Genomic DNA, 72,089 nt, shown 5'->3' with positions numbered 1-72,089 from the left:
TTATTATAACTGGTGTGATATACCAGTCGCCCCCCCCAAAACGACAGATTAAAGCGGGGTGTTATATACCAATATACTTTCTTTATAGTTTATTTGGGTACTGCATAATTTGTTTGCTGTTTTGTTGCGTTCCCTCTGCTACACACAATGACAAACGGTACTGGAAAAAAATTATTATGACTGGTGTGATATACCAGTCGCCCCCCCAAAACGACAGATTGAAGCGGTGTGTCATATACCAATATACTTTCATAATAGTGTATTAGGGTACTGCAGCATTTGTTTGCTGTTTTTCTGCATTCCCTCTGCTACACACAGTGACAAACGGTACTGGAAAAAATTATTATGACTGGTGTGATATACCAGTCGTCCCCCAAAACAGCTGATTGAAGCAGGGTGTTATATACCTTCTTCCACAAATACGGCGCTTCTATAGAGACTTTTGTCACAGGGTCATTTAAAAAATGACAGGCAGAGGAAGAGGCAGGCCCTTCCACAGGGGTGGTAGGGGTCGGGCAGGAGCACCAGGCCATAGCCTAAGTGGGAAGTTGCAGAAGGTCCGTCAAAGGACGCACCAGACTTGGTTGAGTGGCTCACTCAGCCTTCCACTTCTGCACCCTCCTCCTCTCTACCTGCACCCTCTTCACTCTCTGCTGTGTGCACCCCCAAAGACACCACCACCACCACCACCATATCCCCTCCACTCGAGTCACAGGATTTATTTTTCGATCCATTACAAGACATTTCCGATGCGCAGCCATTCTTGGCATCGGATCAGGAAGAGGAGGTAGCAACGGCGGCCACTCAGCAGTCTGACGACAGTACCCAGATCAGCCCAAGGAGGTTGGTCCCCGCTGTTGCTGCCTACTCCGAGATCTCTAATGTTAGTGGTGGGGAAGGTGACGTCGATGATTACGTGTCGATGGACGTCACGTGGGTGCCCACAAGAGAGGAAGAGGAGGGGAGTTCAGAGGGAGAGACGGAGCAGTAGATAGGGAGGAGAAGCAGGCAGAACTTACATTGCACAGGAGTCAAAAAGCAGACTGCAAATGTATCAGGAGCGAGCTATCTACCATGCATGGTCCCATCTGGCTCTCCCAGGACGCCGGCACATGGCTCCGCCGTGTGGGCTTTTTTTAACGTGTCCACTGCTGACAATAGTGTTGCCATCTGCAGCTTTTGCTGTCAACGCATAAGTTGCGGTAAGCCAAACACTGACCTAGGGACGACCGCCTTAAGAAGGCACCTGGCCTCCCATCACTGAGCCCAGTGGGAGCAACACCGTCAGAACCCACAAAGCCACACTCCAGGCGCTCACCGTCCAGCCTCTTCTCCTTCTCCTCCCAATTGTCCTCCACTCCACCTTCCATCGTGCCATCCTCATGTTTATCTGCAAAAGGCACGCTTCCGTGGCCCAAATGTTCGAGCGTAAAAAGATGATGACGCTGGATAACCCTCTTGCCCAATGGCTTGTCGGAACTGCTAGCCCGCCAACTACTGCCATATAAACTGGTGGACTCAGAGGCCTTTAGAAAATTTGTGGCCATTGGAACACCACAATGGAAGGTCCCAGGAAGGAAATATTTCTCCCAGAAGGGCATCCCAGAGCTATATGGCCATGTTCAGCGGCAAATGAATGTATCTCTGGCACACAGTGTCGGTCCAAAGATACATCTGACCACAGACACGTGGTCTAGCAAATACGGGCAGGGAAGGTACATAACTTTTACTGCCCACTGGGTGAACCTTCTGACGGCCGTCAAGCATGCAACCCGTGGCACACGTGTAGATTTGGTGTTACCGCCACGGATTGCATTCAGGCCTGCCTCTTCTTCTCTTCCTCCTACTCCATCCTCCCTCTCCTCCTTTTCCGCTGCTACCGTCTTTTCCGCTGCGTCCCCCAGATCCCCAGAACCTATTCGACATGCCAGGTGAGACGTTGCCATGCTGTGCTGCGTCTGTTGTGCCTGGAAGCCAAGAGCCACACGTGTCCTGCACTCCTTTCAGTTTTGCGTTCACAGGCAGATCAGTGGCTAACCCCGCTCAATTTGACAGTTGGTAAAGTGGTGTGCGACAACGGTGCCAATCTGCTGAGCGCGCTGAAACAGGGCAAAATGACACACGTGCCGTACATGGCACACACCCTGAACTTAGTCGTGCAGCCGGGGTCCAGGACGTCTTGCGGCAGGCCAGGAAAATCTCTGGCCATTTCAGAAGATCTTACACTGCCATGGCTCGCCTTGGCGACATTCAGCGGGGACACAACCTGCCCGTCAGACGTCCCAACATGATGGAACTCCACCTTGTATATGCTTGATAGGCTGCTCCAGAAGAAACGTGCAGTTAATGACTACCTGTACGAACTCTGCGGCAGGAGAGATTCTGGGAGCTTGTTTTTTTTTCACCGCGCCAGTGGCTGCTCATGTGGCTGCTCATGCTCGACGCATGCAGACTTCTGCGGCCGTTTAATGAGATCACCAAACTGGTCAGTCGCAGCCAGGGATCCATCAGTGACATCGTACCTTACGCCTTCTTTCTGGAGCGTGCATTGCGTCGTGTCATTGATCAAGCCGTCGAGGAGCAGGAAGATGAGGAAGTCGCAATGCTGGATGATTTCCCAGGAGTCTGAAGAGGAGTCAGAGGAGGATGGTGCCGAGGTGGATGAGGAGGAGCAAGAAGAGCATGCTTTAAACCTTTCTGGGATTCCTGTTGTTGTCCGTGGATGGAGGGAGGAGAACGAGGACGACATTATCCTGGAAGATGAGCAGGAGCCAGGCCACTACACCGCTTCCAGTTTAGTGCAAATGGGGGCCTTCATGCTCCAGTGTTTTAAGAGGGACCCCCGTATAAAAAGCATAAATGGCAAGGACCAGTACTGGGTGGCAACGTACTTAGACCCCCGGTACAAACAAAAAATGGCGGAAATGTTACCACCATCACAGAGGGCTGTCAGAATGCAGCACTTCTAGGCCTTGCTTCGAGAAATGCTGCATTCTGCTTTTGCGGGCGCTGGCAGAGGAATTTCCACTCACAGAGAAACAGTTGCGGGTACGAATCCAACAGCGCCTGCAAGAAGAGGGCGGTTTGAAGATGTGTTGGTCACTGATATGAGATCATTCTTTCAGCCGACCCATCGACAGCTGTCCTCCGGATCCAGCCTCAGGAAACGCCTAGACCAACAGGTGTCCGACTACATCGGGTTAACGGCCGATGTGGACGCTATGAGAAGCGAGCAACCCCTGGACTACTGGGTGTGCAGGCTTGACCTCTGGCCAGAGCTGGCACAATTTGCTATGGAACTGTTGGCTTGCCCCTCGTCCAGTGTCCTGTCCGTAAGGACGTTCAGCGCAGCAGGTGGGATCGTGACCAATAAGCGCACTCGCCTAGCTCACGACAGTGTGGACTACCTCACATTTCTAAAAATGAATGAGGCATGGATCTCGGAGGAATTCAACACATGTGACCAGTAGACCATGTTTGATTCAAATTCCTCATGACAGCCCACAAATATCCGCCACCAACCAGAACATGTTCCCTGTCTTAGGTAAATACAGCGGCATTAAAGGCCTTTTATGTCCGTTGAATGCCTAATTTTTGGGGCCTGTACTAGTGTCAGACACTTACTTATTTATGCTGTGAATGGCTAATGTACCACCAGCCACAGAATACAAAGTTCTTTGCTGTCAGGTGATCGCCTGTTGGCAAATTTGTGGGGCCTGTACTGGCCGACACTTACTTATTTATCTTGTGAATGCCTACTTTTGCTGACTGGAATTGAAAATCAATGGGTCTGTAACCGTTCCGCTAAATTGCGGAACGGATGCAGACCCATTTTACAGACGTGTGAATGGACCCTATATGTATTTGACATGTATTACCGGCTGCTGTAAGTTCTGGCTGATTTAGGCCGAGCTATTACACTAAAACAGAGCAATATTACAAAAACCAAAATACACGTTATAACTGTATAAACGATTTATATAACTTATTAGAATTATTTTTTTTTTAAGGCAACTTTTCCAATAGCAGGAGCATCTCCTGCACCCCCTTCATGGCCTGGCGGTGCCTCTCCTCCATGGCCTTCATCCACTCCTGAATGGCCTGCATATCCTGGCGGTGCTCCTGCATTTTTGCCACTTTGGCCTTCAATGTCTACTCTTCAGTACTGTTGGAAAAAAATATATATGAACATTATTTGCAATTCTTATTAAACCTTTAAACCTTTATTTTGTGGTGTATATGACTTTTTGATCGCTTGCTATTACACCTTTTTGTGATAAAGTTGTCCAAAAAATGCCTTTTTGGAGAGTTTATATTTTTTGTTTTGAAAGGTGTCCACCTGAGGGGTTACTTTGTATGATATTTTTTTACAGCTGGTTGTTACAGATGCGGCAAGACCTAATATGTTTCCTTATTTTTTTGTTATTTCTGTTTTACACAATAAAAGCATTGTTGAACCAAAAACAATCATGTTTTAGTGTCTCCATAGTATGAGAGCCATATTATTATTTATATTCGGCAATTGTCTAATGGTAGGGTCTCATTATTGGCTGAATGAAATGACAGATTGATACTATTTTGGGGGGCATATGCCTTTTTTGATAGCTTGCTGTTGCACTTTTAGTGATGTTAGGTGACAAAATTATTATTATTTTTTTATTGTTTCTATATTTTTATTTTTACAGTGTTCACCTGAGGGGTTAGGTCATAGGATATTTTTATAGAGACGGTCGATATGTACACGTGGTACAAAATATGTCTGTTTGTCTATTTTTTACCTTTTATTATTATTTTTTTATTGAAAGTCTTTATACACATTGACGATTTAAATCTCAATACGTTAGTAAGTGATATTTATGATGATTATATAGTTTATTAGTTTGTGATATTTGTTAGTTAGTGATAGTTCAATAGAGTTTAATATTATTTATTTGTTAAGTTAATGGTTTTAATGTAGATTAAAGAGTTTTTGTCCAGTTGTTCTTTTTTTGTATTACTATAGTGTATGTTGTCCCCTCATTGTTGGCCCTTTTAATGTTTATGTACATGTAATGGATACATAATAATATTGCTATGTGCACATATTTACCCTCCTGGCAGGGGGCTGGTGATCGCCTCCTCTTCCTCCGAGTCCCGAGATGCAGCGGTGCTGGAGTGTCCAGCACTTTCCACCTCCACCTCTTTCACTTCTCCCACATCTGGTGGGGGTGGCTCAATAGGTTGGGAGGCTCCGGCCTCCTCCTCCTCTTCCTCTTCTTTCTCCTAAACCTCCACCACCTCCACGGCCTCCGCAGATCGCCTTCTCCGAATGGAGGGAATAGGAACTTCTGTAATCACAGAATGTTGAGATTTTAGAGAAACAACTCAGAAATCCTAACATTAGATATAAGGAAATTCCAATATGGAGGGATCTATATATCATTGCAGTGGCTGCCGCATAACTCCATCAAAAATGAACCGCATGCAAACAGACATCCCCTCCACAGTGTCTTGATGAAACAATAGGGAGAGAGGAGACCCATGGAATGGGATTATCTCCTGAATGTATTATAGGAGGATCTACTTCTCTACACCAGAGTCGGCTACTTCTTAATCCCATCACTAACACAATAGAACAAAGGGACAAATAAACTAACACATTCATTGGGAGTCTCAGAGCAGAGTTTACCCTTATTGCGTTTATGGATTCACACCATGCAACTTTAATGGGGAATAGAAAAGAGGTGGCCTATAAACTCAACCAATAAATCTTGGTTTATAGTTCACTCTAACCCAAATAGGTCAGAGTGGGGGTCTCCATAGTCCAGGGTCCATAGCCCGTAGGAAGGAGGCTAGCCCTCAGGCTTCTACTGCAGACCCAGTGATGGTCCGTCACTTGTAGGAAATCAGCTGGTTACATCCGAAATCTCTATCGCGCTGTGTGTTTAAATATATATATATATATATATATATATATAAAAATACAACCACAGCTAGGTTGAGCTGTTGGATGTAATTTGGTTAATTTGGGGCATGTCCCACCAGGTACTAATTACTCACTTGTAAAGGGATGAAATACTTATTTGCATTACTGTATATACAGTACCTTCCAAATGTATTCACCCCCCTTGACTTTTTGCTTATTTTGGTACATTACAGCCTTCTGTTAAAGGTTTTGTTAATCTGAATTTTATGTGATGGATCAGAACACAATAGTCTAAGTCGGTGAAGTGAAATGAGAAAAATATCTAAATAAAATTATTTTTTAGAAATAGAAAACCAAAAATTGCCATGTGCGTATGTATTCAACCCCTTTGTTCGGAAGCACATAAAAATCTCTGGTGCTAGCTATTAATTTCAGAAGTCACATAATTAGTAAAATGATGTCCACGTGTGTGCAATCTAAGTGTCACATAATCTGTCATTAAAACTTGTACTGGATAAAAATAGATGAACCTCTTCTGCGGGCGCTGCCAAGGATACCATATAGATGAAGCGTTTAGTTAAAATCGCTTTAATTCGTCTACGCGTTTCAGGGGTGAATTACCCCCTTTTAACGCTTCATCTATATGGTATCCTTGGCAGCGCCCGCAGAAGAGGTTCATTTATTTTTATCCGGTACAAGTTTTACTTCCACTCCAGCAACCGTACGATTTTGGGCGCAGGTAGGAACCCAGGCTGCAGCCAAGCATCCGTTTGCTGGTCGGGATATACACCAGCAAGAGCCTATACAGCTGTTGTTACTATCTCACAACAACCTCTGGTAAGCGAATTTTATACGCATATACATCAATATTGTCAGCAGTACCACACATGTGCCGCTGTCCTCTCTCTTTTTTCTCTCCTATTTCATGATCTGTCATTATATATACACACCTATTTTGAAAGGCCCCAAAGACTGCAACACGTAAGCAAGAGGCATCACTAACCAAACACTGCCATGAAGACCAAGGAACTCTCCAAACAAGTAAGGGACAATGTTGTTGAGAAGAACAAGTCAGGGTTAGGTTATAAAAAAATATCCAAATCTTTGATGATCCCCAGGAGGATCATCAAATCTATTATAACCAAATGGAAAGAACATGGCACAACAGCAAACCTGCCAAGAGACGGCTGCCCACCAAAATCACCGGGCAAGGAGGGCATTAGTCAGAGAGGCAGCACAGAGACCTAAGGTAACCCTGGAGGAGCTGCAGAGTTCCACAGCAGAGACTGGAGTATCTGTACATAGGATGACAATAAGCCGTACGCTCCATAAAGTTGGGCTTTATGGCAGAGTGGCCAGAAGAAAGCCATTACTTTCAGCTAAAAACAAAAAGGCACGTTGTGAGTTTGCGAAAAGGCATGTGGGAGACTCCCAAAATGTATGGAGGAAGGGGCTCTGGTCTGATGAGACTAAAATTTAACTTTTCGACACTCAAAGTAAACGCTATGTCTGGCGCAAACCCAACACATCACATCACCCAAAGAACACCATCCCCACAGTGAAACATGGTGGTGGCAGCATTATGCTGTGGGGATGTTTTTCAGCAGCCGGGACTGGGAAACTGGTCAGAGTTGAGGCAAAGATGGATGGTGCTAAATACAGGGATATTCTTGAGCAAAACCTGTACCACTCTGTGCGTGATTTGAGGCTAGGATGGACGTTCACCTTCCAGCAGGACAATGACCCCAAACACACTGCTAAAGCAACACTTGAGTGGTTTAAGGAAAAACATGTAAATGTGTTGGAATAGCCTAGTCAAAGTCCAGATCTCAATCCAATAGAATGTCACCACCAGACATCTGAGAAGCTCTGACAGACGTCCTTCAGAACCTCCTCCTTGAGGTTCCTTTTGTTTTGCTTTCATTTTCTCATCTCGTTAGCCTCTCTCAGCTGTCATGTAGTTGCACTGATTGCATCCCTTTAAATCCCTTCCCATACTGCTTCACTTTGCGGTTTATACAACTTCCTGGAGTGTATGCATGCTGGATGCTACTACTGAGTCTTCTACAGATAAGTTTTGTTCATTCATTTGTATTTTCCTGTTTGCTGGATCCAGGTGACCCTGACTCCCTCCGTATCAAGTGTAGGGAGCCGGTGGTCGTGTCCCCTCACTATTATAGGGTGTTCAGGGGTTATACAGTCGAGGTACGAGGATATGCGATCTTCTACCATTGAGAATTTTGCATAGGCTGAGCAGTTAGGGAGAGAGCCAGGTCTGTTGCAGGGCTATCCCTTTGGTTCCTTAGTTTTGGATCCAGTCAGTCAGATCTTCCTTTTGTGTCTTCTAGTTTGCTGTGGTCAGACATAAATATTGCTGTTCACAAGCGCAAACCATCCAACTTGAAGGAGCTGAAGCAGTTTTGCGAGGAGGAATGGGCGAAAATCCCAGTGGTAAGATGTGGAAAGCTCAGAGACTTAGGCCTCATGCACACGACCGTATTTTTTCACGGTCCGCAAAACGGGGTTCCGTTGGTCCGTGATCCGTGACCGTTTTTTTGTCCGTGGGTCTTCCTTGATTTTTGGAGGATCCACGGACATGAAAAAAAAGTCGTTTTGGTGTCCGCCTGGCCGTGCGGAGCCAAACAGATCCGTCCTGAATTACAATGCAAGTCAATGGGGACGGATCCGTTTGACGTTGACACAATATGGTGCAATTTCAAACGGATCCGTCCCCAATTGACTTTCAATGTAAAGTCAGGAGTCCCTATTATACCATCGGATCTGAGTTTTCTCCAATCCAATAGTATATTTTAACTTGAAGCGTCCCCATAACCACTGGCCACCAATGATATTAATACAATAGAGGGGGGGCCGCACACTGGCCACCAATGATAATACAATAGAGGGAGGGAGGGGGGGCCGGGGGAGGCCGCACACTGGCCACCAATGATATTACAATAGAGGGAGGGGGGGCCGGGGGGGGCCGCACTGGCCACCAATGAAATTAAAACTGGGGAGGGAGGGGGGTCTGCCCCCTGCTGCCTGGCAGCCCCTGATATCTTATAGGGGGCTATGATATGCACAATTAACCCCTCAGGTGCAGCACCTGAGGGGTTAATTGTGCGGATCACAGCCCCCTGTAAGAGATCGGGGGCTGCCAGGCAGCAGGGGGCAGTCATGTACACAGTTCGTAGTATATTCTAACTAGAAGCGTCCCCATCACTATGGGAACGCCTCTGTGTTAGAATATACTGTCGGATATGAGTTTTCACGAAGTGAAAACTCATCTCTGAAAAAGCTTTTATGCAGACGGATCTTCGGATCCGTCTGTATGAAAGTAACCTACGGCCACGGATGCGGATGCCAATCTTGTGTGCATCCGTGTTCTTTCACGGACCCATTGACTTGAATGGGTCCGTGAACTGTTGTCCGTCAAAAAAATAGGACAGGTCATATTTTTTTGACGGACAGGAAACACGGATCACGGATGCGGCTGCAAAACGGTGCATTTTCCGATTTTTCCACGGACCCATTGCAAGTCAATGGGTCCGCAAAAAAAAATGAAAAACGGCACAACGGCCACGGATGCATACAACGGTCGTGTGCATGAGGCCTTATCCAAAGCGACTTGGAGCTGTGATTGCCGCAAAAGGTGCCTCTACAAAGTATTGACTTTAGGGGGGGTGAATAGTTATGCACATTGTCTTTTTCTGTTATTTTGTCCTATTAGTTGTATGCTTTACAATAAACAAATTTTAAAAAAGTTCTAAGTTGTGGGCATGTTCTACAAATTAAATAATGCAAATCTTCAAACAATCCATGTTAATTCCAGGTGGTGAGGCAACAAAAAAAAGAACGAAGTCAAGGGGAATGAATACTTTTGCTTAGGCCTCTTTCACACTTGCGTTGTTGGGATCCGGCGTGCACTTCCGTTGCCGGAGGTGCCCGCCGGATCCGGAAAAAACGCAAGTGTACTGAAAGCATTTGAAGACGGAACCGTCTTCCAAATGCTTTCAGTGTTACTATGGCAGCCAGGACGCTATTTAAGTCCTGGTTGCCATAGTAGGAGCGGGGAGCGGGGGAGCGGGGAGCGGTATACTTACAGTCCGTGCGGCTCCCGGGGCGCTCCAGAATGACGTCAGAGCGCCCCATGCGCATGGATGACATGATCCATGCGATCACATGATCCATGCGCTTGGGGCGCCCTGACGTCACTCTGGAGCGCCCGGGGAGCCGCACGGACGGTAAGTATACTGCTCCCCCGCTCCCTGCTACACTTTACCATGGCTGCCAGGACTTTAGCGTCCCGGCAGCCATGGTAACCACTCTGAAAAAGCTAAATGTCGGCTCCGGCAATGCGCCGAAACGACGTTTAGCTTAAGGCCGGATCCGGATCAATGCCTTCCAATGGGCATTAATTCCGGATCTGGCCTTGCGGCAAGTGTTCCGGATTTTTGGCCGGAGCAAAAAGCGCAGCATGCTGCGGTATTTTCTCCGGCCAAAAAACGTTCCGTTCCGGAACTGAAGACATCCTGATGCATCCTGAACGGATTTCTCTCCATTCAGAATGCATTAGGATAATCCTGATCAGGATTCTTCCGGCATAGAGCCCCGACGACGGAACTCTATGCCGGAAGACAAGAACGCAAGTGTGAAAGAGCCCTTAGCACTGTATACATTACAGAGTGTTTGCAAAACATACAAAAGGTATTTACACATCTACCTGGGCATTTTTCAGCCTGTATTCTTTTTATAAACCGGGGGTGTCTTCGCTTCATGTCTGACCATTTTTTAATGATGGCCAGACGGTGGTGTTTTACACCCGTTTTGCGCCAGATCTCAAATGCCAGCTCTTACACAATCCTCTGCTTCTCGGCATGGGACCGGGTGCGGTCGTTTCCCCGCCCCAACATCCGCTGCAAGATAAAAATGCAAGCATATAATCCCAATTTTTAACAATAATAGTATTGAAAATAATTTACTCAAGTAAACTGCAAAAAGTATTTCATGCTTTGAAGTGGAAATATTAGATTTAGGCCGCCTGCACACGTGCGTGTTTTTTCACAACTATGGACCATACAAACCCATACTGCCGTCCTGCAGAGTAAACGAGCGCACAGCGTCATTGGTTGCTATGACGCCGTGCGCTTCCGGTTACCACCGCTGTACTGTGATACACTTGTATGATCTATACAAGTGTATTACTGTACAGAGGTGGCGGCAAGAAGCGCACGGCGTCATAGCGAGTTAGCAACCAATGACGCCGTGCGCTCGTCCACTCTGCAGGACGTCAGGCTGGGTTTGTATGGTCCGTAGTTGTGAAAAAACACGCGCGTGTGCATGCAGCCTTACTGTAACGGTTAGAAGATGGGATTGTATTACGACTGTATGTGGGTGGGGTCGGAGCTATCAGATATTGTCTAGCTAAGCAGAGATGTACCTGTCTAGTGAAGTGACGGTACGGTATGGGGTGTAAAGCTGGTTCGTCTCCCCGTGGTGCACCCTGGGTAACTCTAAATAATCAGCAAATACTGGCGGTCTGACAAAGAAAGCTTCTCCTGAGTCCTGACCAATAGGACACAAACTATAATCTATTGACTATGTGTGTGTGTGCGGTATATAGTGTGTGTCTGTGTGTGTGCGGTATATAGTGTGTGTGTGTGCGGAATATAGTGTGCGGCATGACAATGGATGTGCAATGTGCACATCCATTAGGATACAAACTATAATTTGTGTGTGTGCGGTATATAGTGTGTGTGTGCGGTATATAGTGTGTGTGCGGTATATATAGTGTGTGCGGTATATAGTGTATTTTTGCAGTATATAGTGTGTGTGCGGTATATAGTGTGTGTGTGCGGTATATATAGTGTGTGTGTGTTATATAGTGTATTTTTGCAGTATATAGTGTGTGTGTGGTATATAGTGTGTGTGCGGTATATAGTGTGTGTGTGCGGTATATAGTGTGTGTGTGTTATATAGTGTGTTTGCGGTATATAGTGTGTGTGTGTGCGATATATAGTGTGTGCTTGCGGTATATACGGTGTGTGTGTGGTATATAGTGTGTGTGTGCGGTATATAGTGTGTGTGTGTTATATAGTGTGTTTGCGGTATATAGTGTGTGTGCGGTATATAGTGTGTGTGCGGTATATAGTGTGTGTTTGCGGTACATAGTGTGTGTGTGTGGTATATAGTGTGTGTGCGATATATAGTGTGTGTTTGCGGTATATAGTGTGTGTGTGTGTGGTATATAGTGTGTGTGTGTGGTATATAGTGTGTGTGTGTGTGGTATATAGTGTGTGTGTGCGGTATATAGTGTGTGTGTGTGCGGTATATAGTGTGTGTGCGGTATATAGTGTGTGCGGTATATAGTGTGTGTGCGATATATAGTGTGTGTTGTATATAGTGTGTGTGTGCGGTATATAGTGTGTGTGCGGTATATAGTGTGTGTGCGGTATATAGTGTGTGTGTGCGGTATAACTGTGTGTGCGGTATATAGTGTGTGTGCGGTATATATAGTGTGTGTGTGCGGTATATAGTGTGTGTGTGCGGTATATAGTGTGTGTGTGCGGTATATAGTGTGTGTGTGCGGTATATATAGTGTGTGTGCGGTATATAGTGTATTTTTGCAGTATATAGTGTGTGTGCGGTACATAAGTGTGTGTGCGGTATATAGTGTGTGTGTGCGGTATATATAGTGTGTGTGTGGTATATAGTGTATTTTTGCAGTATATTGTGTGTGTGCGGTATATAGTGTGTGTGTGCGGTATATAGTGTGTGTGTGTTATATAGTGTGTTTGCGGTATATAGTGTGTGTGTGTGCGATATATAGTGTGTGCTTGCGGTATATAAGGTGTGTGTGTGGTATATAGTGTGTGTGTGCGGTATATAGTGTGTGTGTTATATAGTGTGTTTGCGGTATATAGTGTGTGTGCGGTATATAGTGTGTGCTGCGGTATATAGTGTGTGTGCGGTATATAGTGTGTGTTTGCGGTATATAGTGTGTGTGTGTGGTATATAGTGTGTTTGCGGTATATAGTGTGTGTGTGTGGTATATAGTGTGTGTGCGATATATAGTGTGTGTTTGCGGTATATAGTGTGTGTGTGTGGTATATAGTGTGTGTGTGTGGTATATAGTGTGTGTGTGCGGTATATAGTGTGTGTGTGCGGTATATAGTGTGTGTGTGGTATATAGTGTGTGTGCGGTATATAGTGTGTGCGGTATATAGTGTGTGTGCGATATATAGTGTGTTTGCGGTATATAGAGTGTGTGCGATATATAGTGTGTGTTTGCTGTATATAGTGTGTGTGTGCGGTATATAGTGTGTGTGTGTGCGGTATATAGTGTGTGTGTGTGCGGTATATAGTGTGTGTGTGCGGTATATAGTGTGTGTGTGCGGTATAACTGTGTGTGCGGTATATAGTGTGTGTGCGGTATATATAGTGTGTGTGTGCGGTATATAGTGTGTGTGTGCGGTATATATAGTGTGTGTGCGGTATATAGTGTATTTTTGCAGTATATAGTGTGTGTGCGGTATATAGTGTGTGTGCGGTATATAGTGTGTGTGTGCGGTATATATAGTGTGTGTGTGGTATATAGTGTATTTTTGCAGTATATTGTGTGTGTGTGGTATATAGTGTGTGTGCGGTATATAGTGTGTGTGTGCGGTATATAGTGTGTGTGTGTTATATAGTGTGTTTGCGGTATATAGTGTGTGTGTGTGCGATATATAGTGTGTGCTTGCGGTATATAAGGTGTGTGTGTGGTATATAGTGTGTGTGTGCGGTATATAGTGTGTGTGTTATATAGTGTGTTTGCGGTATATAGTGTGTGTGCGGTATATAGTGTGTGCTGCGGTATATAGTGTGTGTGCGGTATATAGTGTGTGTTTGCGGTATATAGTGTGTGTGTGTGGTATATAGTGTGTGTGCGATATATAGTGTGTGTTTGCGGTATATAGTGTGTGTGTGTGCGGTATATAGTGTGTGTGCGGTATATAGTGTGTGTGCGGTATATAGTGTGTGTGTGTGGTATATAGTGTGTGTGCGATATATAGTGTGTGTTTGCGGTATATAGTGTGTGTGTGTGCGGTATATAGTGTGTGTGCGGTATATAGTGTGTGTGCGGTATATAGTGTGTGTGTGTGGTATATAGTGTGTGTGCGATATATAGTGTGTGTTTGCGGTATATAGTGTGTGTGTGTGCGGTATATAGTGTGTGTGTGTGCGGTATATAGTGTGTGTGTGTGTGGTATATAGTGTGCGGCATGACAATGGACGTGCAATGTGCATGTTAAATATATTTCTCTGCTTTCCATACAAATATGCTACTAACATAGTGGGTGTGATGTCACAGGAATACTTAGTGCAACAATCACTAATATCTAGTGAGACCTTATAAAATGTGAAGTTTTGTGCACTTAAGAATAATTAGAATCGCAGAAGTTCGCACTGGCGATTTTTTTATAACACTTTATGCATATAAAGCGATTGTTCAGACATGCAGGTGAAATGTAATCACATACACTACTTTAATGTAAGATTTCTTACAGTCACCAGGAGTTCTTCCTCTTCGTCGCTGAACTTGGTTCCAACCATCACATCCATCTAATTGCTAGTCGGTCCAAACCAGTTGCTGTAGGCCACACCTTCCTAGCGCATGTGCTCTTGCGATTAATACTTTGCCAAAGTTTGGCATATAAAAAAATAATGCTTGTAGATCGCAGATTCGCTTAATACTTCTGGTATGTCAGTGTCCATGTTGTGGGACTATTTGTGCATTTCTAGTAAGTATTTTGTGGCTGCAAATATGACCTGGAGGTTTTTCATGTTCGCCTGCCATTAAAATGAATGGGACCCGCCGCGAACCTGCGGTTCGCGATTATTTGATTGCGTTCGCGCATCGTCCCAGCAGATGTTCGTTCATCACTATCACTGTAAACGTCTGGACCATAGGAACAATGTAACATGTCACTTATACCACTGCATAGTGAATATAGTAAAAGAAATGCTGTTTGGTTTCTTTTCTTCCCCTCAAAATAATAATTTCTTCAATATATGTACCACAAAATGGTGCCTTTAAAAACGGATGAAGAAGATAAGACTGCTTTAATGTAATGTATATATTGTAAACGTGGATTGTAGACGAGATGTGCTGGATTGTATAAACTCCTGTAATCAGGTAAAAAATTTGTAATTACTGATAAACCATTAAATAAATAAAAATGTATTTCATTTTCTCACGTTTTCCGTCTCTAAAAGTCTTTAGTACGATTACTATGGATGCGCCACCTCCTTTCGCACACTAGGTGGCGTTAGAGCACAAGGCTATAAACTAAACACTGCTCTGCCTTCCTTGCGAATGTGCCACATCGCGCTCCGTAGCTGGAGGAACAACAGTAATGGCGTCTTCCCGTGATGTCCACGTCGAGATCTGTCACCAGGAAATTGTCAAGTATGATCTGGAGATCAAAGCGCTGATCCAGGTACAGAGATGTCTTGTGGGGATGGAGCTGGCCCTCCGGTGTTAACAGCAGGGGCTCTGCCAGTCATATGTGTGACAGCTGCCACCCCGAGGTCTGATGAGCCCTGAAAATGAATGGAAGTTAGCAAAAAAAATGCATTTCTGCCTCATGTCAAACTGTTTTTAGTGGATGGAAGTTCCTGAGTCCAGATGTCTGGATTCTCTTTCTTAATTATCTTCTTCTAGGAAAGCTGGGTGACAACCAGTTCAGCTGACAGTATAATTGCCAAAATGCTTGTTGCCCATTTGTTCTGGACACATAAAAAGTGAATCTGCCTAGTTATTCAGTGATCTAAAGGGGGGATTCAGTAATATAGAAAGGGGTGTCTCTCATCAGGCAAATGGATGCCAACCTAGTTTGGGATGAGCAAGAGGAAACTTCTAATAACCGGGAGCGGCACTTAAAGGGAACCTGTCACCGGGATTTTGTGTATAGAGCTGAAGACATGGGCAGCTAGATGGCCGCTAGCACATCCACAATACCCAGTCCCCATAGCTCTGTGTGCTTTTATTGTGTAAAAAAACCATTTGATACATATGCAAATTAACATGAGTCATGTCTTACTTGTGTGACCAGAGAAGAGTCATATTTTCAAGCTCTGACTCATCTCAGCTTAATTTGCAGATGTATCAAATCGTTTTTTTACACAATAAAAGCACACAGAGCTATGGGGACTGGATATTCTGGATGTGCTAGCGGCCATCTAGCAACCCATGTCCTCAGCTCTATACACAAAATCCCGGTGACAGGTTCCCTTTAAGACATCCATGTCATACCACATTTCACCTGTAGTGGTCACTACAAACTTATCAGACGCATTTCGGCCTGCCGTATGCCAAGAGGACTACACTAGGTACATGGGATCCTTGCTATAAGTTTGCCATCTGTGCCGTGAGCTTTCCTGATGCAGATGCCAAGCACAGTTGCAAAACAATATGTCATCCAATAAGAAGGAGAAATGAGTCGCCAGTAGAAGGGAAACCAGTCATGAAAGCTTTATTGGGGATGACGCATTTCGGCACTGGTTCAGTGCCGAAATGGATTGTCGCCTGTAAAGCTTTCATCTTGAACCCTGGTGGCAAGACTGTGTTCCCTTCGTCTGGTGGCTCCAACGGCTCATGTCACCTCATTGGATCAGCTTTGCTTTGGAGGAATACGCAGCAGCCTGCCATACGCGGTGTTCGCCATGTCTCCTTTATTCCAGTTGTGCCTAATTAGCACAACCGCTCAAGGTGAGCCTCCACCTGTTTGAGTCATTCCTATTGGTAATACTAGCCATGGTGCGCAGTGTATGATTTTTATCTTCCCAAAACAGTATGTGAACAGAGCCTAATAAAAGATACTCCAGTTCATGAAAGGTGAACTGGCATCTAAAAAAGTTACTTTAGAAAACTTATATCCACCAAATTCCGGACAGATACCTTGGTTAATAAAAGCATTACATACTTTCAAATCGTTTGCAGAGGGACCCATACTCTGGGATTAGATCTTAACGTAGCTTTAAATCCCCTCTTAGATACATCCACCTATGGTCAAAAGAGAACGGCAGAAAGAGAGAGACTCCATCCTGGCCCATATTGCAGCACTAGAAAAGATCCGTAAAATCACAGGCCTTGTTACGGCCCAACAAGAATTAACGGATCTCAGATCTCGATAAAAACTAATTCTTGAGTCTCATTCTGTCTGTCAACACTTATACTACCAACACAAGCTTTATGCCCATGGCAATGGCAAGGGAAGCAAAGTTATCAAAAAAGCTAGAGCTAAAACGCAGATTCCCTCCATCACTGATGAACATGATTCAAGTAAGGGTCCATTCACACGTCCGTATATGTTTTGGGGATCCGCAAAACACGGACACCGGCAATGTGCGTTCCGCATTTTGCAGATTGCACATCGCCGTCGCTCTCATAGAAAATGCCTTTTCTTGTCCACAATTGCGGACAAGAATAGGTATGTTCTATTTTTTTGCGGGATGGAAGTGCGGATCCGGACAGCACATTCTGGCTCCATTGAAAATGAATAGGTCTGCACCTGTTCCGCAAGATTGCGGAAAGGATGCAGACCCATTTTGCGGACATGTGAATGGACCCTAAGATTGCCGGACCCCTTCAGAAGTTTTACTCCAAACCTTTACCAGATAGATGCTATAACTTCCTCAGACTGAAGGTGCACTTACACGCACTCAGTGGGGATGAACAGCTCAATTTACATGTAGTGATCACCTCCACAGTATGAGGAGAAGGAATTGCGATCACTTGTCCCCATACAGAATCATTATTTCTGGGCAGCAGATCGCTGTTTAAGCATGATCTGCTGGCCAGAAATGATCATTTAGGTGCCTGTATGAACGACAGGATCACCCGATGAACGAGTGTTTGGTGCTCATTCATTGGGTGATCGGCGGCACCTTTACATAGGTAAATTGTTGGGAGCGAGTGTTCGCAGTAGCGTCTGTGCCCGATTATCCACTCCTGTAAATCCACCTTTAAACTTGTATACACTAGCAGATAATCCTGAAGCTCCTCACTAACATGCGTTTTGTAGTGTAATACTGCTGCCGCAAATGCTCATTCATCGGGTAATTGGAATCTTTCATCAGGTTTAAAAATCCTTGTTTGCCTGCAGCCGATCGTGCCGTGTAATCACGCCCTGCTGTCAGCAAACAGTGATTCAATATGGGGACGAGCGTTGACATTAGCGATCACTGCTCCCCATACTGAGGAGAAGAACGCTGCATGTAATAGCAGCGGTCTCCTCCACTAACAAGCAGGCAATTTTCGGGAAGGACCGCTTCCCTTCCGACAGTTGCCTGCAGGATCTAATATAAGCTTTAGACTTTATTCACATAGTCAGTGTTTGGTCAGTGATGGTGAACCTGAAAACCAGGAGTGGAGCCTATGGAGAGATAAGGTAATGGAAAAATGTACACCTGTTCTGTGTTTTTGGACCCAGACCTGGTTTAGGCTCAAAATCACTAACCAAACACTGATGTGTGAATAAGGCCTTAGATAGGAATAGAGAAGCTTTAATACAGGAGTTTCTTTAGGCTTCTTTCACACTGGCGTTAAAGGGGTTATCCCACTTCGCCTTTTCATACCTACCTGCTGCCAACTCGCCGTTCCTGGATTCTGGCTGGGGGCGGGCTTCATCTTGATTGAAGTCTTCTCCCGGCTGGGCCGCGCACTGGACTGAATGCGCATGCGCCATGGTGACTTATTCCTGGCCAGTATTGTACAGAGCCAGCGTGCGCGTTAAGGACAGCGAGCGGCCCGGCCGGGAGAAAAGAAGGAGTCTTCTGCGCAAGCGCGGCCACCGGGATTCCGGAGAAGAGCGGTGGCCGTAACCAGGGGAGACCGAATGACAACAATGAGGTAAGTGGGGATGAATTTTATCCCAAACAGTGGGAATTTGTTAATCAAATATATTTACAAAAATGATCACTGTCAAATCATTAACAGATTTAACAGTGATCATTATGATGGGATAACCCCTTTAAGATTGTTCGGCAGGCTGTTCTAGCAGGGTACGTACTAATGTTTCCACACGTGTGCTGCGGTTTTCATCCAGCCACCTCTTGGCATGTTTGCCATGCTGCGGCTGCATCTCCGGGCCGCCCCCATTATAGTGGGGCCGGGCCGGACTTCCGTCAGCACATGTGTGCCAACGTTAGTACGGATCCGGCAGGCTGTTCCCCTGCTGGAACAGCTTGCCGGACTAGCCTAAAGCTAGTGTGAAAGAAGCCTTATTTGCTTCACCTCCCTACATTAAGTCCATATGATTCTTCTTTACTCACAGCCTCCTTTACTCTATTAGAAGAAATCAAAACAACTTTACACAGTTTTGCTCCAGGCAAAACCCCTTGCCCAGATGGCCTCCAATTGCAGTGCTATCTCAGACTAAAGAATGCTCTACTTCTACTCCTTACGAATTCCTGTAATGCTCTTCTGAGGGAGGAGCATTGTCCAAGCAATCTCAAGAGGCCCTTATTACCTTTAGGGCCTATGCACACGGCCAAAGTTTTGGTGTGCATGAGCCCTTATTAAAGAAGGGAAAGACCCTTGTTTTTCATTTCATCCACCATGACGGCTACAGATGAGATTGACCCCTTGACCTCTGTAGGGGCAGGAATACACAGAGATAGAGCGTTTAAAAGACCCACCCACTCTCTCACTTCAGTGTTTTCCTGTCCCTATTGGGGGCATTACACAGAGAGGCCTCCCAGAAGGGAGGTGAAGAGTTTTTAGTCTCTAAACCAGTGCTTTACCAGAATGGCTGAGCATTCTAGGTCTTATGACATCCTGCATAACAGCTGTAGCTTGGTGTCAGGCTCACACCAAAACTATGCAAACTTGGATCCTAGTGAGTTGGAACAAAAAACAGTCTTCCCATACCTTTCAATACTGAAACGCAATTTAAAGACCAGCAGGAAGAGAAAAATCTGGGAATTCAAGCTGATGCATGTAGGACTTTTGTCTCCACTTCGAAAATCTACCTCTGAGCGGAAACCTAACGGACCCCATTATAGTCTATGGGGTCCGTAGTCTCCGTTCCGCTCAGTTATGTGCCGAATCCGTCCTTTCAGTTCTTCTGCTCTGTAACGGACCAGAAGGACGAAAAAGCTGAACGCTGATGTGAACTCAGCCATAGGTAGACTCTACCCACTTGAATTATATGAGCAACTATATGTATATGTTCTTATAATGTTTAATAGATGAGAAACTTTATTAGATTTCTTATTATAGAAACATGCCTCTGTCGCCACTTATTAGCCACCCCCTAAACTGTTCACTCGCTATGACTTCAATGCTAAATCTATCTCTTTTCAGCTTCACCGAGAAATCAGGATACATGCTGCCCATAGAAGTCAATGGGGAGAGAGGCCCAGGAGGAGGAAGCAGGATGAGGCAGTGAGACACACACAGATGCTGCTGCTGTGTGTTTTAATATCTCACCCCAGTGCTGGATTCACAGCTTAACTCTTCATTACTGCTGTTTAATGCCTTCTGTTGCTGCTGCTTCAGAGACATAGGGGAGCAAGACCTCCCCTTTGTGCGTGATGTGTATGGGAGACCTAGTAGCAGCTAGTCAACACCCCTCTTCCACTCTCCATAGACCCCTTTAACAAGATATTTTACAGTTTTGCTTGTATTATTGATGTATGGAAAGGGAATTCCCAATAAAGGGAATTTTCCAGAAGTACCATCCATGGTGACTGCGGTTCTTCCTAAGATTCTTCAAGCGATCCAGGCGGGGGAGTGGAGACTATGGGTGTCTTGAGCTTATCCCATAGACTACCTCCCCTTTAAAAAATTTCTTTATTTTAATTTGCTTTGATACCCCAAATGTCAGAGGCAAACAGTTGTTTGGCGCCTTCTTCGTGGCTGGTCCTCTTTTCTTTCCTATACATTACTATCTCACCCCAGTGCTGGATTCACAACTTAACTCTTCATTACTGCTGTTTAATGCCTTCTGTTGCTGCTGCTTCAGAGTGGAAGGGGAGCAAGACCTCCCCTTGTGCGTGATGTGTATGAGAGACCTCGTAGCAGCTAGTCTAGACCCCTCTTCCTCTCTCCATAGACCCCTTTAACAAGATATTTTACATTTTTGCTTGTATTATTGATGTATGGAAAGCCAGTTAAAATCAGATGTACACTTTAAAATAGAAAGTCTGATTTAGAAAGTGTAGTACCTTTTTTTTTTTTTTAGGAAAAAATCTGTAGTGTGGATTTTGTATTCGGAGCATGTCGATTTATGCTGTGGATTTTCGCCACGGATTTCACCCTTGGCACTGCATAGGTTTGAAATCTGTATTAAATCTGCAGAGAAATTTCCAGCTAATTCTTAGTGAAATCCGCCCTGTGTGTCTGTGTCTTGAAGGAGAAAGTAAGTTCTAGATCATAATAGAACAAATATAAATTAAACTTCCATTCGCTCCAGAACTCAGGTCCCCAGACAGGTCATATATTGAGGAGTTCCTTAATCCTGCAGAGTTGTGTCCAGGCATCGGTAAATTCCACCGGTGATTTCTCTATAGGAAATCTATAAAGGTGTTCTCCGGGTTCCGAGTTAACTTCCAGCCTAATTCTAGCTGCCCATTTGCTTTACGTTTGTAAAACAAACTACTTACCAGTTTTGCGCTGTTTCCCCGATCCGAAACCTGGTCACATGACCCTGCTGACCTTTTTTCACTACTTCTTCCCTGACTTTGTTTTTAGGCTAGTCCATTATGATGTCTGTTACAGGGGGCTGGCCATTAAATGCAGAGTCTGCTGAATGCAGTCCTGCGCATGTGCAATAGCTGTACTTCTTGAGGCCGGCGTGTTTTCTGTTTTCTTTGCACTCAGTACATTGTCGATGCTGGACGTTTCTAGCTCTGAGTGAGAAAACAGCACTATGAAAAATGGGAAAAATGATGTGAGCGCCCGGAATTGACGAGGCAGGAAGTGAACAATGACCTGAGAATGCGGAGTGGGATACAGGAGAGTTTGCCTGAGCCCTAGTAAGGTCAGAAAATCTATATGGGGGTAGGCTGGAGAACAGGGCTTGAAATCACTGATCTAAACCACCAGTGAGAAAAGATTGTTGGGTATTGCCACATGTGCTGAGAGTAATGGGCACCACAAAGTTTTCAGAAATAGTGGAAATGATTTACTTGTCCCTAGATCTGGTGTCCCCTCTGTTCCCTTCACGCACGCTGCCCCGTAGCCTGCCCTGATTTGCTGGATCTTGTTAAATGAGTTATTACAGAACTACTGTCTGAGATTCCGTTTTACTTATAATGACATTTTGATTATTTCTGCTATTAATAGGATATTCGGGAAAGTACAGGTCCGATAAGTACACTGAACGATCTCAATGCACAAGTGAAAGACAAGTTCCGACTGCTGAGGTTAAGAATTCAGGTAGGATGGGAATCCGTTAATATAGATCTCTTCCTAATTTGCATCAATGTTACACCCTGAACTGCAGATGACTTGACCTCTGCTCTTCTCTGGTGTCAAACGGACACCTTTCCCCTTCATATTAGGGATTTTCAGGGTCTTGAAGGTCCGAACCCAACTGATCAGAGTGTTATGGCATGGGAATTAAATGGAAGTTATTTCTTGAACAGCACTATTATGTATGCACCAATACCTCTGATCTGGAGCAGTGGTTCCAAAACTTCACCAAACCAGTTAAAGAACCCACTGTGGAACCCTAACCTGTTGCCTATGTCTACATTTTATCACTAGACTGTGGAAGCTGTGTCATTTGTAATTACAATACTCCTTCGGAAGAAGTAGTTGGTGAGGATAGCTGGATGGTGTTGTAGAATAGGGGGCGCATTCCATAATACTAGCATAGCCATGACTCCCCAGAACGTGGGTACAGTGAACATATAAATATTAAAGTGCTGCGTCATCCGTGCAGCTGTGGGGGTCAGCCATTACCAGTCCCTACTACCCTGTTATTCTGAGGAGCCCATTTTTGGAATTACTGCTGTAGAGAACACAATTACTCTTATTAAACTGCCCACCAGGGGGTTAGACGGTATCTTGCCCGTGCCACATGTGTCCTACCACTCTTTGAGCTCTCTCTGGGGATGTTGAGCTCCCTCTGGCCCAAACATCTGTAAGGGCTCATGCACACAAACATATTTTTTTCCTGTGTCCGTTCCGTGTTTTTTTTTTTTTTTGCGGCCTGTATGCTGAACCATTCATTTCAGTGGGGCTGAGGAAACGACTGCCGTGTGCATTCTGTGTCTTATTATTGTCCACATTACAGACAAGGATAGGACTGTTCTATCAGGGGCCGGCCCTTCCATTCCGCAAAATGTCCAATGTACGCTGCCGGTATCCATGTTTTGTGGATCTGCAATTTGCGGACTGCAAAACACCCAGCGGTCGCTTGCAGGAGCCCTTAGGGTCCATTCACACGTCCGTTGTTTCTTTCCTGATCTGTTCCGTTTTTTGCTGAACAGATCTGGACCAGTTCTGTACCCATTCATTTTCAATGGGTCCTGAAAAAAAATCAGACATTGAGCTGTCCGTTTTTTTTTTCAGGACCCATTGAAAATGAATGGGTCCAGATCTGGTCCAGATCTGTTCAGCAAAAAACGGAACAGATCAGGAAAGAAACAACGGACGTGTGAATAAGGCCTTAGTCAGAGAAATAGATGTATTCAGAATTTCTGCTAAACACAAACTTCTCATTGTGTTATTTAGTTACCTGTTAGTCCACATGATGGTCCTGTGACACAGGTAAACTGTGATGTGTATTTCTTACAAGGATCTAGAGCAGATGGCCAAAGAACAGGACAAGGAGTCTGACAAGCAAGCATTGTTGAAGGAGATGGAGTGTCACAAGAAGCAAATGCTCAGGTGTGTATTAGATTGAGGCTACATGCCGACTCTGGCCATGTATGGGGTCCCATTGCAACACACGAGATGCCGCATGAACACACAATCTACACAACTTACATCACTTGCAATACAAGCGGCGGTACTCAGCGATTGCCTTGTAGCCATATATCTGTAGACCTTTAATAAGTGTCAGCCAACAGCTATCTCTCCCTACTTCCCCATACACATACAAGCTTTGCTGAGCATTTATGTGTTTTCAATGAGGCGGGGACGGGCCCAGACTGTTCTGGTAATGGCTTATCTCCTGAGAGAACAAATGCATTGGGTGAAAAAAATCAATTCACTGGATCCTTTTTACACCCAACATAATCTGGAGACTGGGAGAATTGAACTTTGTCGGAGCCCCCAGGCACATCCGCTGGGTTCATCAAACAATACACTGATGTGCATTAGGGTCTTTGGGCTTGCTTGATGCGATTAACCTGACAGTACCACAGGTGTTAACAAAATCTGCTTCCGGCTGCATGCACATGACCATATCTGTTTTTGTGGTCCACAATTTCCCATTCCGCCCGTCCTGTGCTCCCAGGGACAGAACAGCTTCCCCGCACAGAAGAAGCTGTTCATTGGTGGCGATAGGCTGGAGCCTGTACCAAGCTACCAGACCTGTGACAGATATATTTCAATGTAGGCCTGCAGGTTGCAGTGCTGCATTGGAATATACAGAATTTCACTACATACCCTACTGTATTGTCACCGTAGTATACAGGTGAAACTCGAAAAATTAGAATATCGTGCAAAAGTCCATTTATTTCAGTAATGCAAATGAAAAGGAATTGCATTAATGCAGCTTAAAATTTTAATATTGTGAAAAGGTTCCATATTCTAGGCTCAAAGTGTCACACTCTAGTCAGCTAATTAATCCATACCCCCTCAGAAGAGGGTACCTCAAAATTATAACTTTGGGGTTTTAATAAGCTGTAAACCATAATCATCCAAATTATACCAAATAAAGGCTTGAAATATCTCGCTTTGCATGTAATGAGTCTATCACATATGTTAGTTTCACCTTTTAGGTTGTATTACTGAAATAAATGAACTTTGCACGATATTCACATTTTTCGAGTTTCACCTGTATAGGAGAAGCAATCTAAAGATTGCATGGTCAAGTTCCCTACGGGGGCTTAAAAAAGTAAAAAAAAAGTTTAAAATTAAATAAAAAATTTAAAAATAATTCAAATCACACCCTTTTCCCAATAATAATGAGCAATAAAAAAAATAATTAAGATCATGTGCATTATCACATCCTAAATTGCCCAAACCATTAACCCCTTAATGACCAACCATACGCCTTTTTACGATGGTCACTAAGGGGACTTAGGCTGGGCCGCCCTGCAGCAGAAGAAGAGAGTGGGGGCTTAGCTGTCACATGAGAGCCATGCTCCTGCTCTAACAGCCCGAAGGCAGTGCTGATCCAGTCTGTTTAACCCCCTACATGCCATGGGCAATGGCTCCCGCCGCATGTAAGTGGTGACAGAGGGAGCGGATTCCTTCTGTCTCTCATCGGCACCCCGTAAATGCGATTGCGGGATGTGTGTATAGGCTGGCTGGGACAATTTCAGTATAGCACTAACATTAAAATACAATGCACTATAGTGGTACTATTAAATGGTCAAAAAAAGAGTAAAATAGTCCCTTGTGGGACTATTAAGTAAAAAAAAATAATTATTAAATAAAAAAAATTCTAATTAGGCTGCGTTTACACGGGCGAGATTTCAGCGCGGGTGCAATGCGGTAGGTGAACGTATTGCACCCGCACTGAATCCCGACCCATTCATTTCAATGGGGCTGTTCAGATGAGCGGTGATTTTCACGCATCACTTGTGCGTTGCGTGAAAATCACAGCATGTTCTATATTCAGCGTTTTTCACGAGGCCCCATAGAAGTGAATGGGGTTGCGTGAAAATCGCAGCATGCTCTATGCTCCGCGATCAAGAGGAGAAGATGAGTGTTTTTTTTTTTTGTTTTTTTTTTAACCCTCAATTGATCACCTACTAAGCATTCTGTTTTCAGAATGCTATTATTTTCCCTTATAACCATGTTATAAGGGAAAATAATAACATCTACACAACACCTAACCCGAACTTCTGTGAAGAAGTTCGGGTCTGGGTACCACAGTCTGTTTTTTTTTTTTTATCACGCGCGTGCAAAACACATTGCACCCGCCCGATAAAAGCTGAATATCGGAACGCAATCGCAGTCAAAACTGACTTCAATTGCGTTCCTACTCGCGCAGGTTTGCCGCAATACACCGGGACGCATCCGGACCTAATCCGGACCCGCTCGTGTGAAACCAGCCTTAAAAAATATGCTTTTTTTCCATTGAAAATACGCTTTTCAATAAAAAAAAAAATAACAAAAATAAAATATCCCCCACATGTTTGGTATTGCGCGTCCATAACAACCTGCACTACACAAATATCATTAAAATGATCCCTTACGTTGAATGCCGTAAAAAATAAAATGCCAGAATTGCTAATTTATTCTTAATCGCCACAGAAAAATCTTAAAGGGATTCTGTCACCTCGTTTTCGATTATAGAGCTGCGGACATGCACGGCTAGATCGCCGCTAGCATGTCAGCAATATATGTGTCCTGTAGGGCTGTGTCCTTTTTATTTTGTTAAAAAAATGATTTTAGGGATATGTAAATGAGCTTTATAAGGAGCCAAAGGGGCTGTACTAACTTTCTTCGTGCCCAGCCACGCCCCCCTGTGAAGGAGCCCAGCACCTCCTATGTCCTCCGAATCTCCTCCTTTCATCACCGATAGATTGCCGTAATCTCGCGATGCGCAATTCCTTCCCTGAGGCTGATGCCAGCACAGGGAAGGAACATCGCGAGATTACGGCAATCTAACTGTGACGAAAGGAGGAGATTCGGAAGACATAGGCGGTGCTGGGATCCTTCACAGGGGGGTGTGGCTGGGCACCAGGAAGGTTAGTGCAGCCCCTTTTGGCTCCTTAAGAGGCTCATTTACATATCTCTAAAATAATTTTTTAAACAAAATAAAAGCACACAGCCCTATAGGATTGGTATATTGCGGACATGCTAGTGGCGATCTAGCCGTGCATGTCCACAGCTCTATAACCGAAAATGAGGTTACAGAATCCCTTTAACCCCTTAGGGACCGGGCTCATTTTCACCTTAAGGACCAGGCCATTTTTTGGAAATCTGACCAGTGTCACTTTAAGTGCTAATAACTTTAAAACGCTTTGACTTATCCAGGCCATTCTGAGATTGTTTTTTTTCGTCACATATTGTACTTCATGACACTGGTAAAATGAAGTCAAAAAAAATATTTTTTTTGCACAAAAAAATACCTAATTTACAAAAATTTGGAAAAATTTGCAAATTTCAAAGTTTCAGTTTCTCTACTTCTGTAATATATAGTAATACCCCCAAAAATTGTGATGACTTTACATTCCCCATATTTCTACTTCATGTTTGAATTATTTTGGGAATGATATTTTATTTTTTGGGGATGTTATAAGGCTTAGAAGTTTAGAAGCAAATCTTGAAATTTTTCAGAAATTTACAAAAACTCAATTTTTAGGGACCAGTTCAGGTCTGAAGTCGATTTGCGAGGCTTACATAATAGAAACCACCCAAAAATGACCCCATCTAAGAAACTACACCCCTCAAGGTATTCAAAACTGATTTTGCATACATTGTTAACTCTTTAGGTGTTGCGCAAGAGTTATTGGCAAATGGGGAGGAAATTTGAGAATTTCATTTTTTTGTCTAATTTTTCATTTTAACCCATTTTTTCCACTAACAAAGCAAGGGTTAACAGCCAAACAAGATTGTATCTTTATTGCCCTAACTCTGATGTGTACAGAAACACCCAATATGTGGCCGTAAACTACTGTACGGCCACACGGCGGGGCGTAGAGTGAAAGGTGCGCCGTTTGGTTTTTGGAAGGCTGATTTTTATGGACTGGTTTATTTACACCATGTCCCATTTTGAAGCCCCCTGATGCACCCCTAGAGTAGAAACTCCCTAAAAGTGACCCCATCTAAGAAACTACACCCCTCAAGGTATTCAAAACTGATTTTGCATACATTGTTAACCCTTTAGGTGTTGCACAAGTTATTGGCAAATGGGGATGAAATTTGAGAATTTCATTTTTCTGCCTAATTTTCAATTTTAACCCATTTTTTCCACTAACAAAGCAAGGGTTAACAGCCAAACAAGACTGTATCTTTATTGCCCTGACTCTGCTGTTTACAGAAACACCCCATATGTGGCCGTAAACTACTGTACGGCCACACAGCGGGGCGTAGAGTGAAAGGTGCGCCGTATGGTTTTTGGAGGGCTAATTTTGCTGGACTGTTTTTTTTGACACAATGTCCCATTTGAAGCCCCCCGATGCACCCCTGGAGTAGAAACTCCATAAAAGTGACCCCATCTAAGAAACTACACCCTTCAAGGTATTCAAAACTGATTTTACAAACTTTGTTAACCCTTTAGGTGTTGCACAAGATTTAATGGAAAATAGAGACACAATTTCAAAATTTCAAATTTTTGGCAGATTTTCCATTTTAATATTTTTTTTCCAGTTACAAAGCAAGGGTTAACAGCCAAACAAAACTCATTTATGGCCCTGATTCTGTAGTTTACAGAAACACCCCATATGTGGTCGTAAACTGCTGTACGGACACACAGCAGGGCGCAGAAGGAAAGGAATGCCATACGGTTTTTGGAAGGCAGGTTTTGCTGGACTGTTTTTTTTTGACACCATGTCCCATTTGAAGCCCCCCTGATGCACCCCTAGAGTAGAAACTCCAAAAAAGTGACCCCATTTTAGAAAGTACGGAATAGGGTGGCAGTTTTGTTGGTACTAGTTTAGGGTACATATGATTTTTGGTTGCTCTATATTACACTTTTTGTGCAGCAAGGTAACAAGAAATATAGCTTTTTTGGCACGTTTATTATTTTTTTGTTATTTACAACATTCATCTGACAGGTTAGATCATGTGGTAATTTTATAGAGCAGGTTGTCACGGACGCGGCGATACCTAATATTAGGGGTGCACCGAAATTTCGGCAGCCGAAAATATCGGCCGAAAATGCACCTAATCCACTTCGGCCGATATTGTTACATATCGGCCGAAAATATGGGGTGTGGGATTTGTCACCCACCATCTGCGGGCGGGCGGTTTACTTTGTCACTGCATCTTTATTTTACCTTACAATCGTGAGGCTCCAGTAACTAACAACTCTGCAGGCAGAGCGGAGGCCGGCGTAACGTCACTTACTCACGTGACGCGCCTGCTCCGCCTCCTTCATTCATAAAGTGGGCGGAGCAGGTGCGTCACGTGAGTAAGTGACGTTACGCCGCCCTCCGCTCTGCCTGCAGAGTTGTTAGTTACTGGAGCCTCACGATTGTAAGGTAAAATAAAGATGCTGTGAGCAGCAGGGCCGGGGCTGTTATGGGTAGGGGGGATCGGTCTATGGAACTGCTATGGGGAGGGGGGATCTGTGCACTGCTATGGGGAGGGGGGGATCTGTGCACTGCTATGGGGAGGGGGGATCTGTGCACTGCTATGGGGAGGGGGGATCTGTGCACTGTTATGGGGAAAGGGATCTGTGCACTGTTATGGGGAAAGGGATCTGTGCACTGTTATGCCCATAACAGTGCACAGATCCCCCTCTCCATAACAGCGCCACCCACAGATCCCCCTCTCCATAACAGCGCCACCCACAGATCCCCCTCTCCATAACAGCGCCACCCACAGATCCCCCTCTCCATAACAGCGCCACCCACAGATCCCCCTCTCCATAACAGCGCCACCCACAGATCCCCCTCTCCATAACAGCGCCACCCACAGATCCCCCTCTCCATAACAGCGCCACCCACAGATCCCCCTCTCCATAACAGCGCCACCCACAGATCCCCCTCTCCATAACGGCGCCACCCACAGATCCCCCTCTCCATAACGGCGCCACCCACAGATCCCCCTCTCCATAACGGCGCCACCCACAGATCCCCCTCTCCATAACGGCGCCACCCACAGATCCCCCTCTCCATAACGGCGCCACCCACAGATCCCCCTCTCCATAACGGCGCCACCCACAGATCCCCCTCTCCATAACAGCGCCACCCACAGATCCCCCTCTCCATAACAGAGCCACCCACAGATCCCCCTCTCCATAACAGCGCCACCCACAGATCCCCCTCTCCATAACAGCGCCACCCACAGATGAATTTCATTCATGAAAAAGAATTATTAATAAAATCATTAAAAAAAAAGTATTTTAAAAGTATTTGGGCAAAAAGGCAGTTTCGGTTTCGGTTTCGGTTTTCGGTCAAGGGCATCCTGAATTTTCGGTTTCGGTTTCGGACCAGAATTTTCATTTCGGTGCACCCCTACCTAATATGTATACAATTTTTTTTATTTATGTAAGTTTTATACAATAACTTCATTTTTAAAACCAAAAAAATGTTTTAGTGTCTCCATAGTCTAAGAGCCATAGTTTTTTCAGTTTTTGGGCGATTATCTTGAGTAGGGTCTCATTTTTTGCGGGATGAGATGACGGTTTGATTGGCACTATTTTGGGGTGCATATGACTTTTTGATCGCTTGCTATTACACTTTTTGTGACTTAAAGGGTTTCTGTCACCCTGCAAAACTCTTTTTTTTTTTTTTTTGGATAGTTAGATTGCTCATAGTGCGATATAGCAGAATATAATGCTCTTACTTACTTTGATGCGGCCGATTCTTTATAAAACGAACTTTTATAATATGTAAATGAGGGCTCTACCAGCAAGTAGGGCGTCTACTTGCTGGTAGCTGCTGCAGAAATCCGCCCCCTCGCCGTGTTGATTGACAGGGCCAGCCGTGATCTCCTCCTCCGGCCGGCCCTGTCAGTAATTCAAAAATCTCGCGTCATTCGGCGCAGGCGCTCTGAGATGAGGAGGCTCGTATCCTCAGCACTCCCTCAGTGCGCCTGCGCCGATGACATCACCGAAAGAGAAGACATCATCGGCGCAGGCGCACTGAGGGAGTGCTGAGGATACGAGCCTCCTCATCTCAGAGCGCCTGCGCCGAATGACGCGAGGCGCGCGATTTTTGAATTACTGACAGGGCCGGCCGGAGGAGGAGATCACGGCTGGCCCTGTCAATCAACACGGCGAGGGGGCGGATTTCTGCAGCAGCTACCAGCAAGTAGACGCCCTACTTGCTGGTAGAGCCCTCATTTACATATTATAAAAGTTTGTTTTATAAAGAATCGGCCGCATCAAAGTAAGTAAGAGCATGAGCAATCTAACTATCCAAAAAAAAAAAAAAGAGTTTTGCAGGGTGACAGAAACCCTTTAATCACTTCAGCCCCCAGTGCTTAAACACCCTGAAAGACCAGGCCACTTTTTACACTTCTGACCTACACTACTTTCACCGTTTATTGCTCGGTCATGCAACTTACCACCCAAATGAATTTTACCTCCTTTTCTTCTCACTAATAGAGCTTTCATTTGGTGGTATTTCATTGCTGCTGACATTTTTACTTTTTTTGTTATTAATCGAAATTTAACGATTTTTTTGCAAAAAAATGACATTTTTCACTTTCAGTTGTAAAATTTTGCAAAAAAAACGAGATCCATATAGAAATTTTGCTCTAAATTTATAAATATCTTGGTCAAATGCCAACTTTGTATAAAAAAATGGGAAAAGTTGTCTTTTGCCAAGATATTTCTCTCACCCAGCATGGGTATATGTAAAATGACACCCCAAAACACATTCCCCACCTTCTCCTGAGTACGGAGATACCAGATGTGTGACACTTTTTTGCAGCCTAGGTGGGCAAAGGGGCCCATATTCCAAAGAGCACCTTTCGGATTTCACAGGTCATTTTTTACAGAATTTGATTTCAAACTCCTTACCACACATTTGGGCCCCTAGAATGCCAGGGCAGTATAACTACCCCACAAGTGACCCCATTTTGGAAAGAAGAGACCCCAAGGTATTCGCTGATGGGCATAGTGAGTTCATGGAAGTTTTTATTTTTTGTCACAAGTTAGTGGAATATGAGACTTTGTATGAAAAAAAAAAAAAAAAATCATCATTTTCCACTAACTTGTGACAAAAAATAAAAAATTCTAGGAACTTGCCATGCCCCTCACGGAATACCTTGGGGTGTCTTCTTTCCAAAATGGGGTCACTTGTGGGGTAGTTATACTGCCCTGGCATTTTCCAGGGGCCCTAATGTGTGGTAAGTAGGTAAATGACCTGTGAAATCCTAAAGGTGCTCTTTGGAATATGGGCCCCTTTGCCCACCTAGGCTGCAAAAAAGTGTCACACATGTGGTATCGCCGTATTCAGGAGAAGTTGGGGAATGTGTTTTGGGGTGTCATTTTACATATACCCTTGCTGGGTGAGAGAAATATCTTGGCAAAAGACATAGAAGACATAGAAGACTTATCAATAAACTGCAGTCATTGAGCATGGACTCCCATATTGTTGAGTGGATTAGGCAGTGGCTGAGTGACAGACAAGAGAGGGTTGTAGTCAATGGAGAACATTCAAAACAAGGTAATGTTACCAGTGGGGTTCCACAGGGATCTGTACTGGGACCGATTTTGTTTAATATCTTCATAAGTGATATTGCAAAAGGCCTCGCTGGTAAGGTTTGTCTTTTTGCTGATGACACAAAGATATGTAACAGGGTTGATGTTCCTGGAGGGAAACGCCAAATGGAAAAGGATTTAGGAAAACTAGAAGAATGGTCAGAACTCCGGAAACTGAAATTTAATGTGGATAAGTGCAAGATAATGCACCTGGGGAGTAAAAACCCAAGGGCAGAATATAGAATATTTGACACAGTCCTGACCTCAGTATCTGAGGAAAGGGATTTAGGAGTAATTATTTCAGAAGACTTAAAGGTGGGAAGACAATGTAATAGAGCAGCACGAAATGCCAGCAGAATGCTTGGATGTATAGGGAGAGGTATAAGCAGTAGAAAGAGTGAAGTGCTTATGCCGCTGTACAGAACACTGGTGAGACCTCACTTGGAGTATTGTGCGCAGTACTGGAGGCCATATCTCCAGAAGGATATAGATACTCTAGAGAGAGTTCAGAGAAGAGCTACTAAACTAGTACATGGATTGCAGGATAAAACTTACCAGGAAAGGTTAAAGGACCTTAATATGTATAGCTTGGAAGAAAGAAGAGACAGAGGGGATATGATAGAAACTTTTAAATACATAAAGGGAATCAACTCGGTAAAGGAAGAGAGCATATTTAAAAGAAGAAAAACTACCACAAGAGGACACAGTTTTAAATTAGAGGGGCAAAGGTTTAAAAGTAATATAAGGAAGTATTACTTTACTGAGAGAGTAGTGGATGCATGGAATAGCCTTCCTGCAGAAGTGGTAGCTGCAAATACAGTGAAGGGGTTTAAGCATGCATGGGATAGGCATAAGGCCATCCTTCATATAAGATAGGGCCGGGGGCTATCCATAGTATTCAGTATATTGGGCAGACTAGATGGGCCAAATGGTTCTTATCTGCCGACACATTCTATGTTTCTATGTTTCTATGTAACTTTTCCCATTTTTTTTATACAAAGTTGGCATTTGACCAAGATATTTCTCTCACCCAGCATGGGTATATGTAAAATGACACCCCAAAACACATTCCCCAACTTCTCCTGAGTACGGCGATACCAGATGTGTGACACTTTTTTGCAGCCTAGATGCGCAAAGGTGCCCAAATTCCTTTTAGGAGGGCATTTTTAGACATTTGGATACCAGACTTCTTCTCACGCTTGGGGGCCCCTAGAATGCCAGGGCAGTATAAATACCCCACATGTGACCCCATTTTGGAAATAAGACACCCCAAGGTATTCAATGAGGGGCATGGCGAGTTCATAGAAATTTTTTTTTTTTGGCACAAGTTAGCGGAAATTGATATTTTTAATATTTTTCTCACAAAGTCTCCCGTTCCGCTAACTTGGGACAAAAATTTCAATCTTTCATGGACTCAATATGCCCCTCACGGAATACCTGGGGGGTGTCTTCTTTCCGAAATGGGGTCACATGTGGGGTATTTATACTGCCCTGGCATTCTAGGGGCCCTAAAGCGTGAGAAGAAGTCTGGAATATAAATGTCTAAAAAATTTTACGCATTTGGATTCCGTGAGGGGTATGGTGAGTTCATGTGAGATTTTATTTTTTGACACAAGTTAGTGGAATATGAGACTTTGTAAGAAAAAAAAAAAAAAATTCCGCTAACTTGGGCCAAAAAAATGTCTGAATGGAGCCTGACAGGGGTGGTGATCAATGACAGGGGTGGTGATCAATGACAGGGGGGGTGATCAATGACAGGGGGGTGATCAGGGAGTCTATATGGGGTGATCACCACAGTCATTGATCACGCCCCTGTAAGGCTTCATTCAGACGTCCGGATGCGTTTTGCGGATCGGATCCATCTATCAGTGCATCCGTAAAAATCATGCGGACATCTGAATGGAGCTTTACAGGGGGGTGATCAGGGAGTCTATATGGGGTGATCACCACAGTCATTGATCATGCCCCTGTAAGGCTTCATTCAGACGTCCGGATGCGTTTTGCGGATCCGATCCATCTATCAGTGGATCCGTAAAAATCATGCGGACATCTGAATGGAGCTTGACAGGGGGGTAATCAATGACAGGGGGGTGATCACCACAGTCATTGATCATGCCCCTGTAAGGCTTCATTCAGACGTCCGGATGCGTTTTGCGGATCCGATCCATCTATCAGTGGATCCGTAAAAATCATGCGGACATCTGAATGGAGCTTGACAGGGGGGTAATCAATGACAGGGGGGTGATCAGGGAGTCTATATGGGGTGATCACCACAGTCATTGATCACGCCCCTGTAAGGCTTCATTCAGACGTCCGGATGCGTTTTGCGGATCGGATCCATCTATCAGTGGATCCGTAAAAATCATGCGGACGTCTGAATGGAGCTTTACAGGGGGGTAATCAATGACAGGGGGGTGATCACCACAGTCATTGATCATGCCCCTGTAAGGCTTCATTCAGACGTCCGGATGCGTTTTGCGGATCGGATCCATCTATCAGTGGATCCGTAAAAATCATGCGGACGTCTGAATGGAGCTTTACAGGGGGTTGATCAATGACAGGGGGGTAATCAATGACAGGGGGGTGATCAGGGAGTCTATATGGGGTGATCAGGGGTGATCCGGGGCTAATAAGGGGTTAATAAGTGACGGGGGGGTGGTGTAGTGTAGTGTAGTGGTGCTTGGTGCTACTTTACTGAGCTACCTGTGTCCTCTGGTGGTCGATCCAAACAAAGGGGACCACCAGAGGACCAGGTAGCAGGTATATTAGACGCTGTTATCAAAACAGCGTCTAATATACCTGTTAGGGGTTAAAAAAAACACATCTCCAGCCTGCCAGCGAACGATCGCCGCTGGCAGGCTGGAGATCAACTCTCTTACCTTCCGTTCCTGTGAGCGCGCGCGCCTGTGTGCGCGCGTTCACAGGAAATCTCGGCCATCGCGAGATGACGCATATATGCGTGACTCTGCGCAGGGCTGCCACCTCCGGAACGCGATCCTGCGTTAGGCGGTCCGGAGGTGGTTAAGATGGCAAAAAATGGCTTTTTAAATTTTTTTTTACGGTGGTCACCTGAGGGGTTAGGTCATGTGATATTTTTATAGAGCCGGTCGATACAGACGCGGCGATACCTAATATGTATACTTTTTTTTTTATTTATGTAAGTTTTACACAATGATTTCATTTTTGAAACAAAAAAAAAAAATCATGTTTTAGTGTTTCCATAGTCTAAGAGCCATAGTTTTTTCAGTTTTTGGGCGATTATCTTGAGTAGGGTCTCATTTTTTGCGGGATGAGATGACGGTTTGATTGGTACTATTTTGGCGTACATGCGACTTTTTTGATCACTTTTATTACCTTTTTTGGGAAGTAAGGTGGGCAAAATTTCAATTTTCTTATAGTTTTTATTTTTTTATTTTTATGGCGTTCACCGTGCTGGGAAAGTAACATGACCGTTTTATAGATCAGGTCGTTACGGACGCGGCAATACCTAATATGTGTAGTGTATTTTATCTTTTTAATTTTTATTCAGTGATAAATGTTGTTTTGTTTTTTTTATCTTAACTTTTTTCACTTTTTTTTTTTACATTTTTTTGACCCAGACCCACTTGGTTCTTGAAGATCCAGTGGGTCTGATGTCTGTATAATACAGTACAGTACAATATATATTGCACTGTACTGTATTTTACTTACACTGAACAGATCTATGCTTTTAGCACAGATCTGTTCAGCACCATGGACAGCAGGACGTCTGAGCAGGCGTCCTGTTGCCATGGGAACCTTCCCCATCTGCCACAACTTCGCAGACGGGGAAGGGTAAGCACAGGGCTGAGGGGGGGCTGTCGGGGGGCTCTCTCCCTCTCCATCGGAGGGCTGCAAAGGCACAGCAGCCCCCCAATGGAGAGGGAGGGAGCTCCCTGACCGATGACAGTTAACTTTTTCCATACAGCGGTCCGTACGGACCGCGGTATGGAAAGAGTTAAACGGCTGACATCTGCACAGATGTCAGCCGTTTATACCAGGGTGCCAGCAATGTGCTGGCACCCTGGTATACCCACTAGAAGCCAACGATCATTCATGGGGAGGCGGGCGGGGGATCGCGATCCCGCCTGCCGCACCGCCTGCCTCCCGCAACGCCCCCACCGCCTGCGACACCCCCCCCCCCCCCCGCACCACCCGCCGGCATCAAATCATGCAGGGGTGCAGGGGGGGGTGAAAAATATTGATTTTAGCCACTCTAAAGTTTCTGATCCCCGCGGTCAGGGACCGCGGGGATCAGAAACTGCAAAAAGCGCAGCAAACCGCAGGTCTGAATTGACCTGCGGTTTGCTGCGATCGCCGACACGGGGGGTCACATGACCCCCCCTGGCGTTGTCACAGGATGCCGGCTGAATGATTTCAGCTGAAATCCCGTTCCGTTTAACCCCTGGGGCGCCGGAATGCCTATTTAAAAGTTAGGACGTACCGGTACGTCCTTGGTCCTTAAGGACTCGGGAAATAGGGCGTACCGGTACGTCCTATGTCCTTAAGGGGTTAAGGACAAGCGATCAAAAAGTGTTATTTACCCCAACATGATACCAATGAAAACTACAAGTTGTTCCGCAAAAATCAAGCCCTCACACCACTCCATAGAAAGAAAAATAGAAAAGTTATGGGTCTTTGGATGCGGAGATGAAAAAAGATTGCAGAAAAGTTGTAAAACTTAAAACATAAAGAAAACTACAATGATCCCTCAAGATACAATGCCCTCAGGATACAATATTTTCAACATACAATGGTCATCCTGGAACCCTATAATATTGTAACTTGAGGGACCACTCTATATGTATTTGGTATCACTGTAATTGTACTGACCTAGAGAATAAAGATATGTTATTTATGCCAAAAATTAACGCTGCAAAAGTCTTTTTCCCATCTCCTTCCCAGAAAGAGTTAATAAAAGTTAATCAGAAAGTTGTGTACAAAAGAATGGCACAATTAAAACTACAACTTGTCCTGCAAAAAGCAAGGCGAGAGAAATAGAGCTACATAGACAGAAGAATAATAAAGCTATAGCGCTTGGAAGGTGACGATGAAAAAAGCTTGGTCAGTAAGATCCAAAACAGACCGGTCACATACAGTGAACGCCGTAACGGTAAAAAAAATCAAAATGGCAGATTTCAATTTATTATTTTTTTGGCGCTTCACCTCCCAAAAATTGCCACACAAAAAATGAACCCTCTTACAGCTCCATAGATGGAAATATAGCTTTTATGGGGGTCAGAATATGACAATGCAAAGAAAAACATTTCTAAAGTTTCTCTTTTTTTTTTCTCCAATGTTAAAACACAATGAAAACTATATAAATTGGTATCTTTGTAATTGTACTGGCCCAGATGAAGGGAACAGGTCAGTTTTACTTCTTAGGGAACGCTGTAAAAATAATACCCATAAAACTATGGTGCAGTTATTTTTTCCAATTCCATCCTATTTGGAATTTTTTTTCTAGCTTCCCTCTACATCATATGCAATATTGGAAACTGCAACTAGTCCCGGAAAAAGCAAGCCATCATACATCTATATGAATGGAAAAATAAAAAAAAAATGACACTGGGAAGGCGGGGAGTAAAAAATTAAAATGCAAAAACATTAAACTGCCTGGTCCTGTAAGGTTTAATAACAAAAATTCTGGCAATCATTGAGATTGATTGTGATACAATAATGATCCAGTTTACCTTGGTGATGGAAATGCTGTGTGTATGTGCACAGAAAATGAAATGCTCACAATCTGCCATCTGTGTGATCACTTGTCCAACTTCTTCATTGTAGCAATCAGACTGTTTGGAGGAAAGCAAATCTGTCTTGTAAACTGGCGATAGATCACGCCGAAAAGGATGAACTTCTTGAAGGAGGTGATACTACAAGACAGAGGTATGCTCCCTTTATTTCCATGATGAAGGAAGGTTTCAACTAAATTATTTAAGGCCATAGTAAACATTATTATTATAATTATTATATTAAAGGGAGTCTGTCATGTCAATTTCACTAATATAACAGCATTGCCCCACAGAACATTGCAAACACATTCCAAACATATCTGTCCATAAAAAGCACTTTTATTCTGCTGGAAAATGGATTCCAAATGCCCAGCTTGGCGGGGTTTGCAGTTCCAAGTGCCCAGCTGGGCAGGCTTTGTTATAGCAGGTGCCCAGCTGGGCAGGCTTTGTTATAGCAAGTGCCCAGCTGGGCAGGCTTTGTTATAGCAGGTGCCCAGCTGGGCAGGCTTTGTTATAGCAAGTGCCCAGCTGGGCAGGCTTTGTTATAGCAGGTGCCCAGCTGGGCAGGCTTTGCTGTTCAAAGTTCTCAAGCCCGCCACCCTGTTCCACCCCTAACTTCCCAAGTCTTCCTCCCCTCTCCTCTGACATCATGTCAAAGAATCTCAAACTCTCACGTACACTCCCTGCTGTGGCCTACGCTTGTGAAGATCGCCAGAATCCGATTGGCTTATTCCCAAGCAGTACACATTGTGATGTCAGGGGAGAGGGGAGGAAGCCTTGGGAGGTTAGGGTAGGAGCAGAGTGGCGTGCTTGGGCACTTGGAACAGCAAAGCCCGCCCAGCTTGGGCACTAGGAACGGCAAAATCTGCCCAGCTGGGTACTTGGGAGCCGTTTGTCAGCAGAATAAAAGTGCTTGTCATGGACATGGCATAAATACCCTATTTACACACAGGTCTGTTTTTGAATGCTTTCGCAAATTTCTGAGGGGCAATGCTGTTAGTTATATTAGTGAAAAGGATGTGACAGACTCCCTTTTAGGGTACATTCACACCACCGTATAATTTTATCCTCGTCCGGTCCGCATCCGTTCTGCTTTTTGTGGAATAGATGCGGATCCATTCATTCCTATGGGTAAATAAATTGTAAGGAAAACGTTCAGTATGTTGTCCGCATCCGTGTTTCCACATTTCTAGTCCGCAAAAATATGAAGCTTGTACTATTGTCTGCACAGATCGGTCCGCAGCCCCATTCAAGTCAATGGATCCGCAAATTGCAGATGACATACGGAATGGTTTCCGTATGTCATCCATTTTTTGAGAATCCGTTTCCGTATTATTGAAGGCTTTAATAATTTATTTTTTTCTCTCTCTTTTTTCCTTCTGTTTTTTGTGGATCGTAAAAAACGGAAGACATACGGAACACAAACGGAAGTTATTCGTCCGCAAAATGCGGACACACGGTTCTGTTATTTGCGGACTGCAAAATAGAAAGGATTACACAGTCGTGTGACTGTACCCATAATATCATTAATTAAAGGGATTCTATCACCCGGATTTCACTTACTGACCACATCAGTCTTCACGATTTATATTACAATATGCTAGAATTACTGCCTGTGTCTTGTAATTTGTCTGTAAAATCGCTTTTATTAATATGCAAATTACCTAAATAAGGAGCCCAAGGGGCTGTCCCTCTGTCCGGTGGAGCCCAGCACCACCCCACTGCTAATTTATTCACTCCCCATCGCCGACCTCATATGCCTGGTGTGCCGTAATCTTGTGCATGCGCAGTGAAAAGACCAGTCACCCACTGCGCAATGTGTTCTGTGAGGCCGATGCCAGGACACCGCGCGGGCGCTGACAGGTCTATCCACAGCGCATGTGCGAGATTACGGCGCACCAGGCATATGAGGTCAGCGATGAGGAGTGAATAAATTAGCAGTGGGGCGGTGCTGGGCTCAAGGAGAAGAGGTGCGGCTGGGCTCCAACGGACAGCCCCTTGGACTCCTTATTTAGGTAATTTGCATATTAATAAAAGCGATTTTATCGACAAAAATCATGTTTTTGGTTAAAAGCCTGACCCATGCAGAAGAATAGACGCATAACCCCTCCTAAAAATAAAGGTTCAAGATGTGCCACTTATGCCTGTGTCTGTGTGCATGGCATCTCATATTGTACACCACTGAAGAGGCAAAATATCTGCTTCTAAGCTAGAACTGTAAAATCAACTTTCTGGATATAAAACACTTCACACACCTTAATGTATATGTCTTATATATATTTCCTGACAGCAGACTACCTGACAATTGATCTTGATGTGCTGTTGACACCCATGGCCACCTGAATGTTACCTAACAAAGAGTAATAAAAAAAAAATGAAGGCCCAGTTCACACTTCAGTTACTTCCATCAGTCATTGGGAGCCAGAACCAGCAGTGAAGCCTACACAGACATAAGGTGTAATGGAAAGATCTGCACCTGTTCTGTGGTTTTGACTTCACAATAAATTATGGAAATAACTGACCAAATTGAAGTGTGAATCCCGCCTAAGGGCTAATGTACACGACCGTGTGCGGCCTGCACCCGTATTGCCGCCCGCAAGCAACCAGTCTGCAGTATACAGGCACCGGTTGTGTGCGCTCCGTATAACAGTTGTGGACCCATTCACTTGAATGGGTCCGCATCCGCAAATGGCCGACACACGGCTGGTGCCTGTGCATTGCGGACCGCGCACCTTCATGTGCATGAGCACTTGCTCTTACATTTGCGCCTAAAAATCACATCCAAGCAGAGTCTTACATTCAAAAGCAATGTAAACATTAGAGATTTCAAGGTTTTAAAAGTTTTTCTATCCACACATATGTCTACTACCTCAACAAGATCTAAAACATATGCCATGAAATATTTGACCTTCACCTCTGAATGTGATAAAAATACAAAAGGCACACACTAAAGAGCTACTATGCTACCAAAATGTACAAAGCAGGCAGCACAGAACTCAGTTTATACACACAAGCACCTTCATACAACTTTGCGTCAAACAGCCATTATTGGCAAAAAGCGCATCACGGTTTCTCCTCCAGTGTCGGCACTGTCCACGCTGGTCTTCTCTTGGCATCTTCACACAGACAGGATCAGGAACTTCAGATCTAACCTGGGGAGAGTCTTGGATTTAACACAAGACCAAGGTTGGTACTCCAGCTGAGCTCTAACCTGCACTAGAGCCATTTGCGGCACGGAAGTATCAGTGCTTGGCCGCCAGGACATGAGACACATTTTGACACCATGTCATTTTTACGTCTAAATTCAACTGATTAATTTATTGTTCTATCTTTATCAGGGTCAGTGTGTTGTTGTTGTGTTTTTTTTTTTTTTTTTTTTTCTGAAGATACAAAGAAGTGAATTGGGACAGAATTTTGAACCTATTTGTAGTAAATGACTTAGTCACCACTACTATGTCAGGTCGGCACACAAACAATCCATATTTTCATTACCATAATATCTATGGATAACAGCCATAACCCTACACAGAACTTTCTCAATTTCAATATCTTTTTAAGGATTTTTTTTTTCCTTTCATTCAATCATATGGATATGTGTTGTTATTTCTGTGTTAGAAGTGAAACTGAACTGATTATTTCAACCTTTTTTATTTTTTATTTTTTTTATCCTCCAACAGAAAAGTAACAAAAGAAAACCTGGCTCAGTCTGCAGGTAGCATCACAGAGAGTCTGATGAGCATCAGTCGAATGATGTCCCAGCAGGTGCAGCAGAGTGAAGTAACCATGCATACTCTAGGTATGATCATGGAGATGAACGAAGCAAAAAGAGCACAAACGTCCTTGACCACCGTGTTTCCCTCGAAAATAAGCCCTACCCTGATAATAAGCCATAGCGCTATTTTGCAGAGTTTTTGGAGTAGGCTTAAAATATACCGGTAGTACAACACCCTATTTTACAAAAAATAAAAAATAAAAGTACCATAATGACATAAGGTCTGCATTCACCCTAGGCCCATTTCAAGGAGTTCGTACGTGGAGTCTATATGACCTCTTAGGGCATATGGATGTCATAGAGGAAGGATCCTGGCTCTGGGAACCCCTTAGACAGATCAGCTATAAAGCACCTCGTTCCCTGAAAAACTATAATATTGTCTGGTCATTAGCTACTGTCACAATACTAGCTGATCATTGGAGGTTTTAAGCATCGGTCCATGGAGATTAGCTGATTGCAGAGTGAGCGACAAACATTAGTAGTAGTATGGCTTTATAGTGTACATTTTATGGCATGGAGATGTGCCCATTCAGCTTTGATCATCTCTCCTCGGAGCAGTGTAGCGTACAAGCTCATAGGTAGTCTATGGCTCCATGCACCGCTAACCCCATCTCTCCAACAAGGGCCTCGCAAAGCCAAAGTGCTGAGATGAGTGCTTAAGGATTTCGGGTATTGAATTTTCGATACCCAATCTATACTTTTCTCCCGGTATCGATACGATACCGGGATTTGCCTTTTATCAATACTAGGCTGTGCTACTGCACAGCCCAGTATCAGAGAACATGGATCGCGCTGTTCTCAGCGCGGCCATGTTCCCTCAGCAGCACGGGGAGAAGGAAGCAGTATTTCCCTCCCCCTTGTGCTGCTGCCACCAATGGGAACAAAGAGGAGGGGAGGGCGCACTGCGCCACCAATGATAACTAACGTTTAGGCTGGGTTCACACTTGAGCGTTTTACAGCGCGTTCAAACGCGCTGTAAAACGCTCAACACATGAAAACCAATGCTTCCCTATGGCCCTGGTTCTCACTTGAGCGTTTTACAGCGCGTTTGAACGTGCTGAAAAACGCCCTACGCTCAAACAAGTTCTTGAGCTTCTTTGGGGCGTTTTGACGCCCGTTTGTGGCCATAGGACACTGCAGTCAATCACACAAACGCGCGTCAAACGCGCGTTTACTATTGCATAAAAACGCACGACAAAAACGCGCGTTAAACGCGCATATCAAATACGCTCAGGTCTGAACCCAGCCTTAATACATTACAAATACAGGCAGCAGAAACACATTGCCGGCACCCGACCTCTGACAGGGCACTGCGATCCGCGGCAATTAACCCCTCAGGTGCTGCACCTGAAGGGTTAACTGCCGCTGATCGCAGCTCCCTGTCAGAGGTCGGGTGCCAGCAATGTGTTTCTGCCACCAGCTGTATTTGTATTAAACGTTAATTATGATTGGTGGCGCAGTTGACCCCCCCACCAGTATTAGAAACATTGGTGGCGCAGTGCGCCCTCCCCCTTTCCCTTCCCCAGCATTAAAATCATTGGTGGCGCAGTGCCCCCTCCCCCCCCCCATTACCCCAGTATTAAAATCATTGGTCACAGGGTCCCCTCACCTCCTCTCATTGGCGGCAGTGGCAGTTCTGATCAGAGCCCCAGCAGTGTAATCCTGGGGCTCCGATCGGTTACCATGGCAGCCAGGACGCTACTGAAGCCCTGGCTGCCATGGTCAGCTCCCTGCTGCTGTGTGCACAGGGCAGCAGGGAGAGTGTAAGATCCTATTCACCCTAATAGAGATCTATTAGGGCGAATAGGACAAGGGATTAAAAGATCCCAGGTGCTAGCCCCTAAGGGGGGGAAATAGTTATTAAATAAAAACGAAAAAAAAAACACAAGTATAAATCACCCCCTTTCCCAATTTTACATATATAAACAATAAATAAATAAACATATTACATATCGCTACATCCGAAAAGTCCAAACTATAAAAAAAAAAAAATAATAATAATTTCCTATGCGGTGAACACCGTAAAAGAAATTTTTTTTTTTGTCACCTTGTCCCCCCAAAAAATAGCATAGGACTGTTCGATTATGGGCCGGACGTTCTATAAAATGCGGAATGCACGCAGCTTTTTTGGCGTTTTTTTTTTTTTTGCATGGTATCAAGTATTGCAGTACTTTTTTATGGTATCGAAACCGAATCAAAATTTTGGTATCGAAACAACCCTAGAGTGCTTAGGTCTCTTTGTTTCAGCAGACCGTGTTTGAAGTTTTTTGAAATGATAGTTTCAGACATCCCCTTCAGTTTTTACATGAATTGCTGAAAATTCTGTCTGGATTGAGGCACAGAATCTACATATAAATCCTGACAGAAGGCACGACATGTTAACATGGCCTTAGATTGGCAAGCACATCTTGATTAGATGGACCAATCCAACAGTGTGGTTAAAATCTTCTGAAATATAGGAAATAAAGTTTTAACTCGTTGGCACTTGAGCTTGCCTGGAAACCTGAAGCCTTATATTGTACAGTCGTGGCCAAAAGTTTTGAGAATTACATAAATATTGGAAAAGTTGCTGCTTTAGTTTTTATAATAGCAATTTTCTTATACACCAGAATGTTATGAAGAGTGATAAGATGAATTGCATAGTCCTTCTTTGCCATGAAAATTAACTTAATCCCATTGCTGTCATTAAAGGACCTGCTGAGATCATTTCAGTAAGCGTCTTGTTAACTCAGGTGAGTATGTTGACGAGCACAAGGCTGGAGATCATTATGTCAGGCTGATTGGGTTAAAATGGCAGACTTCACATGTTAAAAGGAGGGTGATGCTTGAAATCATTGTTCTTCCATTGTTAACCATGGGGACCTGCAAAGAAATGCGTGCAGCCATCATTGCGTTGCATAAAAATGGCTTCACAGGCAAGGATATTGTGGCTACTAAGATTGCACCTCAATCAACAATTTATAGGATCATCAAGAACTTCAAGGAAAGAGGTTCAATTCTTGTTAAGAAGGCTTCAGGGCGTCCAAGAAAGTCCAGCAAGCGCCAGGATCGTCTCCTAAAGAGGATTCAGCTGCGGGATTGGAGTGCTACCAGTGCAGAGCTTGCTCAGGAATGGCAGCAGGCAGGTGTGAGCGCATCGGCACGCACAGTGAGGCGAAGAGTTTTGGAAGATGGCCTGGTGTCAAGACAGGGCAGCAAAGGAGCCACTTCTCTCCAAAAAAAACCTCAGGGACAGATTGATCTTCTGCAGAAGGTTTGGTGAATGGACTGCTGAGGACTGGGGCAAAGTCATATTCTCCGATGAAGCCTCTTTCCGATTGTTTGGGGCATCTGGAAAAAGGCTTGTCCGGAGAAGAAAAGGTGAGTGCTACCATCAGTCCTGTGTCATGCCAACAGTAAAGCATCCTGAGACCATTCATGTGTGGGGTTGCTTCTCATCCAAGGGAGTGGGCTCAATCACAATTTTGCCCAAAAACACAGCCATGAATAAAGAATGGTACCAAAACACCCTCCAACAGCAACTTCTTCCAACAATCCAACAACAGTTTGGTGAAGAACAATGCATTTTCCAGCACGATGGAGCACCGTCCCATAAGGCAAAAGTGATAACTAAGTGGCTCGGGGACCAAAACATTGACATTTTGGGTCCATTGCCTGGAAACTCCCCAGATCTTAATCCCATTGAGAACTTGTGGTCAATCCTCAAGAGGCAGGTGGACAAACAAAAACCCACTAATTCTGACAAACTCCAAGAAGTGATTATGAAAGAATGGGTTGCTATCAGTCAGGAATTGGCCCAGAAGTTGATTGAGAGCATGCCCAGTCGAATTGCAGAGGTCCTGAAAAAGAAGGGCCAACACTGCAAATACTGACTCTTTGCATAAATGTCATGTAATTGTCGATAAAAGCCTTTGAAACGTATGAAGTGCGTGTAATTATATTTCCCTACATCACAGAAACAACTGAAACAAAGATCTAAGCAAACTTTGTGAAAACTAATATTTGTGTCATTCTCAACTTTTGGCCACGACTGTACAGTCCTGATCAAGAGTTTAAGACCACTTGAAAAATGGCAAAAAATCAAGTAGAGCTTCAACATGCCGCAAGAAGAAATGGGAGTGAGACCAAAAAGTTTTGAGCATTCAATTTAATAAAAACAACGAATAAACTGAAACAGGCTGTTTTTCAGCTGATCAAAAGTTTAGGACCACACCTTCAAAAAAACGAAACCCCCCCCTCCCCCCAAAATAGAAATCCGACTTCCAAACATGAACTCAGTAATGAGTAGCTCCGCCGTTATTGTTTATCACTTCAAAAATTTGTTTCGGCATGCTCGATGCGAACGTTTCCATGAGGTGAGTGGGAACATTTCTCCAAGTGGTGAAGACGGCCACACGAAGGCCATCTACTGTCTGGAACTGTTGTCCATTTTTTGTAAACTCCCCTTGCCATCCATCCCCAAAGGTTCTCAATTGGATTTAGATCAGGGGAACATGCAGGATGGGCCAAAAGAGTGATGTTCTTCTCCTAGAAGAAGTCCCTTGTCCTGCGGGCATTGTGTACTGTAGCGTTATCCTGTTGAAAAACCCAGTCGTTACCACACAGACGAGGGCTCTCAGTCATGAGGAATTCTCTCTGCAACATCTGGACATAGCCAGCGGCTGTTTAACGCCCCTGCATTTCGTGAAGCTCCATTGTTCCACTGAAGGAAAAAGCACCCCAGACCATTATGGCGCCCCCTCCACTGTGGCGCGTAGAAAACATCTCAGGTGGGATCTGCTTGTCATGCCAGTAACGTTGGAAACCATCAGGACCATCAAGGTTAAAAAATTTTCTCATCAGAGAATAAAACGTTCTTCCACCTTTTGAATGTCCCGCTCTCTTGCAAAGTCCAAACTATCGGTTCTGTGGCGTTCAAGGAGACGAGATCTTTGAAGACGTTTTTTGTTTTTGAAGCCCTTCAGTCTCAGATGCCATCTGATGGTTATGGGGCTGCAGTGAGCACCAGTAAGGGCCTTAATTTGGGTCGAGGATCGTCCAGTGTCTTGACGGACAGCCAATTGGATCCTCCGGCTCAGTGCTGAGGACATTTTTTGGGGTCTTCCACTTGACTTTTTTGTTCCATAACCCTCAGGATCATTTAAGAAATTCCAAATGACTGTCTTAGGGTCCATTCACACGTCCGTTGTTTCTTTCCTGATCTGTTCCGTTTTTTGCAGAACAGATCTGGACCCATTCATTTTCAATGGGTCCTGAAAAAAACCGGACAGCTCAATGTCTGATTTTTTTATTTTTATTTTTTTTTTATTTTTTTTCAGGACCCATTGAAAATGAATAGGTCCAGATCTGTTCCGCAAAAAACGGAACCGATCAGGAAAGAAACAACGGACGTGTGAATGGACCCTTACTGCGTCCCACCTCAGCAGCGATGGCGCGCTGTGAGAGACCCTGCTTATGCAGTTCAACAACCCGACCACGTTCAAAAAGGGAGAGTTTTTTTTCTGCCTTTGCCATCACAACGTGTGACTACCTGACCGAAAATGACAATGAATCCACATCTTTGCACAGATTTGGCCTTTTAAAGGCATGTGGTCCTAAAGTTTTGATCAGCTGAAAAACAGCCTGTTTCAGTTTATTCGTTGTTTTCATTCAATTGAATGCTCTAAAAATGTTTTTTCTCACTCCCATTTCTTCTTGTTGCATGTTGAAGCTCTACTTGGAACCTTGTTAAGATCCAGCCATGCTAAATATGATTTTTTTGCCATTTTTCCAAGTGGTCCGAAACTTTTGATCAGGACTGTATATCAAGCACTGGTTACTGGGTCGAAATTGCAGTCTGTCTCTGACATCATGTCCTCTCTTTATCTGAAACTAAATAGTTTTAAAATTGAACTGCTTGTGTTTTCTCCATCTACTAACCTACCTAACCCTGATCTTCATCTCATTGTGCATTACCAAAACTCCTAGGGTCCCTCACCCTGTCTGTTCAATTACATGCCCACTCATGTTGCCTGGACCTCAAAATGTCTCTATATATGATTGCTATGATTCATTCTCATCTTGAGTCACTATTAATCAGTCTCTTCCCTTCTCTAATTTCTCTCCTGTCCAGTATATCCTGAATGCAGCAGCCATTCTCATCTGTCTGTCACTTCACTAGTTGCTCATACAGTATAGAATTTTTAAATTAAACTTCTCATTCTTGTGCACAAAGCTCTACACCAGTAATTTTGAATGCACTACCCCACACAGTCAGGTTAGATCCTAACCACCAAAACATATAACTTCTTCAAAACATATCTTCCTTTAACCTCATTCTCCAGAGCCTGATCCATCATTCATCAGTATCCACCACACTCCATGCACTACAGATATTGGCTGGTGATGGCTCCTGCAGCTTTATATCTGCTCCCCTGTTTAGTTAAGATGGCTGAACCATTGTACAAAACAGTCACTTTCTCATCCGTATCATTGGGGGGAAACAGGCTTTACCATGGGTATAGCTGTTGCTGCTAGGAGGCGGACGCTAAGCACAAAAAGTGGAAGCCCCTCCCCTTCAGCTATACCCTTCCTACAGGGACTAAGCTAAATCAGTTTTAGCTTAGTGTCTGTGGGAGGCAGACCTCTTTGCTTTGCAGGTCTGCTGTTTTTTGTTTAAATTTAAATTTTTATTTTTTTTATTTTTTTCTGGCGGGAGTTTCGGGCAGTCCTTAGAGCTGCCTGCACTCCCACATGGGAGATCAGGGGGTCCCCCCAAGCCCGCTGCTCCTTCCTGTTCTCCAGAAGCAAAGGAGGACCAGAGGTTCCTAAAAAGCCTCTGTATCCCGCCAGCATTCGGATCTACCACTGCAAGTCCCCTCTGTTCTGGTCTAGTGTCCCTCCTCAAGGGGCAGCACACCGAGGGTGGTGATCCGGCTGGAGCCAGGGGGGCAGAAGACGCCGGCCAGGTGAGTATAAAAAAGGAAAAGAGAAATTGGCCCCAAAGTTCTCCCCTCCTTCCAGTACCCTCCCCTCCTCAAGTTACCTGGGCCCCTCTAGGAGGCTTCTCCTGTCGGGAGAGAGGGGGGAAAGGGCGGCAGGACTTGGTGCGGGGCGTCTGTTTTACAGTTTCTTTAATGATCGGCGCGTCTGCTCTGGTCCTGGGCGCCGCCGGGGTCACTGCAAATTGCCCCGGCTTCTTTTGCGGCCTACTCCTGCACAGTCCCAGTGCGGCTTCTTTTTCCCCGGCCGGCGTATTGGTTCGGCCAGGGATGCGGCGGTATGTTGTTGCGGGAGGGGGGGGGGGGGCGCTGAGGGCCGGAATAGTTTTTGGGGCGGGGCATGAGTACTCCCCGCTCCCACGCTGGCAGCTGAGCTGAGGCTGAATGAGGAGTGCTGGCTCCGCCCACATCGGGTTTTTAAAGGCACCTGTGGTGGGACGCTGACAAGGTTCATCTGGTCATGCTGCCTGGAGGGATACAGGCTGGGTAAGTGCTGTTTTTCCCTTCTTACAGGGTCTAACCTTCCCCCTCATCCTCCTTCCTGTCACGGCAGGGTTGTCATTATGTCCGAGCCCAGGCCCCGAAGCAGGCAGTCACTGCTGTGCGCCATTACGCTTGTGCGTCGTGTTGCACAAAATTTCCATCTGCTCAGTCATATCCCCTCTGCTCTGACTGTGCGGCTTCGCCGTCCAGTGGCTCGGCCCGAACTCAATCGCCCCTGCTGCCAAGCCTATGGCAGAACCGGAGTGAGCACATTCCATGTCAAGGATGGTACAGGATGTCTCCAATACCAACAAATCTATTGTGGAAATATTGAGGGGTTTGTCGGCAAGGCAGTTTTCTGACCGGTTTGACTCTGGGGATCAAGGGGCTCATGCCCGTCGTGGCCGTCTCGCAAAACGGGCCATAACAAAAGGGTGTCTGTGTCTCCAGTTTCCTCGGCCTCTCACTCCAACGTGTCCTCAATGGAAGAGGCATGTCCTGAGGAGAGAGGGTAAGTTGTCCAAACTGCTCTATGGTGGACAATCTTACAGCGGTTATGGAGACGTTGCAGGTCGAGGACCCCGCACCTTCATCTGCCAGCTCGGGTCTTTGCTTTGGAAGTGTTTCCCCAACCATCAGGATTTTGATTCCTCTCTTTCCAAGGAGTGGAAGTTTCCTGATAGATGTTTTGCTTTGCCAAAACGCTTAAACCTCCTTTATCCATTTCCGGAGGATTTGACTAAGAAATGGTCGCCCTCACCTATCGTGGAGCCGCCTGTTTCTAGCTTTGCTAAGCATACTACCTTGCCAATGGTGGATGGAGTTTCTTTCTCTGATATCAGGGATAAGAAACTGGAAGCGTTTGCAAAGTCTTCCTTTGAAGCAGTAGGCACAGCACTGCAGTCGGTTTTTGCCTCTACTTGGGTGAGCAAGGCTATGGGGGAGTTGGTAGATAATTTGGTTCAGGGTCTCACCTTGGGTGTCCACTTTGGGGAGCTGGCCGATATGGCTCTTCAGCTCTCTCATGGCTCGCTCGTCAGCCCTTTTGGTGAAATTTTTTTTCGGTCGTCGCCTCCGACCTCTCCCTCTGCCGCAGATTCCTTTTTTTTTCAGGCGATTCGCACACTCTTGCGGCAGAGAGTGATTGTTCCGGTTCCTGTGCAAGACCGTTTTCAAGGGTTTTATTCCAATCTCTTTCTGATTCCCAAAAAAGAGGGGACGATCCGTCCCGTTCTGTACCTCAAGGCACTCAACTGTTTCCTTTGCATCCGCAGTTTCTGGATGGAGTCCCTGAGATCGGTCATTGCGTCCATGAAACCGGGGGAGTACCTATCCTCTATAGACATCAAGGATACTTATCTTCACGTGCACATCTACGTCAGTCATCAGAGATTTCTCCGGTTCGCAGTGGGTCCATTTCACTTCCAGTTTGTAGCCCTCCCGTTCGTCCTGGCCACGGCTCCCAGGGTCTTTTATGAAGATTTTGGCAGCAGTCATGGCCCTGCTCCATTCTAGGGGGATCATGAAGATCCCTTACTTAGACGACATCCTGGTAAAGGGTCCGTCTTTCCGGGTGACAGCGGACCGCCTGAGCATAGTCTTGGACAACCTGGATCGCTTCGGATGGATCCTGAACAGACAGAAGTCCTGTCTTTATCCATCGCAGCGGCTGACTTATCGGGTCATGGCCATGGGAGTGTTGGAAAATCTCTCCGTTTCAAGGAGTATAGTCACGTGAGGAACGCTCCCTTCCAATCAACGTTCTGGAGTTGAGGACTATTCGTCTCTCTCTGCGGCATTAGACCGACCATCTCAAGGGACGTTCAGACCGACAACTCCACGGCGGTGGCGTACCTCAATCACCAGGGCGGCACCCGGAGCCCGGCAGCTGTGGCGGAGACGGCTCTGATCCTCAGTTGGGTGGAGAACCATGTTCCGGCGCTGTCGGCAGTTCACATCCCTGGCGTCGACAATTGGATCACCGACTTCCTCAGCCGGGAGCGTCTCGATCCCGCAGAGTGGGCTCTTCACCCGTTGGTCTTTCGAGCCATCTGCGAGCAGTGGGGTCAGTCGGACGTGGATCTCATGGCCTCCTGCTTCAACAACAAGGTCGAGGACTTTGTAGCGCAGTCTAGGGGCCCCATGTCCCTGGCGTGCGATGCGCTGGTGATTCCATGGAGTCGGTTCACCTTTCCTTACGTGTTCCTGCCTTTTCCTCTCATTCCGCATCTCCTCTGGAAGATCAGGCCCAAAGGATTGCCCATCATTCTCGTGGCTCCCGATTTGGCCACGCCGGGTGTGGCATGCGTCTCTGGTCACCCTCCTTGCCAACGAACCCTGGCGTCTTCCTCTTCGGGAGGACCTCCTGTCGCAGGGGACGATCTTACACCCAAATTTAGGGTCGCTGCTGTTGAAGCCGCCGTACTAAAGGCTCGGGCGTTCTCGGAGGCTGTGGTCCAGACCATGATTTGTGTCTTCTCGGATCTACCACCGGACCTGGAAGCCCTACTTTAGTTGGTGCGAGCGGCGTCAGCTGTCTCCCATTCGGTTCTTATTGCCGCGACTCTTGGCTTTCCTGCAGTCGAGCATGGACTTGGGGCTGGCTCTCAGCTCCCTCAAAGGGCAAGTGTCTGCTCTCTCCATTCTTTTTCAGCAAAATTTGTCTTCGCTTTCGGCTCAGACTTTTCTACAGGGGGTGGCGCATGCTGCGCCTCCTTTCCGTCCTCCATTGAATCCTTGGGATCTTAATCTAGTGCTCAACGCTATCCACTCTTCACTGTTTGAGCCTTTGCAGCAGGTGTCGCTGCGCTTCCTGTCTTACAAGGTGGCTTTTTTGGTGGCGATGACTTCTATCCTCGGCCCTTCAGGTATGCAAGGCGGCGACCTGGTCGTCTGTGCACACCTTTTTTCAAGTTTTACAGGGTGCACACCTTCGTGTCACTGGGGCGGAGAGTTTTGCAGATGGCGGTTCTCTGATTGGCATGAGGGTTTTTTGTTATGCCTACCCTTGGGGACTGCTCTGTAACGTCCCATGGTCAAGCCTGTGTCCCCCAATGATACAGATGAGAACTAAATTTTTGTACTTACAGTAAAATCTGTTTCTCTTCTGTTCATTGGGGCACACAGCTCCCACCCATTCTTTTGTTTAGTGACCTTTTTGGGCCTGTGTGGTTTTTGGGTTTGTACATAGTTTGGTTTTCCTGTTTTTGTCTTGCTTTTCCTACTGCTTTTGTACTAACTGATTTAGCTTAGTCCCTGTAGGAAGGGTATAGCTGAAGGGGAGGAGCTTGCACTTTTTGTGCTTAGTGTTCGCCTCCTAGCGGCAACAGCTATACCCATGGTCAAGCCTGTGTCCTCCAATGAACGGAAGAGAAACAGATTTTACAGTAAGTACAAAAATTAGTTTTTACCTCTTTTGTTACCCCTATTTCTTCATAGAGTTTAGACTCTTATGAGCACGACCTTCACTCCTATTTGAATTGCTGATAAGTTTGTTACTATGTAATGTCTGCTGTAGTTTGTACAGGAACCTGCTGATTGTAAAGCACTGTGGAATATGTAGAAGAATAAAAAACTATTATTATTTATTATTCTTATTAATACCTAAAATTCTATGGTCGTGATTTTTCAGTGATGCAAGTTTTACTGCAGCCTTAATTACATAGACTATATGGAAAAAGTTCACAGAATGGGGTGGCTCTACCAATCCGTAGGATAGAAAAGGTGCTCACTATCTAAGTGTTAACTCCAAAAACACCAAGAGATTAATAAATTGTAAAAATAAATAAAGATATGGCACTCAATATCTGGAGGACTGCTCAAAGCAAATTACTTTATTACTACTACTATAACATAGAAGAAAATAGAAAGAATGCTCCAGCACCACGATGGATAGTATGAAAATCCCGGTCTTTATTATCACCAAGAATCCAGGTGAATACAGCAATCAAACAACACTGGTGGCCCCCTGTTCCCAAGATCTATGCGTTTCGAACTGTCGTGTTCTTAGTCATGATCCTAAGTGTCTCACATGTTCCCAGCTGAAATACTATCCACCTCCGTCATCTCCGCCTATCCAGGGAGGAGTATAGTGGAACAGGGCGGGCAGCAAAATCAGCCAGGTCCATGTGAGACACCTGTGCAAGCCCAATCACATGTTACATAGTTTTAATCCCAATAGTGCTCCGTACAAACATTATAAAATACATAGAAAAAATATACATAAACGAAAATCTTTAAATGTACATATAAAATCCTCTATAATCTACTTCCCCACAAATAGCCAAAGCAACGTTCCTATTTAATACAGATTATATTGTACATATAACAGTAAACATGATGAGAAAAATAATGGTAGACGAAAAAAACAATAAAATTCAAGAAAACGGAGCAGATTTCATAATACTATATTCCTTGATTTCTTGTTTGTATCATATTTTCTTGTGACTCCGTGTATCCATATGTTGATTTCATCACCTATCTGATGTATCAGTGTGGAATAGTTGCATATCTCCATCACACTTGAAAATCGCATGGTGTGAACTGGGACTAGAATCTATGCTGAAAGAACCCATCGGATAAGATGCATTCAATAGTTAATTATATAACATAGCCACAATATACCATACACACAAAAACAATTTACCATCACACCATGCGATTTTCAAGTGTGATGGAGATATGCAACTATTCCACACTGATACATCAGATGGGTGATGAAATCAACATATGGATACACGGAGTCACAAGAAAATATGATACAAACAAGAAATCAAGGAATATAGTATTATGAAATCTGCTCCGTTTTCTTGAATTTTATTGGTTTTTTCGTCTACCATTATTTTTCTCATCATGTTTACTGTTATATGTACAATATAATCTGTATGAAATAGGAACGTTGCTTTGGCTATTTGTGGGGAAGTAGATTATAGAGGATTTTATATGTACAATTAAAGATTTTCGTTTATGTATATTTTTTCTATGTATTTTATAATGTTTGTACGGAGCACTATTGGGATTAAAACTATGTAACATGTGATTGGGCTTGCACAGGTGTCTCACATGGACCTGGCTGATTTTGCTGCCCGCCCTGTTCCACTATACTCCTCCCTGGATAGGCGGAGATGACGGAGGTGGATAGTATTTCAGCTGGGAACATGTGAGACACTTAGGATCATGACTAAGAACACGACAGTTCGAAACGCGTAGATCTTGGGAACCGGGGGCCACCAGTGTTGTTTGATTGCTGTATTCACCTGGATTCTTGGTGATAATAAAGACCGGGATTTTCATACTATCCATCGTGGTGCTGGAGCATTCTTTCTATTTTCTTCTATCTTCAATCGGGACTGGCTTGAGTCCGCTCCGTGCACCGCTGTGCAGGACGTCGAGGTGAGCTGGCTGTAAACCTTTCTATACTACTATAACAGTTCTCAATTGTTAAAAGATTTAAAATGTCATACAAGATACGTAAATTGTGCAAAAATTTAATAACAAAAGGATAAAACATCCCAAATGACGATGAGATAAAAATCACTTGAGGTGTAAATGTGTATGTCAGACAGCTTATAGGTGCTTTCTGAATTTCTGATTAGTCCACCACAGAAAAATTGGTTATCAGCACTATATAGGCTGTTGTTAGTATTTCTCTGAGATTTTTGATAGTCACCAATTCTTCAGTTAGTAAAATAATAAGCGATTCTTGATGTTATAACGCAATGTTAGACTTTATGAAAGAGTCATATTCTTATAACACAGTTCTTAAATTTGTCAAATTGTAGAAATTCGGGAATTGTTAGCTCTGGGTGGCGTCCCACCTATTATCGAGCTGCCTTATTCCCTTACCTCCAACCTCTGAGTGCGGCTTTTTCCTTTTGGTCGCCGTTCCTTCAGCGTGTTCAGCTTTTCCTTAGCTTCAATTTAGGTGAAGAGTGGAACTGTGTCATTCCAAGAAGCTATCAAGCATAAGTCTTTATGTAGGACGGATCAGTCACTTGAGAGGTTAAAACGGAGGTAGAGTTGTAAGTGTCCTTGCGTACGCCAAAATGGTGGTAATGTGGGGTCCAGATTCCTCCCAGACGCGTTTCGAAGTCCCAAAAGGTACTGACTTCTTCCTCAGTGTTGACCTGGCTCCCACTAAACCACCTTTTTATATCCTCTTTCCTAATTGGTTCCAGATGTCCCAAAAAACAGTCCTGGACTGGGATTCAAATTTCACAGTGTCCAAGATCTGGTCTGGAGTATAACAATGTGGTATAATCAATAAAATCGATAAAAAAATTGAATTTAAAATGAAATTAATCAGAAAATGGCACTTCCGTTTCTTCCATAGGTATACTACATCAAAAATCTTACTATTTCTAAAAAAAAAAAAAAAAAAAGGTGCGTTTTTCATGCGTTTTTTGTTTACCTATGCGTTTTTTTCAGAAAAGCTGCTGAAAATTCACCCTTAGGCTCCATTCACACGTCCGCAATGTGTTTTGCGGATACACGGAGACACGGATCCGCAAAACACGGAAAGCGGCAATGTGCATTCCTCATTTTGCGGACCGCACATTGCCGACATAATAGAATATGCCTGTTCTTGTCCGCAATTGCGGACAAGAATAGGACATGTTCTATTTTTTTGCGGAAACGGAAGCACGGATGCGGAAGTGCGGATCCGCAAATGTGGATGCGGACAGCACATTCCGTCCCCATAGAGAATGAATGGGTCGGCACCCTTTCCGCAAAATTGCGGAAAGGATGCGGACACATTTTGCGGACGTGTGAATGGAGCCTTAATCTTTTGGGTGAAGGATTTGATATTATTTGCTTTCCTTATACCATTAAAATTCACTTAAGTTAAAATATATAAATGAATATAAAAATTACTTCTTAAAAAGTGATAATCACTACATTTTAATTTATTTATAGACATATAGCAGTAGATGAGACAAAGTAGATAAGTCTAAAAGGAGAAACTTGTAAGGTTGGATGGATGTGAGGTTGTGGTTGAATAAAAGTGGGTGCCTTCCACCGAGGCGCGGTCGGACGTACGTAGCTAATATACCACCCAACCATGCATCGGTGGGAGGCATCCACCCCAGAGCATTCATATTTTACAGAAAGCCAAAAATTTCTAATTCTGCATTTAAGCCGTGTGGTATAAGAGTGTCCAGTTCAAAAATCCATCTCGATTCTATTCTGGACATTTTTTCCACATGATTCCCTCCTCTCCAGTCTATCCCAACTTTCTCTATCGCTGCAAAGCTTAAGTTTGTTTGTTGACCATGTTGTTCCTTAAAGTGTTTTGAGAGTGGGTGATCCATGTGGCCTTTCCTAATATTGTTAAGGTGCTCCGCAATCCTTTTCTTTAATGTTCGTTTTGTCCTTCCCACATATATTTTGTTGCATGGGCAGCTTATTATGTAGATAACACTCGTAGTACTACAAGTGAGGTATTCTTTTATAAGTTGATTAGTCGGGGATATTATTTCGTGTGTTTTCCGCGGGAAATTTGTTAATCGGCAATTGATGCAGGTGCCGCATCTATAAAAGCCTTTTATATCCAGCATTGTCTGTATCGTGGGTTTATTCGTTTTTTTCTTTTTTATTGTTGGGGCTACTTTCAAGCCTAAATTGGGGGCCTTAGTATATACAATCTGTGGTATTGTCGGGATCAGTGAGACTATCACTTTATCTTCCTTCAGAAAATGCCAGTGTTTTTTAACTATCTGTTGAATTTTACGATATTGGGCATTGAAGGGTAAGACCATTCTTATAGTCCCCTCATCTTTATTTTTCTTCTTCCTCACTTGAATTGGATTAAAAAATAATTTTCTATCCAATTCTCTTACTTTACCTAAAGATGAGTCTACTAGGGATTCAGGGTATTCTCTAGTTACAAATTGTTCTTTCATTTTATAGGCCTCCTCTTCAAATTGTTCGTCTTCAGTGCAATTTCGTTTTGGGCGTCGGAATTGTCCATACGGGATATTTAACAGCCATCTAGGTAGATGTCCGCTGGTATAGGGGATCAGGCTATTTTTAGCAACATCCTTCAGAAAGGTATTGCAGATTACTTTTTCACCCTCAATTCGGATATTTAAATCTAAAAATTCAATATTCCCATCATATATCTTGGATGAGAGGTGTATGTTTCTGTCATTACCATTCAATACGTCTATGAAGGAAGTTAACGAGCCTATATCTCCATTCCACACCAAAATAATATAGTCAATGTACCTATACCATAGCACCAGGTCCGTCCCCAGCCGCGGCAAAACGGACCCCTCTTCCCAATCAGCCATAAAGAGGTTCGCATAGCTGGGGGCGAACCTGGTGCCCATGGCGGTACCGCACTTTTGCACAAAAAAATTTGAGCCAAAACAGAAATAATTGTGAGACAAAATGAAGTTAACACTTTCCTCTAGGAAGCCTATCTGTTCTTTTTTTAATCTACCCTCCTTTATTAATTGATCACTCATGGCTGTCGTCCCTTGTTGATGGTCAATGATTGTATATAATGACCGTACATCCAGTGTACACATTGTCCACTCAGGGTTGAATTTTAATTTTTCTAGAATATCTATAATTTGTGTCGTGTCCCGGATGTAAGTTTTCGTATTTTTTACTGTCGGCTGGAGAGGAGTGTCAATATATTTTGACAGATTGCTTGTAATCGAACCTATCCCGGATATTATAGGTCGACCGGGTGGTTGCGTCGGGTTCTTATGTAACTTCGGCAGACAGTAAAACACTGGCATTCTTGCCTGTGTGTCACATATAAATTTGCATTCTTGTCTATTTATTATATTTTGGGAGATTCCTTTTTCACATAGTTGTTTTAACTCCTCTTGATAGACCTTAGTTGGATCTATTTTTACTTTCATATATGTGGTCTCATCCTCTAATTGTTTTAAACACTCCATATTATATTCTTCCTCATCCCAGATAACAATGGCTCCTCCTTTATCAGCTGGTCTAATTATTATTTTTTCTTTCATTTGTAGTTCTTTTTATGGCTTTTATTTCCTGATTCGTGATATTGCATCCCCTGTTATTTTTAATCTTTCTTAGATCGTACTCAAGTCTATGGAAAAAGTCTATGGAAATCCTTCCTAAATATTTAATTCAGATTTTAGAGCAAGGATTTTTGCCCTTATCCCCACTGGGATTGCAGCAGCCATGTCCAGTTCATCGTTCACATGACTGCTGCAGAGAATCAATGGTCCCAGCAGTCCTGACTGTTTGAAGCACTTGTGTGACCACTGAGGCCAGTTATTGGTTGCAGTGGTCATGTGCATGATGAACAGCAGGTGATGGAATTTAATTGTAGTGACTCCCCTTTAGTCCTGTGAATGATCATTCATATATATTTATACTATTATTTATTTTCAGCCACCTCATCCAGAACCATCCAAGAAGCCAATGAAGAGTTCAAATCCATGTCTGGAACCATTCAGCTTGGGCGAAAACTTATTACCAAGTATAATCGTCGAGAACTGACGGACAAGCTGCTCATTTTCCTAGCACTTGCCTTGTTCTTAGCAACCGTACTTTATATCCTAAAGAAAAGACTGTTTCCATTCTAGCAGCAACTGTGTGCTCACTTATTTCCAGGACCTTATTTAAGGATGGCTGCTAGCATAAACCAGTGAGGTTGTTCATGTGATGATCAGAAGAGGCCTTGAGGCAGTACATTCAGAGTGGGTCATCTCCACTACAGTTTATTCATGTCTTAATCAGAGATTAAGTGGCAGCAAAGAAATCTGGAGCCACAATCTCAATATAATTTTCCATGTAGACATTAACTAAAATACTGTCTGCCGTACAGAAAGCAAATGTATGCTTAGGTGATAACACTTTTGTCTGATGTCCATCCATGTTTACAAATCTCTTTGGTTACTTTTATGGATGTCTTAAAGGGATGCTAAACCTAGAAAGAGAAGCGTTTCCTGGCGTGTATGGTTTTCTGCAATCTGATGGAGAAATCAGGGATCCTCTTGGTCACCTCCTTTATTGGTTGATGAGGCTTTTGTTGATAGAATGAGTGGATGATTTCTACTGTGGCATGCTACTTCCAAAACCTAGCTGATCCCACCAATTTCAAAAAGCCTGGCCAACCGTCTAATGTGTATGGGCGCCTCTTGACTCTCCTCTGACAGCAGATGTCTGGGGATGTTAGATTTCAACTGCCCAAACCATTTGTTCTACCGAAAACACATGCATGCTCGCCTGAGATGAGCAGGTATACAGTGCTGCCCATAATTATTCATACCCCTGGCAAATTTTTACTTAGTTATTTTTATTTAACCAGCAAGTAATTTTTTGACGAGAAATTACATAGGTGTCTCCCAAAAGAAAATAAGACTATGTACAAGAGGCATTTATTGTGGGAAAAAAAAAAAAAACATTTCTCAGCTTTTATTTGCATTTGAGAAAAAAAATACCAGATGTTCCACACTGTGGAAAATCTCAGAGGACATGGTAGGAAGCCAAAAGTGACACCTGTGCTGGCCAGGAGGATAGTTAGAGAGGTGAAAAAGAATCCAAGGATTACCACCAAGGCCATCCTGGTGAATCTGGGCTCTGCTGGTGGCAATGTCCCAAGGCAGACAATCCAACAGACACTGCACACTGCTGGGTTTCACGGATGCAGACCAAGGAGGACGCCACTTCTCGAGATAAAGCACACAAAAGCTCGCTTGGCCTTTGCAAAAGCTCATCTGGACAAAAAAAGACTTCTGGTCTTCTGTGTTATGGTCAGATGAAACAAAAATTTTATTGTTTGGTCACAATGATGTTTCCTTCATTTGGCGTAAAAAAAGGAGAAGTCTTCAACCCAAAGAACACCATCCCTACTGTCAAACATGGTGGTGGGAACCTAATGCTTTGGGTGAGACATCTATGTAATTTCCCTTAAAACAAATTACTTGCTGGTTGGATAAAAGTAACTTTAAGTCAAAATTTGCCAGGGGTATGAATAATTATGGGCAGCACTGTATGCTTGAGGGGATGGGGAGTGATAGCTGTCAAATGATCAAGTGTTTGGCCAACAACTATTCTATGTGTATGACTAGCCTTAGGGAATCCTTCTTTTCCATCTAAGAATTTTTATAAGTAACCAAAATGACGCCTCTCATGTACCATAGACCTATATTTCAGGATCAGCCATTTTTACTTGCACGCATTGACACAGGGTGATGTATAGCAGGCTAAATTGTATGATAGATCTTTCTTTTTTAACAACCATCTGACATGTATTACAGATCAGTTGGGACAATGCTGGGGAGCATATGGGTGCAAAACACTGACACAAGATAGCTGAAAGAACACAATACTGACATAATAGCTAATACACAAGAAATATTGTCATTTTTCTAGTAGTATGCATTCGATTAAATCTTATTTCTATTATCATATTTTCTGGGGAAACAGGTGTATTACATAGAATTATTCTAACAATGGTACAGACTTTATTTAACCATTATGGGGGAGATTTATCAAAACTGGTTAAAGGAATACTGGCTTAGTTGCCCATAGCAACCAATCAGATTCCACCTTTCATTTTTCAGAGCCCTTTTGGAAAATGTTAGGTGGAATCTGGTTGCTATGGGCAACTAAGCCAGTTTTCCTTTACACTAATTTTGATAAATCTCCCCCTATGTGTTAGAATGAAATGTATTTTTATCTACCCAAAGGACCCCAAACGCTGCATATCTTCCCCCTATATACCAGTTTTTTTTTATAGCAGCACTTCCACTGCATCCTGGTAAGATGTTTACAAGGCTTCCTGTTTTTCTAAGCTTCCTGCTAAGTTTTCTAACCAAACCCAGCATGCATTGCTCTGTAATGTTTCACAGGGCCTTCCCAGCTTGCCACGCTGTTCTCTGTGCAGTAATCATGCCCCTTCATGTCCCCTCTCATGTGAGTTAGGGTTCATGCACACAAACGTATTTTTTTTTTTTTCCACATCCAATCTGCATTTTTGCAGATTGGATGTAGACACATTCACTTCACTTCATTCACTTCAATATGGGATGCTGTCCACATCTGTATGTCTGTTCCATAGCACCCTCAAAAAAATAGAACATGTCCTTTTCTTGTCCGTTTTACGTACAAGGATAGGACTATTCTACAGAGGGCAGGAGGTTCCGTTCCACAAAATGCTGAACACACATGGGCGGTATCCGTGTTTTGTGGATCCACAATTTGCGGACCGCATAACAGGCTACAGTTGTGTGCATGAGTCCTTAGGCAGAGCAAACCCTGTGAAATATTATAGAGCAGAAAATGCTGGGTTTGGTTAAAATAAATGAGCAGGAAGCTGAGGAAAAATAAGTTCTGCATGTAAACATCCTGCCAGGATGCAGTGATGCTAAGAAAAGAGGAAGGAAAGTTCTGCCATGAAAAACAGGTATACGGGCCAAAAATATGCAGTCCTTGGGGTACTTTGAACAGATGAAAATAAAATTCATTATGAATCTGGAGAACCCCTTTAATAAAACGGGTCAAAATTGTATGTGTGGTATACTCCCTTTAGGGGTGGAGCCCTATTCTTGCTGAATGGCTTCTCATCTATTAGCAAAGTGAAAAGGAAAGGGGAAAGGAAAAAAAAAGTAGTCGCATGACCAATTTATCACCCGTTAAATGTAACCAGCCACTTCAATCATAACAACCACATTCTGCTTCTAATTTGATATCCACCTTTAACGTCTTGTGAGAAAATTCGGACAACCCTTTTTTACAGAGCAGCTTTACTTGAGATAATGAGTAGGTTTCGTACATTAAAGGGGTTCTCCAGGATAAAAAAAAAAAGAAAATGCTTAAATATTATTTTAGAATAAATATATTCACAAATAACTTTCATTACTTAGAATGGCTTGTTTAGTCTAGGGAGCACTCAGAAGAAATGAAATGGCCACCGTCCTATCAGTACACACTAAACCTGTTCTAACCACACAGGAGGACAAGTTACTTGCCCACAATGAGTCATAGTGCTGCCTCATCCTCCTCTCTGCTCTGCTTGTCAGGACTCATGATCCTGAATACAGGTGAATCTCTGTGGGAATGGAGATGATGAGGAGACATGAGAGGAAGGTGAGGTGTGGCTAATGAGCAGCAGCACTTGTATGTAGTCTCCGTTACCACAGCCTGTCCTGTCCGTCCTCTCTGTACTTCATGTCTCCTCATGAACTAAATTTCCCAGAGATTCATCTATAGATCTTATCATCTGTATTCAGGATTATAATCCCTGACAAGTAGAGTAGAGAGGAGAATGAGGCAGCTGTTTACCTCGGTGTTGTAAAGTAACTTGTCCTCATGTGTGATCTGGACAGGTTTTGTGTGAACTAATGGTACAGCGGCCATTTTGTTTCTCCTGATGATTGCTCCCCAGACAAAATGAGCCATTATAACTAATGAAAGGTATTTGGGAATACATTTATAATAAAGTAATATTTTAAGTATTTTCATTTTCTTAATTCCCGGAGAACCCCTTTAACTACTTGTTTCAGTATCTGCCACAACATCCATATTGGGGATGGTCATAGTATTGATGTGCTGCCTGAGGACACCACCACTGAGGCCAGATATTGGCTGTGTCGGTGCATGGGACCCTGTTCTTGCAAGGAGTTTACATGCAGGGGCTGAAGGTACAGGGATGAAGCCTGGGACCCATGGAGCCAGAACCAAGCAGTGGGAAGTGGGTAAATATACTTACTTCCCTTTACAGTTCTGGTGTGGTGGGATTTAACAAAAAAAAAGTAGAACGTGGACAACCCCCTTAAGTCTACTTTACATGACCGTGTTCCATTCTTTTAAAAATATTTTTGCCAAAAACAGGAACAAATTTCATCTTATGGATGAAGTGAAAATGGAATGTGACTATATAAAATACTGTTATATAAAAGAGCCAATATTCTGGAGTTTGTGCATTTACAGGGTTATAAAGGTTAATGTTTAAAATTTCCAAGCAGCAGTTTTAAGATTAGAGATGGAGTCCAAAGAAGTGACTGTTGGATTTTAAGGAAAAGTCTTCCTTATGAGGGAGCCCTATGTTAGCCGGACTTCTGATTAAAAATAGCAGGCATGTTGCAAGAGAAGAGACGTGGTATAAATCATGTATTCATGTGGCAGAGAGAATTTGTCTTCTTTTCAACTCCCTTTTTACTTGCTATGTATTCCGGATTTAGAAAAGCTGTTCTTGTTGACTTATCATTTAATATTTAACTGTCAATCCAATGGAAGGACATGAGGTCAGACTTCCTGTGACCTAAAGGACCAATTACTTCCTCTTGGAACTACTGATCTGATTCTCAAGAAAAGGTTTAGTGCCTATTGCCTAACTTTTGTCATACCGGTTATAGTATCTAATAAATCATATTGATTATGGATGTCTTCTGTTTTGTTACCTTGTATGAATGCCTGTATTATGGTCTACTAAAAGGAACTAAGATCACCATAGAACCTGATAATGATTGGAGTTCAGTTCAGTAGACCTGTTCTGGTCATAATATAGATGTTAAAATGTATCTGTATTTACATCCATGTAAAAATTGGATGCTCTTATGATATAGATAAAAACACTGCAGTTTTTGTGAATTTTTTTTATTTATTTTTTCCAAACCATGAAGTGGATACAAAGTGAATGAGAAATACAAAGGATGGTCTTAAACTTCCCGCAGGATCCACCTCTGGCTTTGGCTCAAAAAACTGCATTAAAACATGCAGTTTCCAAGAAATGCTGTGTGTGAAACCACCCTAAAAAGATGAATGATTTAAAATCAAACACAACAGAGTTTGCAATAAGTGGTGGTCCTGCGCAGTGGTGTACATAGAGAAGTAAAAGCCCCATAGCAATGATCAAACCAGGCCCCCACACAGGACAGAAGGGTTTCCGCCTAAACCTCTTTCAGTGACCCTTGGGCCATTTTTTCCACTGCCTCATTTGCTAAAAGTTGTTCCTTTTAGAGAGTAGAGTCCTGCCCAAGTTTTCACCTCCAGTAGAAGAGGGGATCATCACAACTACGACTGGGCCCCCTCTTGCCCTGTGCCCCATAGCTGTCGCATGGTCTGCTGCTATGGAAGTTACGCCCCTGGTCCTGTGGCTAGGTCTAGTGCTCCAGAATTGTATTAAGTTGCCTTCCCTTTAAAGTCTGATAACTAGTATCTGGTGTGACTGCTGCTGATCGCCTGATCACAGATGGTAAGAAATCGCTATCATACTTCAGCTCAGCTCATCTTTTTCTTTTTGGAGGATGCGGGATCATCCATCCAATATAACAGGCTGAGCATGTGGCCTGTGAAAGCAGCCAGTGGAGTTAGGTTGCTGCCTTCCTAGCAGCAGAGTGAAAACCATACACTCTGCATTTACTGTTCGACTATAGTTTCACCAGTGTTAGCAGCTAGTTAGGCAGCAATCTTGTTACGGAAGCCTTACAAATGTCCTTCTTTGGTGAGATTATTGATTCATACACTTGCATATTGTGAATCAATTTAAAGTTATATCTTTATTGCCTAATATCCTATCAAATCCCCATTTCACATTCAGTCCATGTTGACATGGCATTTTCTAGGTGTTTTTCCTAAACATACATTTCTAGGGACAATCCCCTAATCAAAGAAAATTCAACTACATAGTCAACATGTAAAAAGAAAAGCCCAAAAATAACAAAATAGACCATGCTTTTAATACTAGGTAGCACAGTTCTATCAGAAGAATAATTTTATTCTCGTTGCTAATATATTTTTAGGACTATTTTGGACTTCTTACTGACAACCTTTGATGTTACGGCTTCTTATCAGATAAGGAGTATGAAAGAGTGACTGAAGGAGATATACAAGGAGCACACAATGTGCCTGGCATTGTTCCAGCAACCTGCACAAACAAGGACATGAAAGACTGGCCGTCGCCATACTGCTTGCTGATACGGATAGTTACAGTTAGGAATATTAATATACTAAAAGCTTCCACAATATCAAAGACTTTATAGATTACACGTGTCTTCTTTGATTCTGTCATCACTTGATATTTCATCCCCCCATGGCCAAAACGACCCACCTTGACTTACTTGACTTTACTGTGTGTTAAAGTAGCTGTCCCATTCCAGCAACTCATCCTCTATGCACAGCATAAGGGATAAGTGTCTAATTGGTGGAGATAGGGCCTCTGCAGATCACAAAAACGGGTGTCCATGTTGCCCTGTTTAAGTGGACATGCATGCGCTCTACCGCTCCATTCAGCTCTGTGAGGCTGCCACAGATAGCCAGGTGCTTGTACTTGGCTATCTCTTGCAGTCCCGTAGAGTTGACTGCAGCAGAGGACACGCATGCGTGTTTGCCACTCCATTCAAACAAGGGAATGCGGCCAACGTTTTACTGATCAGACACTTAACCCCTGTGAAAAAGGGATACGTTGTTGTAAAGGGAGCCCCAATCTTTACTGTAGAGAAGTTTCTCAAAAGAAAAATGGTAATCCCAAAGACCAGTGTACCCCATTGTTTTTTCTATAGAGGAAAGATGTGGTGACTGGTTCTTTTTACATGCTCCCATTGTGACCCTTTAAAATCTTTCTCTGCTTTCATCCACTCGATGATTGGCTCATTATAAATATAGGGGGACATTTACTATGCTGAAATCTTCTTAAATTAGGCGTATTTCAAGCTGAAATCTGAAACTTCTCCCCGCTCATGCTGGGACTGAAAAAGTGGGCAGGGAAGGGGATGGGCTGACAGGCCTGTCTCATTCACCATTTTTTATGCCTGTTTTAGGCACAGAAAAAGGTCTAAATGTCGATCCCTCAGAAGCTGTCTTGCGTTCAGAACTGGTGCTGTATGCGCTGAAGTTATGAAGAGGCCTCCACCTCTTCATAACTTCGGCAGATCCACCGCCAGTTTAGGGCTTCATTACAGCCGACATAAGAAGTAAGAAGTGCCTAGCCTTATTGCTTAGTTGTGGGAAGCTGGATTGGTAGGCAATTGGAAACTTCCTCCTTCTCTACTATGGCTCCTGGTCTTCACCGTGGTCCAAAAGTTACATCAGGCTTGGAGGCCTATTTAAAGTGGAATCAATCTCAATAACTTGCCTGTTTGAGATTCTTTCCTGTCCTGGCTCTAGTTCTCTTTGCTACTACTACTGATTTGACTTCTAATTGGCCCTGATCTTGGCCTTGTCCTGGATATTTCCTCAGGATAGTGTGGGGATTCGCTCTGGTATGCAGATTAGCGGACGCAGTACAGAGGCAAAAACAAAGTCTTTGACTCAGGGGCGTAGCTAAAGGCTCACGGGCCCTGGTGCAAGAGTTCAGCTTGGGCCCCCATTCCTTTAGTGCTTGTTGGCAAGGGGCAGGTGAGCACATAGCCTTCCTGCTGCCAGAGGCAAACATTGAAAGGGCACCCCCTCATGACAAATTCTTGACCTAACCCTTTCCCTCCAGCCAGAGGTGTAAATTGAAAAGCATGCACTTTCTATAATGTCAGTGTCTTATGTGGCACAAGGGTTTTTGGGCCCCCTCAGGCTCCTGGGCTCGGTAGCGACTGCTACCTCTGCACCCCCTATAGCTACGCCCCTGCTTTGACTTAAACAGTGTAGTGTTTATTCACACATAAACAAAAATAACAGTTCGTCGTCTTGGTGTTCATTCACACCATGGCAAGTCCACAGAACAAAAAGCATTAACCTTGTCAGCGGTTTTGGCAGTAGCAGTCCCAAACAGACTTTAGGGCCTGCTTCCCAGCAATATGGCTCTCAGCCCTTTAGTACGGCACACAAAATGCAGATCCCAAACCACAGAGACTCCACAGATATTCACTGTGAAATGGAGGATAATCCACACTAGGGCTGCACGAAAAATCGAAAAAATAATCTAATCGCGATAATCGGCAAATGCGATATGGCGATTTGGTCGACCTGAAAATGCCGCGATTATATATGAAGGGGCGCCGCGCACATAACTGGCTTTGCGTGTAAAGTATTTTACTAGTGTGTGAAACAATCTCTCTCCTTTTGATAACATGGCCAACCTCTGTACTCACTTTCACGATGAATGCAATGCACTGCAGCGAGCGGGCCAGCCGGCGCGTGACTGACGTCACTTAGTAACGCTCCTGCTTCCTGAGGTGGGAGGAGCGTTACTAAGTGACGTCAGTCACGCGCCGGTCGGCCAGCTCGCTGCCGCTCATATATAGTGACAGTGAGTAACAGAGGCTGGCCATGTTATCAATAGGAGAGAGATTGTTTCACACACTAGTAAAATACTTTACACACAAAGCCAGTTATGTGCGCAGTTTAGGACACATGAGGGGACACATAGGGCCATGAGGGGGACCAGCATAAGATGCTATATGTCTTATGCTGGCCCCCCTCATGGCCCTATGTGTCATAGCACACATCCCCTATAACAGCGTCCTCCACAGATCCACCCCATAACAGTGCCATCCACAGATCCCCCATAACACTGTCCTCCACAGATCCCCCACAACACAGCGTCATCCACAGATCCCCCACAACACAGCGTCATCCACAGATCCCCCACAACACAGCGTCATCCACAGATCCCCCACAACACAGCGTCATCCACAGATCCCCCACAACACAGCTTCATCCACAGATCCCCCACAACACAGCGTCATCCACAGGTCCCCCACAACACAGCGTCATCCACAGATCCCCCACAACACAGCGCCATCCACAGATCCCCCACAACACAGCGCCATCCACAGATCCCCCACAACACAGCGCCATCCACAGATCCCCCACAACACAGCGCCATCCACAGATTCCCCACAACACAGCGCCATCCACAGATCCCCCACAACACAGCGCCATCCACAGATCCCCCACAACACAGCGTCATCCACAGATCCCCCACAACACAGCTTCATCCACAGATCCCCCACAACACAGCGTCATCCACAGATCCCCCACAACACAGCGTCATCCACAGATCCCCCACAACACAGCGCCATCCACAGATCCCCCACAACACAGCATCATCCACAGATCCCCCATAACAATGTCACACCCAGCCGCGTCAGCGGCTCATATGGGAAAATCCAAGCAAATAGACCTCTAGCACAATTCCCTTAAAATATCGCATCGCATATCGTTATCGCAATTTTTAGGGCCCTAATCGCAATCGCACAAAATTCCCATATCGTGCAGCCCTAATCCACACCCAGCTGAGACTGCTGGCTGAGTTTTATATCCATAGCCAAAACCCGGCCTGGAACGTGGGGAACAGCCACCCACCCTGCACTTTGGCTGCTCCCAGTAAGAGCCGGCCTGGATCGGCTTTACAGACACACACTAAATAGCACTAGCTGCCGCTGACACTTAAAATTACCGACTCTTACCTCACCGAGGCCAGGAACCGAAAATAAGACAGTGTCTTATATTAATTTTTGCTTCCAAAGATGCGCTAGGTCTTATTTTCAGGGATATCTTATTTTTCCATGACACAGGGGGATCAGAGGGGGGAATAAAAATGACACAGGGGGATCAGAAGGGGGAATCAAAATGGCACAGGAGAATCGGGGGGGGGGGATTATTACCATTTTAGTACCCCCTTCTGATCCTCCTGTGTCATTTTGATTCCCCCCTCTGATCCCCCTGTGTCATTTTAAGTGATCCCCCTCCCCTGTGCCAGCGGACAGTGGATTATTTAGTCTCTTCCCCCCCCCCCACCTTCACCAGACATCCCCCACCACTTTATCAGACATTCCCAACCCCCTTCCCCGCCCACCTCAGTCACCCCTGTGTTTCCGTGCTGGCCAGATTCCACACAATGTGCCCGACCCTGCCCTGCGCGACTCACTCACTGTCTAATTGTGAGTCAGCCAGACTCCGTCAGGGCAGAGCGAGCAGCAGACGGCAGCTTGTCCTGGTGGCGGCGCGGGCTTTCTGATTTAAAGAGACCTCGCACTGCCTGAACAGCTCTGGCTGCGCTCCGGCCAATCAGTGAGCTGTGCGGCAGCGCCCACCGCTACGGTCCAGAGGAGTCACACGCCTTACAGTAGCTTCGGGGGCCTTATATTCCGGGGGGGGGCCTTATTATCGGGGAGGTCTTAGATTACAGCGAGAGGCAAAACTGGAAGTAGGTCCTATTTTGGGGGGATGTCTTATTTTCGGGAAAACACAGTATCTTCCGGCAATGACTGCCCCTTGCACTTTCCTACAATAGTTAATCTGGTACCTGTTCTTCTACCCCCAGCTCTGATCCTTGGCTACGTTTCTGACTACACTCCTACAGATTTAGCGTATCTATTTTTAGTGAGAAGGTCTAGCCATTGGGCAACATGGTGTTACTCAAAAACCACCTAGATCCCACTGGAAAAATAGCCAATGAGGAATAAATATAAATTAAATGTCAAACGTGTTTCCTAATTTTGCCTAAAATCATCAAATATATTTGTTTCACACAGTTTTACATTGTTTTAAATTATTTCACCCTGGAAGTCATGAGAAATTTCTGTGGGATATTTTGTGGAACTCATCTCCAGTAAAATACAGTGGAGTCAGATATTTGTATTAGGAAAATGGGAAATAAAATGCAACTTGAATTCCATTTACATCCTGCTATTCCAACCTTAGTAGAGTTTCATATAATTGACTTTACTAATGTAACCTGATGACATTATTTGCAGTCTAGCCAGTCATTGGTCACACTGGTTCATTTATCCTAGTGAAGACCAGTCCAGACCCGACAGTCCAGAGCCATGATTTTGCATATCTAGACATTTAATATTGTACATACAGGCCTGGAATATAAAGTAAGAAATACTGTGAAAAATGTTTGAATAACTTGTTAAAAGATAGAGGGGTTGTCCCCACCACTTCCTTGACGCAGTACAACTACCTCGGCTCTAGAAGTAGGAATTGGTGATATGAACCTTACTGCCTGGTATCAAGCAGGGGTTAGGGATGCAACACAATTGGTGGAGGGCAATTCGATGAAACCCTTTGAATCTATCCAAAAGGTATTTCCGATCCCACATAGGGAATTTTATAATTACCTGAAAATAAGACATTTCTTAAACCCACTTCTTCTCCCCCCCCCCCCAGACTTAATGTAGACATACTTAGATTTTTAAACGCCCCTTCGCTTTATATCAAGACTACTATATATAATAATCCTAGGTGATAAAGGTACCTTTGTAAAGTTACCTCCCTTGACAGCATGGGAAACCGATTTTGGCTACTTTCACACTTGCGGCATAGTTATCTGGCAAGCAGTTCCGTCACCGGCAAAACGTATGCCAACTGATGGCATTTGTAAGACTGATCAGGATACTGATCAGTCTAAAAAATGTATTGAAATGCCGGATCAGTTTTTCTGGTGTCATCCGGCAAAACGGATCCGGCATTTATTTATTTTTACCTTTTGTTTGCGCAGACCGGAAGGACGGATCCGGCATTCCGGTATTTTGAATGCCGGATCCGGCACTAATACATTCCTATGGAAAGAAATGGCATCCGGCATTCAGGCAAATCTTCCGTTTTTTTGGCCAGAGATAAAACCGTAGCATGCTGCGGTTTTATCTTTTGCCTGATCAGTCTAAAAGACTGAACTGAAGACATCCTGATGCATCCTGAACGGATTACTCTCCATTCAGAATGCATGGGGATAAAACTGATCAGTTATTTTCCGGTATAGAGCCCCTAAGACGGAACTTAACAAATCTTTATGATGAGGACTGGGTTAAAGCCATGGCCTATTTAGCTACCACATTTTGATGTACAACGCATTATTAAGCAGGCGTAAAGACCCTCCTTCGTTGGTACTTGACTCCACATAGATTAAGTAGAATGTACGCAGGGGTATCCGCGTGTTGTTGGAGAGAAAGTGGACAAACACAAACTTTACTGCATATCCTGTGGAGTTGTCCAAAATTAGGGGCATATTGGCAGTAGATCTTTGCGTTAATATCAGAAATATGTGCCACTAAAACAGCGCCAGCCCCATCTTTGGCATTATTGTTCTTAGGGCCCTTTCACACTTGCGTTCTTTTCTTCCGGCATAGAGTTCCGTCGTCGGGGCTCTATGCTGGAAGAATCCTGATCAGTTTTATCCTAATGCATTCTGAATGGAGAGAAATCCGTTCAGGATGCATCAGGATGTCTTCAGTTCCGGACCGGAACGTTTTTTGGCCGGAGAAAATACCGCAGCATGCTGCGCTTTTTGCTCCGGCCAAAAATCCTGAACACTTGCCGCAAGGCCGGATCCGGAATTAATGCCCATTGAAAGGCATTAATCCGGATCCGGCCTTAAGCTAAACGTCGTTTCGGCGCATTGCCGGATCCGACGTTTAGCTTTTTCTGAATGGTTACCATGGCTTCCAGGACGCTAAAGTCCTGTTTGCCATGGTAAAATGTAGTGGGGAGCGGGGGAGCAGTATACTTACCGTCCGTGCGGCTCCCCGGGCGCTCCAGAGTGACGTCAGGGCGCCCCACACGCATGGATGACGTGATCGCATGGATCATGTGATCCATGCGCATGGGGCGCTCTGACGTCATTCTGGAGCGCCCCGGGAGCCGCACGGACTGTAAGTATACCACTCCCCCGCTCCCCACTACTACTATGGCAGCCAGGACTTTAATAGCGTCCTGGCTGCCATAGTAACACTGAACGCATTTTGAAGACGGATCCGTCTTCAAATGCTTTCAGTTCACTTGCGTTTTTCCGGATCCGGCGTGTACTCCATTTGCCGGAATTACACGCCG

General features: G+C 44.2%; 1 protein-coding gene across 1 annotated transcript; it reads left to right on the top strand.

Annotated features, from left to right (window-relative positions):
* The first annotated feature begins 15,284 nt into the window (after window positions 1-15,284).
* On the top strand, window positions 15,285-59,695 carry BNIP1 (BCL2 interacting protein 1). Its single transcript, XM_040406320.1, has 6 exons — window positions 15,285-15,387; window positions 22,239-22,331; window positions 23,698-23,789; window positions 38,203-38,304; window positions 41,828-41,946; window positions 58,767-59,695. The coding sequence occupies exons 1-6, from the start codon at window positions 15,304-15,306 to the stop codon at window positions 58,958-58,960; spliced, it is 684 nt and encodes a 227-aa protein (XP_040262254.1). The 5' UTR covers window positions 15,285-15,303; the 3' UTR covers window positions 58,961-59,695.
* Window positions 59,696-72,089: the final 12,394 nt, after the last annotated feature.

The sequence above is a fragment of the Bufo bufo genome, chromosome 1 (genome assembly GCF_905171765.1).
Source record: "Bufo bufo chromosome 1, aBufBuf1.1, whole genome shotgun sequence".
In the NCBI taxonomy this organism is placed as follows: domain Eukaryota; kingdom Metazoa; phylum Chordata; class Amphibia; order Anura; family Bufonidae; genus Bufo; species Bufo bufo.
This window is presented reverse-complemented; position numbering and strand designations above follow the sequence as displayed.

Bases quoted from the DNA above. Each gene is read 5' to 3' on its own strand.
- BNIP1 (XM_040406320.1), top strand. From the start codon at position 15,304: ATGGCGTCTTCCCGTGATGTCCACGTCGAGATCTGTCACCAGGAAATT. The intron at 15,388-22,238 runs GTACAGAGATGT...TGCTATTAATAG, and splicing joins AGATCAAAGCGCTGATCCAG to GATATTCGGGAAAGTACAGG. The intron at 22,332-23,697 runs GTAGGATGGGAA...ATTTCTTACAAG, and splicing joins TGCTGAGGTTAAGAATTCAG to GATCTAGAGCAGATGGCCAA.